Below are 72,089 nucleotides of genomic sequence, written 5' to 3' on the forward strand. Positions count from 1 at the left end.
TTTCCTCTTTTTCTTTTTCAAGAAAAAAAAAATAGAACAAAAGATAAAACCATAATTAAGGCCTGAGGTTTTTTTTTTTACATTATTCTAGTCAAATAGAAGGTACACCATCAGTTTTACCTTTTCCACCCTCCCATTCTTTCTAAAGAAGGATTATAGTGTTTTCACACTTAAGAATTGTCCCCCTCAATGTTCTTTCCACCATTAGCATGTCCAATCAATTCATAATTCAGTAGTTTAGTGGAGGATCAATGGAAAGATCAAAAGATTGCATCAAAGGCAAAATCACCATCTATTCATCCATTCAAATCAGACTTGGATGGCAGGCATATACTATTCTCAGTGCTTGTAGTCTACAATGGTAACATGTTTCATGTTCCAATTCTATCTTAACAACATTATGGAAGTAAACTCCTATCAATTTTGATCTCGGTAATATTTGTTTTGTTTTTTTTCTTGAGTTGGCACTAGTGGGGTCGTGCATGCCCTACAACACGGGATAGATAGTATGTCACAATTATGTTATATAGTAACATAGTAACTCAAGGACTAGCACACTTCATCTTGGAATTGTCTTCTAGCTATTCCCATTGTATTTTCCAATTGCCATATCACTTCACTTTTTTCACTCACTAGTCACCACCCATAATTGAGGTCTTGTCTATCATCTACCCACTTGCCTCTTGAAGCTTCTAATGATATTGCACAGCCTAAAATTGTTAGTTTATTGTACTTGTGAAAAACACAAATAGGGCCATATTGAACAAATGGAGGACATGTGTGGAAATTAATTTGTGTTGGGCCTCAGTGACACTAGGAGCCACTTGAATGGCAATAACGATATGACCTATTTGATGAAGCAATGTGCCTGTTTTAATAATATCTGACTCTTTTAGGCTTATAATGGAATAACAGATAGTGACTTCACAACTTAGACTTGTCCCCACCTTGTCATCACACAACAAATGTGTAATATGAGGTTAACACTCCCCATGTGCTTATCATTCATTGATGTTATACAGGTATCATATCCCAGAAATTAATAATGACCCACATTAAATTAAACGGACACAATAATTTATTATTGTCACATACTAACAAGTAGTATATTAAAGGCTAGAAAGTAGAAAGCTCTTTCTAATTCTACCGTCCAAAATATAAATTGAAAAAAAGAAGCTATTAACTGAGAAAATTGTGTATGAGACGGAAATTCCACCCCACTAACTCTAATTCAAGATGATAATGAACTTGAATGAGTGCTATAGCTATATAATATGATGTTACAATATATACTTGTATATATCTCTACTAAAATTCAAAGATAATCCTAAATAATCACACACCTTAAAATGATGAGCGATGAGAAAAAATGTAGTAGAGTACAAAAGTCGGTGTTCAATTAGTGATGCACAATGACAAATCATGGTGATGCTGAAATAGACAACCCTTGTTTGAAAGCAGTGTGTTAACTAAAAAACGAAAACATGGATATGCATGTGAAGCAGAAAAGTGTGTGCCACAGACATAAACATAATGCACACGTCAATACAAACAGACAGGAGATAGCGTCGAAATGAGTGTCTTTTAGTTACGGATCCTAGTGGTTTGCATGCTTTGAAACTTGAAAATGACTTATAGTAGTATATGAATAGGGCCACTAGATAATTAATGCATTATGTCTAATCCTTGAAAAGTGAATTTTGATATTTTATTTTCGTTCTCACTGTTTTAACAAATTTCAGATTATTAGTATTGGGAAAAATCTAAGTACAGCTAAAAATGAATCTAAGAATAATGAGAAAAAAAACCCATTGTTTTAGTCTTTAAATAAGTATATGAGAATGTAATTTATTAGTTATATTAGTCTATAATTCAAAACAATACGTTACTTAAATGAAATAATTGAAAATTATTAAGTTGTTAAGTTGATAAACTTAATATGAAGTAATTGAAAGTCTCAGATTTTTATTTTTATTTTTAATTTTAAAGACTAATATGATAGTGGGTTACACATTCACAAATGAACCAAAAAAGTGGTTTAATTACTAAAAAAATTGATTTTTTTGAGATAATGACTATGCCTTGTCTATGAATTTTTAGAAATTGAGAATTTATAAGATAGAGTACTGACACTGAGTGATATCTGTGAAAGCAAAAATTCTATTCCCATTGAAAATCTGGGGCTAATATTAATCACATTATTTATTATTGTTTGAGAGGGAGAAAGAGAATTAAAGGCCCTAAACCGATAACAGTTGATAGGATTTTGATTGAACAACATTAATATTGAGGGACCAGTGATGTGCATGCAAGAAAAGTCAGGGAAAGAAAGAATGGAACAACTTGGATTTGTTATGCGAATCAAAGAGTGAAGTGGAAGCTTGTTTTTGTCTTAATAACTATTGTGGAAGCACTCTGCACGTGTAGTACCTGACGTTTTCATCATAGGAAGAAGTTAGCTGTACCCATTTATCACCATTCAATCAGACATTTTAATATCTAATTTGCAATTAAAGCTTTTAAGAATAAAAATAGTCAATTTATAATTTTTAGCTGGGGTCAGAGATATTATTTGTGAAAAATTGAAATTATCATGTAAGAGATAGGACCCTGAAATAGATATTCCAACCTTCAAGTAGTTCACAAGTTATAAATGCAATCAAAATAATTTGATTAGAAAGAAAGTCACGGGAATTAGGTACATGAGCTTACATAAGAATATCAAAAAAAAAAAAAAAGACTACACTCAATTTTTAGTGATTCGTGACCTTTAGTTTTTTTTTTTTTTTTTTTAAATTATATACTTGCTGTCTAGTAAAATGATCTTAAGAGACAAATCATAGTACCCCACTAGATTTGCTGTCTAGGATGAGATAGGTATCTATCTATGTGACCATTTGATGAGGTCCACTTTGGAAAGTAAGGATTACTATTACTACTTGGTGATAGTGTAGATGCATTCAAAATATATTTATATGTGTGGGGTACAAATTAGACACATCAAAATTCAGAACCTAACTGATAACTTTGGCAAGTATAATACCTCAATTGATGGCTAAGGATTTAATTTCCAAATGCTTTTGCTCCACTGAATCGTAGGTCAATTCATATGTTGAATTGGGTGTATGAATCATTACCTGAAATGAGAAAAAAAGGGTTCAAATAAATAATAAAATTACAACGATGGACATTGATGCAGATCTAAAAATGTATATAGTAAGCTTTAAAAAATTAATAGTAGCAGGGAATAAAGAAACTCCTTTATTCTCTGAAGTGTATCATATCACATCAGGATACAAATTGGAAGAATTTGAATGACCACAAATCCACCAATGCATAGAGAACATGCAGGAGTCCCTAGTTTAAAGACAATTCATAACTGGATTCGCGTGCAATAGTTTCTTATCAATCAATGTTCCATATATAATATTCCAAGTGGAACTTCCTGCAGTAATATTCTGTGACTCTTTAAGTTGATGTTGCTCCTTTAAGCATTAGTCTCTTTTCCAATTCATGCAAAGCAAAAGAAATGTAAACCAAAAAGAAAGAAAAAAGGTCTTCAATCTTCATTTGACTTGAATTCGTCACGTGCTAATGGCCATCTTTCTTAAGTGTGTTACAGAAGTGGCTAATTAGTCTCAAAGATGCTGTAACAAAACTTGTTCATGTTATGGTATAGGATTCTTGTAACTATATATACTTATATAGTTATGCAACTTGCATAAGCTTAGTAGATGAAGTGGGGGTGATTTCTTGAAATACTATTGTTCAATCTGATTTAAATGGATCTTGCTCATCATGCAAGACCTGAACATATTCACAAGAACCACTTCAACACTTGACTTGTGTGCAAAATCATTCATATGTATCATGACGTTAACAGTTGTTATTACAAATCTTTTATACGTGAAATGTTTGGCCAATCTTCCATTTGCCCATTTTTCAACTTTGCATATTTAAAATCGATTATTATCTATTTTTTTAGGTGCATGTTAAGGATGAATACCATTGTTGAATCCTTATGTCAAAATCCCAACTTTGGATTCATTGAATGGACTCGTTTATTCATTTATTCCATTATTTAGGGAAGAATACGTTTAACAAGGAGTTCATTATTTAGAGGAGCCATTATTCAGTTCAAACATTCTAAAATGTAGTTATGGTCAAAGATCACGATTCATAAACAATAATCAAAAGCTTTAATATATTAATATAATTACTTTTCACAATAATAAACTTGTAGTTTGGGAATTGAGACCTTGAACACAATAATTTCAATTGTGTAATTCAAAATTTCTCACAATGATTTAAGGCGTGTTATAGATGAAAGCCAATGCAGTTTTACATCATGATATTACATACAATGTTTTACACTTGTGATGTAAAACAAAGATATCAAGAAATTATTAGATAATCCCAGATCACTATGTATTTATGGTTCTAATCCGACCAATCTCTACATGACACAATTGAGTTTTTTTAATTTATAAGAAAGAATTAATAATGCTTAATTATGTGTCATGGGAAAATTAGTTGAAACCATGATATTCTTGAATTATATAATAATTTCTTTGATGTAGCAGGTTCAATGTTAGGAAACCATACCAATCTTTTGATTATGGTAAAGACTAAAGAATAGTACATTGAATAGTGTTTGCCATGGTCATGGATTCCCCCACTTGAATTAATAGGGGAAGGAACTAAAGAAGACTACTATGATCAAAAGATTTGATGGTTGAGCAAGTCAGCAGACCAAAAGAAATCCTCGAAAATGAGAGAAAATGGTGCAATAATGTCAACCATTATAAGCAAGTAAAAGTGGCTGAGGTAGCTAAGGCCAATTGGAGGAAAAGATGTAGCAATGAAGTCCAAAGTAAGTAAGCTCTACAGCATGTTCAACCCACACCATTTGGACCAATAAAAACAGATACCATTAATCATGATGCTTTTACATTGTCCATCCATAGAATACAATACTATAATCCTCTCTATCTTCCCCACCTCCAAAATCACATAAAAAAGTAAGCAATTTTTCATTTGGGAAGAGTTCAATCCAGACCACTAGTGCTTGTAAATAGTTCTTTTAATATTCCAGAGATTGCGAACATGCTTTCGAACCACTAGCAACAAAACATGACCATTGCATGCGTATAGAGAAAATGCGATATTTCTGTTGGATCAAAAGTAGCTTCAGAATGTGCATAAACAGTGGAATCCATTCAAAAGTAGCTTGAAAATCTTGTTTTGTTTATACAGGCTGTTCTGTTACATGCTCCTGTCAAAATGACCTTAATGGCTGGCCCATGGATCACATTCTGTATTGAGAACTCTACTTAAACAGTACAAAAATAAAATCATATGAAGGATTGGCATTGGTGATTACAGAAATGTGCTTTATTTTATTTATTTACTTTTGAAGTTTTGATGGTTTTTTTTTAATGTTTTCACTATATATTTAGGCTCCAAGCTTGAGCCAGCAGGCTCAGCACCCAGAAAATTAATTCCTCTCAATGTATCAAATTAATATTAATATTGATATGAGGAATGCATCCTTAAAACTGCTTAAGTAAAGATCTAGGGCATGCTTGTTACTTATTTTTTTAAAACTGTTTTCTGTTCCTAAAACAAAAGAACAAAGAAAACTTGTTTGATAAAAGTAGTTTTTGAAAACTGTTTTAAAAAATAACATCTCTTCAATTTTTAAAATAAAAAACTAGAACATCTCTAAGTTGTTTTGTTTTTTTACTTTCAGTTTCTATTACTCGTATTTTTCTTTGCACTTCAACATCTTCCCTCACTCTTACTCTCTATAAATTAGTTTTTGAAAATAGTTTCAAAAAACTAGGAAACAAAAACACAATCAATCACACCCTTTATCTTAAGCTGAAACAAGCTATCTAGATTCTGAACAACAGCAGTACTTTAGAGCCGAAAATACATAGCTTGCAGTTGTTATACTCTTTTTGAGCGTATTATGTGTTCATGAAAGTGTACCACTTAAAAAAATGTACTCATGCCTTTTTAAATTGTATCACTGTATCACAAGAGACCAACCCTTCAAGCTGTAACTGTTAATTGGTTAGTGTAAAACATGACAGCAATTTTCAGTAAAAGTATGCTGATTATCTAATGAACCAAAAACATAATGAAATAACAAAATCACATTGAGATTTCAAAATTATGATAAAAAAAGGTTCCTACATTCTTACCATACATGTATAATATGTACTGCGGCTTTGAGTTCCCTTCTCAAAGCAATGATTCTGATAAACATGGATGCTCCAAGTACAATTGTAAACACAGAGGTTCACTACTCATTGACTTGATAGGGGTTATAAGTGGAGGCTGCTGCCATTGTTTTGTGTCAGTAGGGATCCACAAGTCTGCTTCCTTGCTTGTACCAGTCTCAGGAAGGGATCGAAAGTAACCAGTTATCTCCCACCAGCAATCTGTTAGGAGAGGAAAGAAACTGTTTAAACCTATGTTTCAGTCTATACACACCAAAGGACAAAATTCAGCATGAGGGTTACACTTAATATATCAAAGAAGTTACAAAACACCTCCACTTGATTCAAAACTAGCAATCTATATGATTATGAACTGAAATTGATGATAAGATAATGGTATGCCAGTGAGCAGATGATTTTGTGAATGTGTCCACACATACATGACACTTGTTCACACACAACAAAAAAGGGATAATTGCAAGTTTACAATAAAAAGAGCACAGCATTAAAAAGAAAAGAAAAGGCGAAATTGTATTTCCAGTCTCTGTTATGATTAATGTGCAATTTTGGTTCTCAATAATATCTTGCAACAATGAAATCCCCTTATTTTTCTAATTAAAAATAAATAAACTCAAGTCTGTCTGTGAATCTGCTATCCATTTCCACAGAAGTTAGTGACATTGCCAACAATTTACATACATGGAAGATGCTTTATTGTGTTGGCATCTTAATGGACATACTGATAACTTCAATCTATTTAAATTACTCAACAAGTCAATAAAATAGATTAAATAAAAAATGGTGAATTTAAGTAGATTAAAGTCATCAGTAGGTACATTAAAGTGCTATACTCAGTAAAGTGTTTTGCTACACTGGTAAATCATCGGTCATGTGACTAACTTCTGTTATTAATTGGATTAGAGTTATACTGACACGGAGACTTGCATTTTTTAATTAGGAAAATTAAGGGATTTGATTGTTGTAAAAATTATTGGGAGACAAAAATCATGTCATTCATAGTAGAGGGACCAAAAGTGCAATTAAGTCAAAGGAAAACAAGAAGCAGATCAAAAGAGAAACAGAAATCTTTGCAGCAAGCATGATTATATTAGCATTTACCAGGAGGAAGCCCTTTAGAAAGAGATTCTGAGTTTGACAGTTTGATGAGAAATGATCTGAGAGAGAACTCAAGATCAACCTCTTCCACCTCTGAACTATAAGTTTGGTTCATTGCAAGCTTGAATACAAATTTCTCCAGTGGAACATTGTCAGCATTGAAGAAAATAACAGCTACTCTCTCCACCATTCCCTAGTAAATGGAAGGTAAGGGATAAAAATCATCATGCCAAAAGAAAGCAGTTGCAAGGAAAGTGGTATATGACTGGATACTGGACCTTCAGTCAACTAATGACTTATTTAAATCTTTTGCAAAAGAATTAGCCTACATCACATATCTTTCATCACAACGTGTAATTATTTAATGAATCCGGCTGAAAACAAATAGTGTTTTTTTTTTATAAATTTTTTGGTACAAAGTGTTTGGGCTATGTTGTCATTATTGTGTTATGAGCTGCATATTTGATGTCATATTTATACCTTGAACATGATCAATCGATGGAGTAAAACTAATTAGGAGGTAACTAGAAGCTAACTTACCACCTAATCACTAGCTAATTGACACAATTACAATTGACCAAGTGCTAATAATCTAAACATGAACCCCCTGTCCGGTACAGAGGGGAAGAAGAAACTGAGTTTTTAATTTAAGAGAAAATAAAAGAAAATAAAATTGTGAAATTTTGTTTCTAAAAGTCAACTTTTTTTTTTTTTTTTCATTTTCTCTTCAACCAAACAAAAGAAAATGCATTGTTATATTTTCTTATATTTTCTCTGCTCTCTATTTTCTCTCGTCATCCAAACATACTAGAATGCTTATGTTTTAACAAAACATTTCACTCAGCCTAAATTTTAAAGAAAAAAAAGGCTATATATCTCCTATGCAGTCTTATAGAAGATGACATGAAACACAGTTCTCAATAACGATGACAAATGAAACATGAGAAATGTAATATATCAAAACCTGCAATTGATTCTTTTATAAATAAGCATTGTAAGTAAAAGCATAGATTCTCAATAATGATGCTAAATTAGGCATCATAACATATACTAGTTGATCCAGTGATGATCTAATGGTAAAATAGTCACCAGCTTATATGATAAGCACTTTTTTTTCCTTCTTAGTAAAGACTTTGTAGATATGTAAGTGGGGGCGAGAGAAGCTCAAAGTACGAACCTCCATATAACTACAAGCTATTAATTTATAATTTGCAAGTCCTAAACCTCTAAATCTATTAATGGATTTTATATTTACTATAAAGAAAACCTTGCATTGCCATCTCCAAACAACATGCACAAGATACACCCATTTGTGTTATTTCATGAATCATGATCATACATGACATTGGTAGTAGCGACCAATATTTGATTGTTCAAATCCAAAGCAAGCAATCCACAAGGCAACAACTACTCACAAAAGATTGAGTATTAAAAAGAAAGAAAGAAAAATTTTCAAATTACCAAAGAATACCAACCTTTTGTATAAAGGGTAGAAGCCCTGAAACAGTGGCATGTATGTAATATCTAAGCTGAGGATGGCTAGCCGTTTGAACCACCACATTCATATACCTTCTCCGCTCAAAGGCACCTTTTCCACACCCACAAAATTAATTCCAATCAATTTACACTATTTAATTGCCAATAGAAGTGCATTGTGCAGTCAAAATCATTGTTTTTCATTTTGCCACAAACGAAACATCAAAAGACAAGAAGTAAAAAAAAAAATGTATGCAAGAACCAACCAACCAGAAGGATAAACTCCTTTGAGAAAAACAACAGCAGTAATAGCCACCTCCAAAAATTCAACCAGAATCCTAGCTATTTGGTCTGCAAATTTACACACAGAATCATAGTAACTCCAAACTACATAGTACATACCCATATATATATATATATAAAATAATTAAAAATAAAAACTTTAATTGGTTAATTTCACACCTTGTGGAGTTCGATTCTGTCTTCGCTCCATCATCTTCATTTCTCCACATTCAAATTCAGTTCCCCAACACACTCCAATTGAAGGAAACAAACAACCCCTTTTCCCGGAAAGACCGTGAAAGCTATCAAAAATATAAAATTGCCACTGACCCGACCCGAATTTAATTCGGATCACATAGCCTCTCAACGGGTCGTTTTATGACCCGACTCTTCGTTTCTTTCTTCTTTTGTAAAATTCTCCTCCTTGACTCTGTCACTGCCACCAACTACGAGATTTTGATTTTCCATTGACGCGTGAAATGGCTGGTGAGATTTTCAATTTCCCTCTTTTTCTGCGTTTTCCGAGAGAATTGGATTTTCGATTAGGGTTTTGCTGAGTCGTTTCGTTGGGTTTTGATATTGGCTCCGAAATTTGAAATTGGAAGGGAAAAGCAACGAAAAGAAGGGAGGAAGAAGAGGGAGAGCGTGCGTGGTGGTTTTGGGAGACATTGGACGAAGCCCTCGAATGCAGTACCACGCTCTTTCACTCGCCAATCAGGTTTTTCTTTTTACTTTTTTTCAATTTCTATAATTTCCTTTAATTTTAGCTTAATTTGATTTGACTATCCTTTTTTTTTTCATTTTTTTCTTATGTTGGAATTCATGTGAGTATTTGCAGTTAGTTGTAAGTTTGCCAGGACATGGATCATGGCATAAGTAACAGTAGTTAGTGGCTTTTGAATAATTCTTCTTTTTCTAGCTTTGATTTGAGAAAAGTCGTGAATGGTGTTGAATTTTTATTTATTTATTTATTTTTTATTATGTTTGGATGTAGGATCATACCAAAATTCTGATGTCTGGGTTTCTGCACTGGGTGTAAATGTGTAATAGATGTTCTCTTTTTATGAACATGATTCTTAAATTTTAATGCAGACTTGATCAGGTTATGTGTTTCAAGTTTTTGTGCAATCAATTGAGAGCTCTTGACCTGGTAGCTGTTGCTGTTAGATGTTTCTGAGACCCATTTGATGCTCATAATTTCATTTTTTTCCTTTTCTTTTTCTGTAATTTAATGTTTGGGAAGTGCATGATGTTGTTACATATGGTCTCGAGTATTAATTTAATCACAGTGGCTAACTGGTTATTTGTTTTCTGGAACCTTGCTGGTTTAGCCATGCAGTAGTGATGTTGTTAAATATGTGTGTATAATATTGTTTGGAATTTCGATTTCCTCAACTGGAAATAAATGGCCGTTCTTTCCCTTGTAGGCATGATCAGTAGGTATTTTGCACATTTAATCATGATTCATGAGCTCCTTGTAACGTTTAAACATTTTAAATATTTATTTTATTTGTACTGTTCGTTGATTTACTGGCTCTTCTATGTGGCATTGCAGGCTTCCCTGGAGGTTGACATTGTTGCATATGGAGGTACTGTTTCTGATTTCAAGTTGTTTATAATGAATCATTAGAGTTCTGTTTTTATTAGTATGGTAATTCATGGAGTTAGGTACTAATTTTTTGTGCAGCATGAGTAAATTTTCTTGTTTAATAACGATTTCTAACAGGTTCAGAGCCCCATACTGCACTTCTTGCCAACCCATCTATTCATATTTACATAATGGTATCAATGTTGACTAATACTAATCTTTTCTGGACAAGTTATCCTCATATTTTACTAAAGTTGATGTAGAGTTGGAACTTTCTCAAATTTTCAGAAGCAGTGGTTAACAGCCAGTCAAAGCTTACCAAAGATACTTCGACCAATAATGCTATTGTTGAAGCCATTGGTTCAATTTTGCATGCTTCTTTGGTTCCTTTGTGTAAAAATACCATCTCCTGATATTTTTATTGTCCAGGTTAGCCTTTTAGGGTTTCTTCCTATTTTTCTCCCTCAACATTTAAGCTTACATTTTTGGTTTACTTGATAGATTCAATGCTCTGTGTTCTTACGAAGTTAGACATAATGTTGGAAAACTTGTACCTGTAAAATTGATTGTTGTTTTGCTAAATAGATAATAAAACTATCTTTGCCAAGTAGTTTGTGTTATGTCAGTTTGAGCTACTAGAGAAATTTTGTAGTGCCTAACTTCAGTATCTTTTTTTCATAGATGATGTTAGGAACTCTACACTTAGGGATATGTTATTAACTAATATCTGGTTATGTTAATTGTGTAATGAATCATTGATAAACAAAGCAAAATGATCATTGACCAGAGACGATGACAAGTTTAATTTCATAGTATTTTGCATCATTTATCTCATTCCTTTGTCTGTACAGAATCCTCCTTCAGTTCCAACCCTGGTGGCTGTAAAATGGGCTAGCTGGTTGAGAAATTCATCTTTTGTTATAGATTGGCATAATTTTGGGTATACTCTACTTGCACTGTCATTGGGGAGAAATAGTCATTTTGTCTCCTTATATAAATGGTACTAGTTTAGCATTTTTTAAATTTTACTTGAGGGTTTTCTTTTTGGTCTGTAATGGCTTTTCTTTTTTCAAGGTTGCTGCTAATGTGATTATTTTTCTTGGCTCCCATTAGGTTTGAGAAGCATTATGGAAAAATGGCTGATGCTTCTCTCTGTGTAACAAAAGCAATGCAGCATGAATTGGCTCAAAACTGGGGAATAAAGTAAGAGAGTCAACTCAAAGTTATAAAATATTGTTTAACATAAAATTGTTGCTGTGATCTATGAAGAAATTTGATGTTTATTTTTTAATTCTTAATTTTATAGTGCTACAGTTTTGTATGATCAGCCTCCTGACATCTTTCATCCAGCTTCACTGGAGGAGAGGCATAAGGTGATCTAGTTTAGTTGTTGAGTAACTCTGGTTATTATTACTTACCAAGCATTCTTAGAGATTTTCATATATAATATAGATATTTTACAGTTATTTTGCAGATTAAATGAGGACTTGTTTCGGTCTCTTGGTGTCAGAGATTGTGTTAGTAATGGTAAGATAGGTTTTACAATCCAGATATATATCAATCTTAGTCATTAGCTCATTTTTTTGTTAATGTGCTTGCTTCTTACAGGAAATTCATTGGTTGCTAGCTGTCACCAAAACGAGACTCTGTTTGCAACTGAGGTTGGTTCAAACATATATTTGAAGCCAAATCGACCAGCACTTGTTGTAAGCAGTACGAGCTGGTATGTTTATCCTATCATGAATTGCCTCTTTTGGTAACATTAAAATGGCTTTTATGCTATATATATATATATATATATATATATATATATATATATATATATATATATATATTATCTTTGCCGATAAAAAAAAAGGCTTTTATGCATGTTTTGATTTTCAGGAGTTTTTGTTTTTTCTTTATTGGAAACCTTGGTACAATACAGCTTTTTATCCTTTTAAAATATACAGTTTCTTTTTTCCTGCATATTATGAAGTTAGTCAGGTGGACCTTCAGCGAGAAAAATGATCTTGACTTATATTGGTGGGCTACTTAGCCAAACTTGAATGGTTTATTTGTATGACCTGTGCCACTTTTAGGACACCGGATGAAGATTTTGGCATTCTCTTAGAAGCTGCTGTAATGTATGATAGACGTGTTGCTGCCATATTAGGTGAAGATGATTCAGTAGATGAGGAGGTCATTTGGAAAGAAATATCTGATGGAAAACAATGTTTATATCCCAGATTGTTATTCATCATAACTGGTATAATTTTTGTTTTTTCATTCTGAATTATTGGAAATCATATGGAATTTTCTAATGAGGGATCTTCATTGATGAAGGCAAAGGCCCAGAAAAAGAGAAGTATGAGGTAAAAATAAAGAGAATGAAACTTAAACGTGTGGCATTTCGTACCATGTGGCTGTCAGCTGATGATTATCCATTACTGCTAGGTATTTTGTTTGTTCCTTCTTTAAAATAGATTTTGGACTCTGGTGAAATTCTTGATTTAACAGTTTTGGGTAATTTCAGGATCAGCTGATCTAGGTGTTTGTCTGCATACTTCATCATCAGGATTAGACCTTCCAATGAAGGTATCCATTATTATATGTCAGTGTTAACCAAAGATGTGCCGTTAGCAATGTCTTTTCATGGTTATATTGATGACTTGATTAACCTCCCTGTGAATAAACTGCTGTTTCATATCATTTAAGCCGCATTGCACTCATAAGGCATCAAACTGTGATATGTTGATTAAGTGAGTTCTCCTATAAAATTATTGAAATCATCCAACTACATCTTCATATAACTTAAATGCTTCATTAGAATATATCTCCTTCTGTTCAGTCTAATATTAGTTCTCTGTCATAAAAATATTTTCTGAGCTAGTTCTTGTATGCATGTTCTTGCTAATTTAGTTCATTTTTTGTTGAATGGGTTAAGGCTTCTCATATTTCTTAAGGTGTTTGAGCTTTCCATTTTCAGTTAATTCTGCACCATGGGATAGGTTCAAGTTAGATCTTGGTTTGAGTCTCTCATGGCTCTTCTTTATGTATGATATTAAATACTAGCTCTTTGTCTTAATTAATGTCTTGAACTTTGTATTGGATATTTTGATACCTAAACCTTAGGTTTTTCTTTGTGATGATGTCAGCTTTACATTGAGTATATTTCACTTTGAAAGTATTTTTTTTTAAAAAAACAACTATTGAGTGTTGAATCTTATTAATTTTCACTTTCAGTTTATTTATTTATTTTTGCTTTAACTGTACTAGGTTGTGGATATGTTTGGCTGTGGACTGCCTGTTTGTGCTGTTTCATACTCTTGGTAAGCTATGTACATTCTTGGAAAATTGTTTGTGACTTGTTCTGAAGTTGAAAAAAGTTGTTCTTTCCATTTATGGGTCAAAGTTTTTACCTTCTTGAAGCATTAGGGAACTGGTTAGAGTTGACAAAAATGGTCTTCTCTTCTCTTCTTCTTCAGAGCTAGCTGATGAACTTCTGGTAAGTAATGATTAAAAGCTTTAACTCCCTTATTTGAATGTGGATTACATTTTTAAGATTGTTTTGTTTGTTAAAAACTTGAGCTAAGAGCATACTAATTTGGTGCCCTGAATCCACACAGCTTCTCTTCAAGGGATTTCCTGATGACTGTGATGCTTTGAAGGTCCTCAAATATGGTGCATTAGAAACTGGTTCTTCATCAAGGTGGGCTACTGAATGGGAAGAACATGCAAAGCCGCTGATAACTGAGGCAAGTTCATTCTTCTATTCTATGCACTATGTCATTATCAGGTCATCTACTCTTGTGGTAGTTGACTTTTTGTGTCTCAGTGATCAGTTCTTGATTTATAGGAATAGACAAAATCTTGAATAGACAGAATCTTCAGATTCTTTTTTTTTTCTATGCACAGCTAGCAGTGGATATTCGTTTCATTACTTTAGGGACTTCAATTGTTTAGTTACCTTTTTAAATAGAAGACTATCTCCTATTTTTTAGACCTAGACTAGTGTACAGCTGTTTTCCTAGTTTCCTATTTATACCACCACCTGTAATTGGGGAAAAATGCAATATTTTTCTACATTTCTATTTGATACAAGCTGTTAACAATTGGTCCTACTCTTGCAGACCTAAAATAAGAGCATATGAATTTGCAGGTTATATCAAGATTTTGACACACTGTTGGTTCTTAGAAGACATCTTTAACTTCTCTAACAGTATTGGATCGAGCTGTTGGCCTGATCCAGTGGAGAGTTAACTAGTACTATGTGCCTGATTGCATAAAAATTTGATGAAGTTTTGGCAATTTCCAAGGCAGAGTTACCTTGTACAGAATAGTTATGCAGCAGGGTTTCCAACATATGTCTGTTGTTGACTTGCTGTGTATGAAGTTTGCAATAGGTGTTCTCTGTAAAAATTGGCTTTATGATTTAGGATTTCATTTTCTTTGAATGTGACTTGATTCTTGGTCCATATGTTTCGATGAAAGTGAGGTTATTATACTAAAGCTTCTAGATAAGATTTTTCTGGTGAACTTAGAGTTCAGTTTGATACCATGCTAGTTATACAAGCTTAGGACAACTCTCCCAAAATCTAATTAACGAAGGGGAAGCTAAGATGCAACTTAATAAAGAGAGAAAGAAAAACCATTTGCAGTGTAACATTAAGATTGAGAAACTACGATTAATATCATGTAACATCAAGATTGAGAAAATATAAACAAAAATTAGGAAAAGAAAAAAGAAATTATACTCTATTTGTTTATAAGATAACTAACTTATTGACTTATCAAAGTCTGTCCTCAAACTCAAAGAAAGGCCTCATTTCTACATCAAAGCTTTTCTTCCTTCTTATCTTCGCAACAAGAGCAGCAGCAGGAGTGCCAGGTTCTAGTGGATCAGATGGCACCATATCCCAATGGTCAAATACTAACTGGGGGAAAGCCTTTCTCCCAGTTTTAGCCCTTAGTGATTCATTGAATTTAGATGACTCAATAACAGGAAAATATGCCTTGACATTGTAAAGTGGGGTGCCAGGCCTCTGGCTTTCCTCAAACACATGCCCTCTTTTCTGGTTAAGAACACTGTATACACCACCAAGAGCCTGTTCAGGTGCCTGTATTTCCACCAGATACACAGGTTCAAGAAGTCTTGGTTTTGCTGTCAGCATGGCTGCATAGCAGGCTCTTCTAGCAGTTGAAATGATCTGACCACCTCTCTGTGAATGGCATCAGCATGAAGAATCACATCACAAATCTTGAAGCACACCCCTCACATTTTCTCACCAGCCATTGGACCTCCAGTTGATGCTCCCTCAAACCCAGCAACAACTGAGTCTTTGATTTCATTGAGGTACTGTATGCCCTTGCAAGTATCCACCACCATGTTGGGTCCTTTACCATCGGGGCCAAGGCCAGATCCTTGTCCCAACCAAGCTCTTCTGACAATATTTTAGACCTATTTTTGGGGTCAACCCCTGGTCCAATCTTTTCATCATCAATAGCCTCTGCAAGTCCAGCCTCCATGGGCCTTGCTTCCATGTACAGACGGTTGTGTTTGTTAGGTGACTTGCTCATCACTGTATGGCAAGACCTCTCTAAAACAGTCTCACGGAAAGAGAGAATAGGATCAGATATTGAAATCTCTGCTCCATTCATAAAATCATCCTGCAAGTCCTTCAAGCAGATTTCAAGATGAAGCTTACCAGCAGCAGATATTATATGCTCTCCTGTCTCTGGCAGTGTGCAGACCACCATAGGGTTTGACTTTGCTAAACGTTTTAGGCCCTCCTCAAGTTTAGGAAGATCAGATGGAACCCTGGTTGTAACAGCAACACTTACCACTGGAGAGACAGAAAACTTCATAGCTCGAATGGGGTGTGCATCAACTTCTTTCTCGTTTGTCAATGTAGCATTATTGGTGATGAAGTGGTCCAAACCCACCATAGCTACTGTGTTGCCACAAAGCACCTCCTCAACTGTTTCTTGTTTCTTTCCCATCCAGATTACAGTTCACCGAACACTTTTAACATACAAGTCCTTTTTCTCCCCTGGGACATAGTTTGGTCCCATGATTCTGACCTTCAAACCAGTTGAAACCTTGCCAGAGAATACACGGCCAAAAGAAAAAAATCTACCTTTATCAGATGCTGGAATCATCTTTGAGACATAGAGCATCAGAGGACCTTCAGGATCACAGTTTCTGATAGCAGTAGCATATTGATCATCAAGGGGACCCTCATACAAATTCTCCACACGATACTGCTGAGCCCTGGCAGGAGAGGGAAGGTGATATATCATCATCTCCAGAAGGGCGCTGCTTGCCGGTGCCCAACTCTGCATAACATGCTTCATCAAAGCCTTTCCTGTCAACTCCTTTTCCTCTGACTTCAAGTTTACCCCGGTGTGCTTGTTAGTCCACTTTCTGGTAGCAGAGTCAAAGAAATTCTCACCCCAAAGCCTACTCATCATCTTTGCCTCATCAACTCCAAACTTGGAAGCATACATCTCGGCAAAGTTGGTGAGTGTAAAGCCCCATCCATGCAAGCCAGCAAAAAAACCTATCCATCTTGTTAACAACCAAAACAGGCTTAACCCTTTCTCCAAGGGCCTGTCTCAGTACAGTTTCTGTCTGGACACGGACACCCTCAACACAATCCACCACAACAAGTGCTCCATCAGTGACGTGAAGTGCAGCTGTGACCTCAGATGAGAAGTCCACATGCCCCGGCGAGTCAATGAGATTTATGAGGAAATCATTCTCTTTGCAGTCTCCCTTGAAACTCTTCAAATCACCCTCTTGCATCTTATAGTAGAGAGAGATGCCAATGGACTTGATAGTGATTCCACGCTCAGCTTCATATTGAAGAGTATCTGTCATCCTCACATCTCCTGCAGTCTCTTGTGCTATGATACCAGCAGCAGCCACAAGAGAATCTATCAGTGTGGATTTTCCTGCATTCCCAAAGCTAGTTAGATAAAACTCTGTACTGGTACTACAAAGTAAACAAAACAATGATGCAGTACGTGATATGAAGTAAAACTTGACATCAACACAAAAAAGTATATTAACATACCATGTTCAACATGAGCAATAACAGACATGTTCCTATTGTTGTGATTGCGATCCATAATCTGCCGGAGTTCATCAACTGTGAACTTCACCTGCACATGATGACCACTTTGTCTTAGCATCCCATAAGGAGAAAAATATTAAAAGGAAAACAATGTTGTTAATGGCGGATGGCGCATAGCGGAAAATGGCGGATGTCATGGTGGACAAAAAAAAAAATACATATATATAAACTCATTGAAATTGAAAAAAACAAAGGATTGCATTCAAATAAACTAAAAAAGTTTCATGAGTCCATACAATAATCAAGTATCAACACCAAATAAACTCATTAAAGAGTTCAAAATAAGAAAATGATAAAAACATAATGCAAGGTTGTGGTGTCAAACAGAAAAAAAAAATAAAAAAAGGGACTGTCGAAAGTAAAAAGAGGGTGTCAAATAGAAAAAGGGAAAAAAAAGCTGCAGACAGAAAAAAGGGTGTCAAACAGCAAAAACATATCCAAAAAAAAAGCTTCAAGATGCCCACCAGAGTTGGATCACGATGTTCGCGTTTGGGTCGTCGCCTCCGTGCTCGTCGCCGCCGTTCTCGCCGTGGGTCGTCGCTGCTGTGCTCGTTGCTGCCGTTCATGCCGTGGGTCGTCGCTGCTGGCAGCTGTGTGCAGCGGGTCACGTGTGGCTGTTGTCGTGGTTGGTTGCAGGGGCCACACCTGGGTTCCGAGGTCGCGCTTTGTGTTGGAGCTTGGAGGGGTCGTGGTTTGCTGTTGCAGCTGCATTCTGAAAGCTTGGAGGGGTCGTGCTTTTCATTAAGTTACCGGGTAGGGTTGGGTCGGGTCAGCCTAACTCCTACCGCGAACAAAAAAAAAAAAATTTCCGCCATATCCGCCATGGCACCGTCATCTTCAACCCGCCACGCCATCGCTATTTGGTGGCGTTTTTTAAAAAATCCGCTACGCAACTCCGTCATGGCGCTGCCATGGCCGCTATTTAACAACACTGAAGGAAAAAAAGAAAAGCCATGTCAACTCACCATCCTGATAGGTCGTTAATTCCTTCAAACACTGGCTGACTGTGAAAACATTAATAATATGATTAATGAACACGAAAAGAAATATAGCTTCTTTCATAGGAAGTTACATAACCACTTTCCCATACTACATGATGGAACAATTTTTTATTCATAAAACAACCGAAGTTAAGCAAAGTCAAAACATGATGAAAATATCATATTGATTCATTGATAAAAATCTCGGAGTAGAACTAGAAGCTACGTAGGTGGGTGAGAAAGAGGCATAAAACAATGAAAATATCACACCAAACTAAACACTCAGTGCAGGCAATGGGTTTGAGAGAGAGGTGGTGGCAGACTGGCAGTGAGTTAGAGACCAACAGTTGACATTTATTTATAGGTGGGACAACTGCATTTTTTACTTGTAGGTAGGGATGGGAATAGGTCAGGCCGGTCTACAAGGGCCTACATAAAGCCTGACCTCAACTGACCTATTTAATTAAAAGGTTAGATTCAGGTTTTTTAAAAGCCTATTAAATTAAAAAGCCTGATAAGCCTGATAGGCCGGCCTATATATATATATATATATATATATATATATATATATATATATATATATATATATATATATATATATATATATATATATATATTATTGTTTGGTACCAATTTATACTTATATTATTTTTTGGGTACAATTAATTTTTTTTTGAAACCAGCAGATTTTGATTACACATTACTGCTTCATAGCTTCCATTCCTATAATCAAGTAAGACTTTAATTACAATTTAGGTGTGAATCATGTGTCCTTTTATATTACTCATTATTTTTATTGGCTTTCTTATTCTGGTTAACGTTTCCTTTTCCATTAACTTTCCTATTACGTTCCTACCCCAAAACAAACAAATATAAAAAGGCTTTTAAAAAGGCTACCAGGCCAGACTAGGCTTTTAAAAAGGTCAGGCCGAACCAAAATAAAAGCCTTTGATAGGCTATAGACCAGACTCAGGCCTCAAAAATTCATCGTAGACTAGGCTCAGACCTTTTAAAGTCTGATCTGACCTATTCCCACCCCTACTTGCAGGGAAACAAAAGAAAATAGAGATAAAGGATAAACGTATTTTAGCCCAGGGCAAATCTAGTATGGGTTATGATTATAAATTTTTTGACCCCCTTAGTTTTATAAATTGACCATTTTTGTTCCCCTTTAGATTATTAATAAATAATTGTGATTAATAGAGTTATTAAGTTAATTATAAATCATTAATTATTAAATCTTTAATAAAAACTTTTTAATCCTAATCTTCCATAGCATCATGCTCCTCTCCTCCTCCATAAACACTTCTCTCACCTCCACCATCACACACAATTTCACTGGTAGTGACACCACATTAGGACTAATAAACACTTTTGAGCTTCATCCAACTTTAAAACTAGTTTTGTCCCCGAAGAATTTTCCTATTTTTTACAATATTAATAAAAAGAAACAAGAATTTTATTTATTGATTCAATCAATTAGAATTATAGAATAACTATAATATAATTTAAATTAATTAATTAATATTTACTAAATAATGATACTAGGATTGCTGATAATTTAAACTTTAATAAAAAATTAAATTTATAATGTATTCAACTTAAGTAATATTGATTTGAACTTAAATTGATAACAAACATATACTTTGATATGAGTAAGAAAGGTTTTATATTTGAGTTTTGTGGAAGGACAAAATATGATTGTATGAGAAAATTATACTAAAAATTATCAGGTTTCCTAACAGAGATGAGTCATGCTTCGTACCAATATCATGAGGAGAAAAAATACATTTTGATTTGAAATATTTAATAACACTAATATTTTTTATTCAAATTTGTAGTGGATTCAAATAAAGAAATCTTGCATGATTTGACAAAAAGAATGCAATATTGTGACAAAAAAAAATCACGATATTACAACACAGTTTTGTAAATAAAACCTGATTTAGATGATAAATGATTTTAATATTAATTGTTATGATGGAGAGGAGAAAAAAAAATACCTTCTTATTTAAACTTATTTAATTTAATATACATAATAATAAGTCCAATTTTGACATAAATAAATTGAGATTCTGTATGAAATATTATAGCCATATTCCATGATTTTCCTGAAATAAAATTATTTATTTTTTATAATAAATAAAATGTTACATAAATAAAATGATTCTACAATATATTCAGTAATTATACATGCAACTCTCTTCTGCTAAAATTCTTAAACTTTCAGGTTGGTTCTCAATTTTTTAAAATTAAAATCATTAAATTATTTTAAATTTATTTTCGCTCAAATTTATTTATAAAATATCATAAGTTATATATAAATGCAAATCATGTATCAAAATAAAAATTCTTAGACTTTCTATTTATCTTGGGCAATGTAGAGGCCAAAATCTAATATGCAGTACTAGTTTAATCATATATCATCATATATTATATGTTTAATTTATCGCAACTATCTTACAAATATTATTAATATTGATTTTTTATTATAAAAATATTTTATATTATTAGTACATAACCATTAATCTCATACTATTTTTTTATCGCATTGTGTTCTTATGCATAAACTTTAAAATTATTAGTGCTTGTTTCTTACTAAAATTAACCCATAGCATATCATTATGATTGTTGTACTAGCATGATCACAACTCACAAGGAAGAATCTAAAACTAAATTTTGTTTCCTTTCTAATTGTTTAAAAGTATATTTTCTAATAAATAACAATTTATAAAAAAATATTTACTCCTTTTACACATAAAATTAAAACTAAATTTATTTTAAATTTAAATAATAATAATTTTAACCATTATCATAATAACAAAAAATACACAATTATACATAAAAAACACACACACAATTAGTTTTAAATTATTTTACACTAATCATCACATTAAAAATTAGATGAATAACAATAAATATAACTAATTTTATGTAATTTTACACTAATTAAGCTTAATTATTATTATAATAATATACACATTTAATTTTACACAATTTTATATGAACTAATTTAAAAACATATATGTATATATCTCATAAATGTCTAGGGCAGGGGGACTAGACCCTTGCCCACCCCCTCTCCATCCATCCCTGAGCATGGACAGTAACTGCTCAATGGGCAACTACGTTAGCCTAATGAACTCAATCGAGAAGTTTGGAAAATTTGCCAAAATGTTGCTACTTTAATAGACAATGGGGCCGATCTCTGATACTTATCTGTCTTTATTCTTGCATTTGTCAAAAATCAGTTTGCTGTCGGTTTCGAATATAACATGATTACATGAGACATGTCCAAATCAGCCAACCATTGTATTTGTAAGGCTTGTAACAAACCTAGAGCTTCACCTTCCAAAACTGAAACACACTGCATGCCTACTCCAAAGAGTCTTAGGCTATGTTTGTTACAACTAAAAGTGTGAGGGGTGAATGTTGAGAGGGATGAATTGTGATGAAATTAAAGAGTGGAGTGGTTTGTTACAGCTGAAAGTGGGATGAAAGAGATGAAATATTGGTGGGTCCATATAGATAGACTTTTATCTCAAATTGAGATGAAATTGGATGAGAGAGAACACGAAAATGAGATGGAGGAAGCTGTGTTTGTTTGTGCTTGTTTATTTTGTTACTCGTATGTGTTTCTCTATTTAAAGCATTGTAGTAACAAGTTCAAAGTGTGCACAACCGAGTTACAAACTTGAAGTATATTAATTTTTGCTCTTCTCTCTCTTCTTCTCTATACGTTTATATCTTGTTGTCCATATGAGCAACTTATTCTTTTCTAAGATGTTATCAAGAACATTATTGATCTTTATGGGTCTGAGGGAGTAAAAACCAAAGTTAGCGAGGAAGAGAAAAATCCAAAAAATTGAGTGAGAGAAAACCCATACAAAAACCTTCAAACATAACCTAGACAAAAAGTTTCAAACACAAAAATGACTTCCAACAGTAGTTCTTTACCTCCACCTCCTATATTTGCAGGTGAAAACTTTCACTTGTGGGCTGTGAAAATGAGAACTTATCTTAGAGCTCGAAGTTTGTGGGATATAGTGGAAAATGGAAGTAACCCAACTCCATTACCTGAAAACTCAACAATAGCTCAAATGAGGAGTCACAATGACGAAGTGGCAAAGCAAGACAAAGCACTTGCCATTGTACATGTTGGTTAATTTTGAAAATCGAGATAATCCTGGATAAATCTGAAGTCGTGTATAAACACTTTCAGATTGAATCAAATTTCGGGGTTCAACCAAAATTGTTCAATCGGATAAAATCAGAAGATTATAATTCAAGAGTTTTGTTTTGGTCTTGTGAGTTTTTCACATATTATGCTTTCTGAACCAGGATGATTATTTATAATCAAAGAACAGGTGGTTTTTGGCGGTTGATGGAAGTTATTTATTTTTAAAAAAATTGCCGTTAATGGAAGTTTTAGTAACTTCCATGTAACTTCCAATCGTTGATGGAAGTTAGTAACTTCCATGTAACTTCCAACCTTTTGCCTAAACCGAACATCTCGTTATTACATTAAAACAAGCGTGCACTCTTATTTTAACACAATAAAGAGATCAATTACACTAAAATGTCCAACAAACCTCCCCCATTTTAGTGTAATTACCGATCAAATCACCAAAGTCATAACATACCACAAACTACTGCATAGATGAAATATCGTGACGATTGAATTTCATCTTAGCAAATTACACGTTTCAAATATTCGAATATCAGGGTGTCACTAAGGATTGAACCCTTTCTATTCATAATGAATACATGAAGATAATCTGCACAATAGTTTATAACATTACTCTTGCTCGACACTAGTTTTACTAGCCTGTGTCCCTATCCTTCATAAGCATATCAAAGCCAAGTCCCAGCTTCTTGAAGCGGCTAAACTTCATGCTTATATAGGTAGTCCTTTTCTTTCTTGCACCTGCAAATGCAATTTTTCAAAAGAACCATTGAGAAGTTATACTTCAACCTCCTTAACTTGCAGAACCGAACACATACCTTTTGGGATACTTTCGATGATGTGTTCCAATCTCTACATGTTAAGCTTTCCACATTGAATTCAGCACCTAATGTCATATTAGATGGGAATTGGGTATCTTAACATAAGAGATTTCAGATGGACTTTAATCCTAATCCCACAGCCGACCTTTTCACGAGATCTCTACTTAACCCTTTGGTTAAATGATCGGCCAAATTATGCTGAGTTCTCACAAACTCCACTGATATCACACCATGCATGATTAACTCCCGAACCATGTTGTGTCTAACACCCAAGTGTCTAGACTTCCCATTATACACTTGACTATATGCCTTAGCCAAAGTTGCCTGACTATCACACCTGATAGACATGGGAGGTATAGGTTTGGGCCACAATGGAATCTCATAGATCATATTTCTTAGCCACTCAACTTCTTTACCAGCTGCTGCTAAAGCTACAAATTCAGATTCCATTGTTGAATTTGTAATGCAGGTCTGTTTCTTGGATGCCCAAGAGATAGCACCTCCTCCAAGGAGGAATACCCAACCACTTGTGGATGAATAATCCTCCATATTGGTTATCCAACTTGCATCAGAGTAACCTTCAATAACCGAAGGAAATCCAGTATATGTCAAACCATAATCAATGGTTCCCTTTAAGTATTTGAATACTCTATTCATAGCTTGCCAATGATGAGAACTAGGATTACTTGTAAACCTACTGAGTTTAGCAACAGCATAAGCTATATCAGGCCTAGTACTAATCATTGCATACATGAGTGATCCTATCGCCCTTGAGTATTCAAGTTGAGACACTGCTACACCTTTATTAGGTAATAGCTTCAGGTTAGGATCAATGGGAGTACTTACCGGAGAACAATCTTTAAAATTAAATTTCTCCAATATCTTCTCAATATAATGTGATTGAGAGATGGAAATACCATTATTTCCACGTTTGATCTTTATTCCTAAGATCACATCCGCCTCCCCCATATCTTTCATATCAAACTTAGAAGACAAAAATGCCTTAGTTTCATCAACTTGATCTTGGTCGGTACCAAAGATCAACATGTCGTCTACATACAGACAAATGATAACTCCTTTGCCATGAGTATCAAACTTGCTGTATAGACATTTATCTGCTTGGTTTATAACAAAACCACTAGACAACACAACCTCATCAAATTTTTGATGCCATTGCTTAGGCGCTTGTTTCAAGCCATAAAGAGATTTCATCAGTTTACACACCTTATTTTCATTTCCTGGCATAACAAACCCTTCAGGTTGTTTCATGTATATCTCTTCATCCAATTCACCATTTAAGAATGCAGTTTTCACATCCATTTGGTGAATCATCAGATTGTGGATAGCAGCAAGTGCTAACAACAGTCTAATAGTGGATATCCTAGCAACATGAGCATATGTATCGAAAAAATCAATACCCTCCTTTTGCCTAAAACCTTGGATAACCAATCTGGCTTTGTACTTGTCAACAGTACCATCCACTTTCATCTTTCTCCTAAAGATCATCTTACATCCTAATGACTTACATCCAGGAGGTAAATCAACCAATTTCCAGGTATTATTTTGCATGATGGAATCCATCTCACTTTGGATTGCTTCTTTCCAAAATACAGCATCCCTTGAAGCCATTGCTTCACTAAAAGTCTTTGGGTCTTCCTCAACATTAAGGCAATATTGATATTGAAATTGAATATCATTCCTTGACCCTTCAACCAAATAGAGTTGAAAGTCATCACCAAATGACTTAGCTTTTCTTACTCTCGTACTCTTTCTAGTTTCAGTACTAGTTAAAGGTATATCCTCAATATTAACTGAGACTTTCGACATGGAATTCATGTCCTTTGGCCTAGGTATAGATGTAAACCTTTGTTCATCAAAGATAGCATCTCGTGACTCTATAACCGAGTTCACAGCAACAGAATCATTAGATTCTAGCACATAGAATCTATATACTTTAGAATGTTCAGCATATCCAATAAATATGCAATCTATACCTCTTTCACCTATGGTTTTCCTTTTAGGTTCTGTAAGCCTGACTACAGCCCTACATCCCCAAATTTTGAGATAACTCAAATTTGGTGTCTTTTTGTGCCAAAGTTCATATGGGGTAACCTTATTCCTTTTGTTAGGAATTCGGTTCAACAAGTAACAGGCTGTCAACATAGCCTCACCCCAAAATCCTTCACTTAAACCCGAATAGGATAACATGGAATTCACCATTTCTTTCAAGGTTCTATTCTTCCTTTCAGCTACACCATTCTGTTGTGGTGTATAGGGAGCTGTAGTTTGATGCATTATTCCAGTAGATTGAAAATAAACCAGATCATAATACTCACCTCCCCTATCCGTACGAAGAGTTTTGATTAGCCCATTTTGATGAAGTTCTACCTCTTTCTTATAAATTTTAAATTTATCAAGAGCTTCATCTTTTGTATTTAATAAATATACATAACAATACCTTGATGCATCATCAATAAACGTAACAAGATATTTTTTATGACCTAATGATGGAGTAGCATGCAAATCACACAAATCACTATGAATAAGGTCTAAGACTTTAGTCTCACTTTTAACATCCTTAAAAGGTTTCCTAGTGATCTTGGTCAACATGCAAGTTTTGCATTTTTCAAGGTTCATATCAAAAGGAGGAATCATACTTGTTTTTTGACATATCTTTTAATCTTTTGTAATGAACATGTCCTAATCTAGCATGCCAAATTTCTGATTTTGTCATATTAGTTATAGAACTACACGAGGCCATACAAACAGATTCATGAACAAAAGGAACATCAATGTTTAATTTAAACATTCCATTACAACGATAACCAAATCCAACAAACGAACCATGTCTTGACAAGATGTACTTGTCACTTTCAAGTACTTGCTTGAAACCACAATTATTTAAAACCATACCAGACAATAAGTTCTTACGAATACCAGGTACAAATAAGACATTATCCAAATACAAACTTTTTCCGGAAGTAAAAACTAAATTCACACAACCTAATCCTAGGATTGGTTCAGTTGCAACATTGCCCATCTTCACAATAGAGCCATCATCGATTGGTCTAAATTCCTTGAACCAACGACGATCTTTGCACACATGGCTTGTTGCTCCCGAATCAAACCACCAAGCAACGTCATCATCCTTGTTGCTTTTCAGGATCATTAGACCCACTTGGACCAGCCTTGTTCTTTCCTTTGAACACCCGGCAATCCCTCTTTAAATGACCAGGTTTCCCACACTTCCAACATGACAATTTTGTCTGTTTGTTTGGACCTTTGTTCTTATTTCCTTGAAATTTTCGTTTGTTACCTTTAGCATTGTAATTTTGCTTAACTGTTCCACTTTCCTCTACCATATTAACGGAAGAGGAACCTGCTACGGTTTTATCATTGACTTTGTCAATTTCCTGAGCCCTCAGCGACTCCTCAATCATGAAATGACTACCGAGTTGAACCAGAGTCAACTCTTCCTTCTTATGTTTCAAGGTATGCTTGAAGTCTTTCCAAGAAGAAGGCAGTTTATCAATTATAGATGAAACTGCAATGGATTCATCCATTTTCAAATCATGTTGAGTAAACTGACCCAAAATCCGCAGCAGTTCATTATATTGCTCCATAACAGGCCTCGAATCAATCATTTTGTAATTAAAGAAATTACTAACTAAGAATTTGTTACTTAAGGCATCTTCTGCCATATACTTGGATTCAAGAGAGTCCCATAATTCCTTAGCAGACTCAACATTTTGATAAATATCAAAGAGAGAGTCAGACATACCGTTCAGAATGTGTCCACGACAAATGTAATCGTCGTTCTCCCATTTCGAACGCTTCCTTGTTTGATCCAGAGTTTCGCCTTTCATATACACCGATATCGGTGTACTCAGCACATACACCACATTCAATGTTGTCAAGAGAAAGTGCATCTTCTTCTGCCATCTTCTGAAATCCTGCCCTTCAAACTTGTCCAACTTCGCAAACTTGCTTGTCATCTTCGAACTATCGTTCGTTATCTCGAAAAATTTGATTCAATCTTTTGTTGGTTAATTTTGAAAATCGAGATAATCCTGGATAAATCTGAAGTCGTGTATAAACACTTTCAGATTGAATCAAATTTCGGGGTTCAACCAAAATTGTTCAATCGGATAAAATCAGAAGATTATAATTCAAGAGTTTTGTTTTGGTCTTGTGAGTTTTTCACATATTATGCTTTCTGAACCAGGATGATTATTTATAATCAAAGAACAGGTGGTTTTTGGCGGTTGATGGAAGTTATTTATTTTTAAAAAAATTGCCGTTAATGGAAGTTTTAGTAACTTCCATGTAACTTCCAATCGTTGATGGAAGTTAGTAACTTCCATGTAACTTCCAACCTTTTGCCTAAACCGAACATCTCGTTATTACATTAAAACAAGCGTGCACTCTTATTTTAACACAATAAAGAGATCAATTACACTAAAATGTCCAACAGTACAAGCAACACTTCATGATGATATTTTTTTTTTTTTATGAATATCCTAATTTGAGAAGGAGGAGTTCCATGGGATCGTGTGAAAGATAAAAAAGAATGCAATGGCTGAACTTGAGAAGGGAGTTCAAAGGTGTCATGCAACTTAAGGAGGAGCCATTTTAGAATCTAAAGCGTGATTCGAATGGCCCTACAAAAAAATTTGTTGAGAAGATGGACCTCTTTCCTCACAAGAAACCTGAAGAGAGGAAAAAAAACGCTTTTGAAGTCAAATTTCATAGAAAAATATAATGATGTTGCAAGCCAAAAATGGATTAAAAAAGTTGCAAACATTGTTGTTTCAAATGATATAATTTCTGTTAAGCGAGGAGATGCAAATTCTTGTCTACTTGACGGTGATCCTCCATACATGTGAGATCAAGACTAAGGTTTGGAAGAAAAATCTCAAGGAGGAGTGTTGGCAGTTGAGATTTTTCTGTTTTAAATTAAAATATCTTTGCAGATTTTATGGTTGCTTAAAAATTACTTGTGCTAAAAAAAAGTAACTTGTAGCTGTTAGCTAATGATGCCTAGTTTTAAGTAGCCAAAATTTGCTGTTTATATCACCCAATCATGGACTTGTCAGTTTCTCTATTTGAAGCATTGTTGTAACAAGTTCAAAGTGTGCAAAACCAAGTTACAAACTTGAAATATACTAGATCAGTTTTGCCCCTATCCTCTCTCTTATTCTCTATACGTTTATATCTTGCTGTCCATATGTGCAACTTATGTTTTTCTAACATGGTATCAAGAGCATTATTGATCCTTATGGGTAAGTGAGGGAGTGAAAACTAGAGTTAATGAGGAAGAGAAAAACCCAAGAAACAGAGTAAGAGAACCCATACAAAAAACCTTCAAACAAAACCCGTACAAAAAGTTTCAAACACAAAAGTGGCTTTCAACAGTAGTTCTTTACCTCCAGCTCCGATATTTGCAGGTTCAAAAATTTCACATGTGGGCTACGAAAATGAGAAGTTTTATCAGAGCTCAAAGTTTGTGGGTGTTGCTTTTAGAAAGGTATGAAGAGTAAAGATGAAAGGAACTTAGGGAATATTCTGTAACTGCAGAAGACTTTCTTTATTGATCTCAAAACCAGATTGCTTTTTACAAAGAGATACTAAAATATATATATATAAAACTCCTACGGGGTAGTTGCCTAAAAAATAGAAGATAAAAAAAAAAATAAACTACTGCACGTATAGCATAACACATAGTAATGGTCCTAGAAAATAGCAACAACTTAGAAAATCTGTTTCAAGAGTCAAACAGTCAATACTCCTCCTTGACTCTGGAACAACATACACCAAGCCTCTGCCTCAAGAATTCATATCTAGCTTTAGGAAGCGCCTTTGTTAGGATATCAACACTTTGTTCTTTTGTTGTGCAGTAAATTAATTCCACTTCTCCTTCCTTTTGTGCCTCCCTAAGAAAATAGAACTTTATCTTGAAGTGTTTTATTTTGTCATGAAAAACTGGGTTATTTGAAATTGAAATTGCAGCTTGATTTACAGCATCAGTTGCAGCTACATATTCTGCTTCTGCTGTGGATTGATTCCTGTTTCTTTGAATAACATGAAAAAAATTCCAAAACCAAAGCTAAAAAGATAACCTGAAGTACTTTTCATATCATCAGCACATCTAGCCCAATCAGTGTCAGAATAACCAAGAAGTCTGAAGTTTTTAACATAAAGGTATCTTATTCCAAAATCAACTGTGCCCTTAACATATCTAAGAACTCTTTTCGCTGCCTGAAGATGAATTCTACTAGCACAGTTCATGTACCTTGATAACAAGCTTTCTGCATGCAAGATGTCAGGCCTTGATGCACTTAAATACATTAGGCAACCTATAAGGTTCCTATACAACTTTTCATTCACTTTTTCAGCTCCATCTTCTTTGCAAAACTTCTCCTTTTGATTCATTGGAGTTGCAGCTGGTTTGCACCCTTCCATGTTGAACTTCTTGAGAACTTCATTTGCATATTTTTTTTCTGGCAAATAAATATTTCATTTTGTTTTTGATACACCTGCATACCAAGAAAGAATGTCATCCTTCCAAGGTCTGTCATTTCAAAAGCATCTTTCATTTCTTCCTCGAACTTATCAATATGCTCCCTATTGCTTCCCGAAACCAGTAGATCATCAACATATAGAGATACTACAAGTATTTCACCATCAGTCTTCTTCACATATAAAGTAGATTCACTTAAACTTTTTTTGAAGCCTAAGCTCACCAAGTGTGCATCAATTCTGCTATACCATGACCACGGTGCCTATTTTAAACCATAGAAAGCTTTCCTTAATCGATATACTTTCTCCTCCTGCCCTTGAACAACGAACCCTTTAGGTTGCTCAACGAAAATTTCTTCCTCTAAGTATCCATTGAAGAAGGCTGATTTCACATCCATTTGATGTATAATCCAGCCCTTTTGTGCAGCAAGAGACATAAACATTCTTATGGTTTCTAGCATGGCAACTGGGGCAAAAGTCTCTGAAAAATCAACACCAAACACTTGAGCATATCCTTTAACAACAAGCCTTGCCTTGTATTTGTTTATAGAACCATCTGGATTGAGCTTGGTTCTATAAACCCATTTGACACCAATCGCTTTCTTGTGGTGAGGTCTGTCCACCAGCTCCCATGTTTTATTTTTTTTCAATCAATATAAGCTCCTCCTTCATTGCATTTAATTTATCCATTTCTGATTAGCTGCAGCTTCTTCATATCCCTCAGGCTTCATCACGGCAACATTACACCTTTGGTAGATGTCTGAAAGTTATCTGGTTCCTCTGATGGGTTCTTCATCAACATCTTCATTCTCCTTCTGAAACTCAGATCTCTTATCATTTTTCCCGTTCCAACTATCTAACTCCAGAAATTTGACATCCCTGCTGACAGTTACTTTATTGCTTTGTGGTAGGTAGATTCTGTAGGCCTTTAAAGTTGAGCTATAACCTACAAAAATTCCAGGTTCTGCTTTCTTGTCAAGTTTGTCTCTCTTTACTTGAGGTATGTAAGAGAAACATAGGCAGCCAAATGTCTTCAGATTTGTTAGCTTTGGTTTGTAGTCGTGCCATGCTTCAAATGGAGTCTTTTTCTGCAAAGCTTTTGTTGGCAACCTATTCAACAAAAAAATTGTTATGTGTGCAGCCTCTGCCCAAATTTTTTTTGGCAGCCCTTTGTCATGAAGTAAGCACCTTGTCATCTCCATAATTGTTCGGTTTTCCCTTTCCACAACACCATTCTATTGTGGAGTGTATGGTGTTGTCAATTGATGTTCAATGCCTGCATCTACACAAAACTTGTTAAATTTTTCAAAGGTATATTCAGTTCCATTATCGGACCTGATCACCTGCATCTTGCATTCGCTTTGAGTTTCAACCCAAGCTTTAAACTTCATAAAGATGTCAACAACATCATATTTAAACTTCATACAATAAATCCAACACATTCTTGAATAATCATCAATGAATGCAATATAATATTTACTGTCATTCAATGATGGTGTTTTCATGGGTCCTCCCATCTGTATGTACTAACTGCAGCTTTTGTGTAGCTCTCCAAGTCTTGTTTTGTTGAAAAGAAAGTCTAGTTTGCTTTCCATATTGGCAAACAACACATTTTGGAGGTAAATCTTCTAATTCTGGCATGTCTTTCACTATGTTGTTCTTTTTCATGAAAAGTAGTGCAACATGATGAAAGTGCCCCAATCTCTTATGCCAAAGCATTGTACTATCATCCTCTTTGTGTACAGCTGTTTGCTGCTCCTCATTTATCAAGTCCAAGGCAAAACTCTTGCCTTTCATTTGAACTTTGATCATTTTCTAAGTTGTTTGCATCTTTAATCACACAATTTTTGTACTCAAACAGTACCTTATATCCTTTCTCCAGCAGTTGAGTAACACTTAAAAGATTTTGATTAATTTCAGGGACATATAATACATTAGAAATTAATTTCAAACCCGAGTGGCCTTCAATTGCAACCGTTCCCTTTCCTTTTACTGCAATAAGTGCTCTATTTCCAATTTTGACTTTGGAAATAGTTGTCTCGTTCAATTCTTTGAAAAACTCACGATCATAAGTCATGTGGTTTGTGCAACCACTGTCTATAAGCCAACTCTCTGTAGTGGTGTTCGTTGCAAAGAATGATGCTACAAACAGCTGCTCCTCCATAGGCTGATCTTCAGCAGCCTTGGCTTTTCCTTGTTGTTGTTGGGTCTTGCATATTCTTTCCACATGTCCTAATTGACCAAACTTGTGGCATTTTATGTCTGGCCTCCACCAACACTTGTTGTGTGGATGATTATTTTTTTTGCAATAGGGACAAGGTGAAAAGACACGTGTATTGCTGCTTTGGCCATTTTTGTTGCTGCTCTGCTTGTTTTTGTTATTTTTGCCTCCTTTGTAATTCACTGATCTGGCTTGAAAGGCACCCTCAACAGACCTTTCTTGCCTCATAAGCCTTCTTTGTTCTTGTGCTTGTAGTGCATTCAACAATTCTGTCAATGTAATGCTTGACAAATCCCTTGAGTTCTTCAGAGATGCAATTGTAGCTTCAAACTTTTCAGGTATTGTGACTAGAATTTTTTGAACAATTCTAGCGTCTGAAAATTCAGTACCTAAGAGCCTTACATTATTGACTATGCCAAGAAGCCTGTCAGAGTATTCCTTAATCGTTTCTGATTCCTTCATTCTCTGCATCTCAAATCTTGAATAAAATTCAGCACCTGCATGCCTTTAACCTTTTCATTTCCTTCATACTCTTGTTTCAAAAAATCCCAAATCTTATTGGCTGTTTTTAGTGTCATTATTCTGGCTAGAATGGTGGATGAAAATGCTGCAAGCAAAGTTGCTTTTGCTTTTGACTTTCTCTGCTTCCTTTCTTTGTGATTTTTGATTTGAGCAACCGTTGGATTATCCGACAAGGGTTTGACTTTGTACACATCTTCAACAGCTTCCCACAAATCACTTGCATCAAGATAGGCTTCCATTTTAACAACCCAGAGATGATAATTTTTACCATCAAATAACGGAAGTGCAATTGAAATGGATGAACCTTCTGGATTCATTCTGACCAGGTTATGTGTGTTTGTGTTTTGAATGTGGTTGGGCTCTCTCAATCTCTCAGAATAGAGCTCTGATACCAATTTGTTGCTTTTAGAAAGGTATGAAGTAAAGATGAAAGAAACTTAGGGAATATTTTGTAACTGCAGAAGGCTTTCTTTATTGATCTCAAAAGAAAATTGCTTTTTACAAAGAGATACTAAAATATATATATAAAACTCCTACTGGGTAGTTGCCTAGAAAATAGAAGATAAACAAAAAAAAAACAAACTACTGCACGTGTAGCATAACAGATAGTAATGGTCCTAAAAATAGCAACAACTTAAAAAATCTGTTTCAATAGTCAAATAGTTAATAGTGGGATATAGTAGAAAATGGAAGTAACCTGACTCGATCACCTGAAAACACAATAATAGCTCAATTGAGGAGTTACAATGACGAAGTGGTAAAGCAAGACAAAGCACTTGCCATTATACAGGCAACACTACATGATGATATTTTTATGAATATCCAAATTCTTGAGATTGCAAAAGAGGCATGTGATTAGTTGAAGGAGAAGTTCCAAGGGAGTGAAAGATCAAAAAGAATGTAAGGGCTGAACTTGAGAAGGGAGTTTGAAGTTGTGAAGTTGGAAAACATGCCACTCGAGGAGGAGCCATTTTATAATCTAAAGCGTGATTTGAATGACCCTACGAGAAAAGTTGCTGAGAAGATAGACCTCCTTGCTCACAAACAAACTTGAAGAGAAGAAGAAAATCAAGCTTTTGAAGGTAAATTTCATAGAAGAATATAATGATGTTGCAAGCAAAAAATGGATTAAGGAGGCTGCAAGAAAAAAATGGATTAAGAAAGTTGCAAGCATTCTTATTTCAAATGATATAATTTCTGTTAAGCAAGGAGATGCAAATGCTTGTCTACTTGATGGTGATCTTCCATACATGAGAGACCAAGACCAAAGTTTGGAAGAAAAATCTCAAGGAGGAGTATTGACAGTTGAGATTTTAATTTTCTGACATAATAAAAATATCTTTGTAGATTTTATGGTTCCTTGTAAAGTTGCTTAAAGATTACTTGTGCTAAGAAAGAAACAACTTGTAACTGTTAGCTAATCATGCCTAGTTTTAGGTAGCCATAATTTGTTGTTTGTCACCCTATTGGGGACTTGCTAGTTTCTATATTTAAAGCCTTGTTGTAACATATTTAAAGTGTGTAAAACCAAGTTACAAACTTGAAATATATCAGATCAGTTTTGCTCCTCTCCTCTCTCTCTTCTTCTCTATACCGTTTATATCTTGCTGTCCATATATGCTCTTATGCTTTTCTAACATAAACAATAACCACTTTAGCGCGCGCGCATATGCGTATATATATATATATATATATATATATATATATATATATATATATATATTCAAATTATAGCATTTAAAAGTCAAACAACACATAGTCCATCAAAAGTTTCATTTTATTCACCACAAAATGTTATTCATTCATAGAAGAACAAGATTTGTTGATAATTACCTGGCTGCGAAGACTGTAGAACTTAGAACACAAGGCAAGAAGCTCTATCCAGAAGGTAAAGGGATTTAAAGAAAGAAGTGGTGTAAGCAAGTGAGCCACCAAAGATCACCATAGGAAGATGTACGGGTTTTTGTAGTTGGGTTATAATGATTGTCATTTGTGGTTTTGTGTTATAAAACATACACGTATATGAAACTTGTTACCCGCAACTGAAATCCATTTATAATCTATAATTTCTGAGATAAGGAATGTTATGTTGCCACCTCAGAATTTTAGAATGATAGAATTCTTCCACTACAACATTTTTGCTTATGTGGCATACATTTCTTAGTTAACCATCTGCTATAGCTCTTTAAAATTTCATTTGTTATATCCACTTTAAAATTTCATTAAAATCTAATTAAATATCATTTCATCAGTTACTAGACTCTCATCAAAACCTTCCATATCATCCTCTCAACCATCTCTTTCTCCTCCTTCATCTTCACGTGTTTTCTCAACTTAAGTCACCTTCATTGTTATCTATCCATAGTAAAGTACTGCTTGTAGCACCCACTATCAGTGATGACAGAAGTACTATAATATGGTATCAAAGGTTACAGTTTTTCACTCCATCATATAATATTAATAATTTTTTATATGTTTCTCACAACCATCTCTCTCTCTGATTTTTTCTTCTCCTTCTAGAAACTTTCTCTTTCTCTGTTTTTTTTTTTGTACAGTTCCATTGTCTCTCTCGCTTAAGTTCATCATGCTTATAGTTTAAATTGGGTATTTTTGCATGCGTAGATACAAAGTTCAGCATATCATGAACAATACGCTGACCTTTATTCTAATATTTAATTTATTCCTTTGTTTCAATCTATAGAAATCAATTATCAGAAAAAAAAGCTTGAAAGATTAATTTGGGTATGATCTATTTTTTCATACCGGTATGATCTAATTTGAAATTGTTGAAATATATCATACCATGTATATTTTCTTTCTCATGGCATTAGAAAACTAAAGAATAGAAAATTTTAAAAATATTAGGAATTAATATTTATTTATTATTTTTATTCCCTTAATTTCTTATATATATATATCATATTTATTTTATAATTAATTATGGCATTTAAAGTTATAATTTTAAAAATGATAACTAAAGTTTGAATGAAATATATTTTTATAACATAAATCAAATTATATTGTCTCACAATAAAATCTGATAATTTCTTGTAAATTTGTATTGAGTAACTGGTGATTTGAAAGATTAATAAAACATGATATTAATGGTATAATTTTAAACTCTATTTAATTAGAAGTTATATATTAATAATTAATTTATAATTAACAGACTCAATTTGATTAAAATGCCAGATATAGGAAAAATAATAAATAGTATATAAATATTATTAAATACATTGTTCTTTTATCCTTTGTCAAACCAGCTGGTTTTCTAACCCACTGGCTGTTTAGGAGGCTCAGCTTAAAAAGGGGACGTAGAGTTTTTCTGATTTTTTTGCAAAATTGAGGTGTTGTGGCCTACCATCATGACTTCATTTTTGCACTGTCGCATAACTCTGTTGGGACTGTTTGAATAAGTGTTTAAGTCTATTAAAATATTTAATTATTTATTTGTTGATGTCCTGGTGACGTGTTGATAACTTGATATGATAATTTCACGGGGCTGACCTTTTCTACTCGGGGTGCTTTCGTGATGGTGGCATGTGATGAACAATACATATGTAAGGAGGATATGATTTTGATTATGATAAGTGATAATTGTTTTTATATTTAGTTTCTGCATTATATAATTTTTTCTTCTTTAATGTTTTTTTTTACTTAAAAAGATAAGAATTTAGATTCTTTTCAATTTTTAGCTTAATTATATTAGAGTTGTTTGAAAAAGTGGAACAGGCTTAACGTGTGAATACTAAGCCAATGGTACTATGCATGTGTGCTAAGGGCATATATACAGGCTTAGCGTGCTGATTTTTGAACATCATGACAGCGCAACATTTTGAAGGATATAAAAAGGTTGCACTATTCTTTTTGGAGGGAGTTCGTGAAGGATATGCTCTGAAGTAAAAACATCCATTTGAAAACTCTTTTTCTTTTATTTTCTTTGTTTCATCAACTTACTCATGGTTGAAGGCTTGAATATCAAAAACTCTATGATGTAATGACCTTTATTATTCATTTAATGTTATTTCATTATTATTGTTTTCTTTCTATGATTATTGTTTTGTCTATGATTTGATCACCCATTTACATGTATGTTATAGGATTTTAATAATTGAAAAATGTTTTTACCCTAAAAACTTGAAGAAACTTCTAAATAATCCATGTCTAGGGATGTAATGGTGTTAGTTAGCTTTATTTATGGGTCTTTATTCTTAAAGCAAGTCACTTGGTTTAGCTCCCTAAGAGATTAAGAGAGAAGCAACTGATTTATGCTCTTTCACATAAGAAATCATGGTTAGAGTAGTTTAGTTGACGAAGGTCATAGTTGAAATAATTTTGAATGATAAAAAATCCATAACATTGCATCAAGAGTACTTTTGGTAGGTCAAACACCCTATACTTCTACAAAAAATTGCATCTAAGTATCATTCCTTTTCTAAAGGCACTTCAAGCAAATTGTTGAATATCATACGTAGATCAAAGACATATGTATGGTCCAATTTCAACCGCCTGTTATCATGAAGGAATTCAGAATTTTGAACCTTTCCATTGATGAACACCATGGGTGTAACCAATCTAAACACCGCAGGTGCAATAACTCAATAAGTATACAAAAAAATTGGCAGGGAATTTATTACGAATCCAGAAAGAACTTAAACGTCCCATGCTTTGCTGATCGAACCACTTTGAAATACTTGCTCCTGGAAAACAAAACTCAGTATCTCCAGCCTCATGCAGTTCCTGTTAGTCATTATTCGTACACAATACATAAGTTTAGCAACATTAAGTTAGGTGCATATATATTATTATATCAAATACAATAAATACAAGAGAAAACCTAATTTAAGAACATGCTTGAACTCGAGGAAGACAAGGATATATACTTTATTGCCTGAAATGTTTTAAGTGTAGAATTCAAAGCTAAAAGTTAAGGTACATTTAATGCATTGTGGAAATTGAATTTTTATCATTAAGATGGTTTAAATATAAAGTGAAATATTATATTTTGAATGTATGCAAGTTGTTTTTGTTTTAATTTTCTAGAATATTTATTTATTATAATTGATGACAATCTTCACTATAAATAAAAAAGAGAAATAAAAAAGAGAATTAGTAGAAAAGATACATGAAGTGAATGTGTGTGAGAAGAGAGATTATGAAACATGAGAGAAAAGTGTGTGAGAGTGTCATCAATTTTTGTAATCATTTTTATGATAAAGAAATACTTTTGAGATGATTATGTGAACGTATGAAAGAGATGTCGAATCACATTAAATTTTTGTTTGTTATTATTTTTGTTATGTTTTCACGGTGTAGTCTTTGTTATGTTTTCACGGTATAGTTAATTTTGTTTTTGAAAACGTTGATTATTTAACATTAAGTTTGTCGGAACTCTTCTAATTTCCTGAAGACGCTTGCAAATCACTCACATTAAGAGTTCTTAAAACTTGAAATTCTTTGATGCATCCAGGAAGGAATGTGAAATTATTCCCCTATAGTTGTAAAATACTCAACAAAGGGCAAACTGCGTGAAACCTGCTGAAAAAAAGAATCATCATACAGGTTGCTATAGTTGGCCATAGACCGGTCTACCTTTGAAGATCCTATTGAACCTATTTTTTCTTCATCCTTTTCTAATTTTACCCATTGCCACCCCTTGAGATGAAAAACATGAAATTCAGACAGATTAGGCATCATGACAATGCTACTTTGTAACTGAACCATGGGATAGGACATCATTGAAATCTCCAAAAAATGCACCATGGGAGAGTTGTCGTGTGCAAGAGCTCTAAGAATCCAGGAGTGCCTTCTTTTTTAGCGATCAGGGTATCTGTAGAATCCAATTAATCTCGGTTGGATAATCACAATGATGCACCTGGACATTGATGAAGTTGGAAGAGAAGGAGAAAAGGTGACAGTTGAATGGTTTACGCCAAAGAAGAACAAGTCCTCCGCTTCTACCGTTAACATTAACTGCAAAACAAGAATCAAAACAAAGCAAAGATTTTATTTCCTCAATACGGTGGGTATGAACTAGGGTTTTACACAAAAAGATCACATCAACGTGATATGATCTGACAAGGTCCCAAAGGATGGGAACTACCATTAAAAAAGGATGATTGGGGTTGGACTTTTTCATTGTTGTCGGAATCTATCATTTTCTCATCACTGGTCGTTGATTTTGTGAGAGTTTAATTCTGTTTTGGCTTTGTATATAAGAGAGAGTAACAGAATTTTAAAATTCTGTTATAAGTGCTAGCCTAAGAGTGAAGGGTTGTTACTTTGTTTTGCTTGTATAAAAGGGCAATCATACATCTTAATAAAGGGTTATTTTCATTCTATCATTTTCAGTCTCTAGTGCTATTCCTAGTGTGTGTGCAATTCTGTGCTTAGAAAACAGTGAGTGATACACAAGTGAATGTGTGAGGGAGTGAATTGCATCTCTTGCAATTGAGAGAGGAACAGTGTGTGTTCCAACGATGTGTTGGGTTACAAGTGTGAGGTGAAGTCCCACATCGGGTAGAAGTGAAAAGGTTGAACACCATATAAGTGAAGAGAAGACCCATAAACCTGAGCCTTAAGGTTTTGGGTTAGAGTGTGGTGTCAAGCTTCCTTATGTGGTGGCTCGTGGTTCTCATACCCATCGAATCTCCCCAACAGATTTGGTGTTAGACATTTATCATGATTGCTTCAGTTTCAGTTAGCCTCTTTTATTTCCTCCCATAATGAGCTCATGATTAGCCTTGTCCCCCTCATTCATATCACAATTATTGGCAATGATTGTTGACGATTTTGGTTGCTGATTGGCTGGAGCATTAATTATGGAATTTCGAAAAACTTATGCCATCATTTCAAAACTTTTTGTGTCTGTCTCGTCATTAATATTAATTGCATATTCTGTGAAAATTATTGTCGACGTTATTGTGGCCCCCTTTGTCAGAGTTTGCCACTGATTTGAAGTTCCACAGAAGCAACAAAATATATATGTTAGACATTCATATTTGATTAAGACCTCTTTAAGATCTCCTCGTGGTTTCTTGATTTTTGTACGTAAGAGGCTTTTGAATGTTTAGAAGCACCTTGATGCGCATGAAAAGGCACAAGAAATTGACGTTGTTCTTCTCATCATACTCCAAGAACTGGATAGTGTAATTTCTGAGGCTTTCTTCAACCTTTTGAGACATAAACTCCACCGGTAGGTTATGCATTTGAATCAAAAAAGGGACGTAGAATAATGGGATAGTTGTTGGGTCTTTTCCTTCTTCAATGACTCCAAATATGGACATGTTTTTGTCAAAACTCCATAGGCCTCCATTGAGAACTCTGATAATAATCAACATCATTATAAAACTGGAATAGAAACCGGTCAGATGCTAGTTACGTGATAGTTACTCCCTGAAAAAGGTTTTCATACTAAGGACATTCACTCCTTCATAATTTGACTGCAGATGCTTTTATCTGCCCCAAAACGACCAACCAAATATATATAGGGAGTAGTCAACTAGTGTCATTGGTTGTTTCAAAATTAATCTCCAGACCTGGGTCATCTTCGTTAATATTCAGATTCTCAATGCTTGGCGTAGCCATGGGAAAGGAAGGTGAATGTTAGGGATTGGGAAAAGGGTTAGGCCAAATGTGAAGGGAAGAGATCACTCAGAAGAAAAGAAGACAGCTCAAATCCTCAAAAGGAAAAAAAACTCTCATGGGGAGAGAAACATCTCACTAATAATGTTCTCATTAAACAATAACTTTGCATACATTCTTATTTACGATAATTGTATGGACTATATTTTTAACATGTTTTCAGTTTTAATTAAGAAAATATTTTTTTTTTACTTCATTGATCACGTATCAAAATAAAATGTTATCTTCAAATTAAAGCATAATACCAATTTTAATTCATGACCCATTGAATTTTTGTTGATATAATGGTGTAATTTAAGAGATAAGTATAATGATTTTTTTTATTTAAATAAAAAATTGAGTATAATAGTTAAAATTAACCAATATAATTTATTGAACTGAAGCCTATACTTATCTATAAAATTATTACTTGAATAATTCTTAATTAAAAATTAAAAAATTGTTTTTGAATAATTAATTATATACAAGACAATCTAAATAAAGTAAATTTTATTTTTAACATATTTGATTTGTTTTTACATCAAAGTAATTTGATATTAATAATCATTTTTTAAACTTTGAAGGTTAGACAATTCTATATATATGTGAATCCTAGTTTGGCTGAGTTCAACCACTTAAAACTTTTTTTTTTTTAGTTCGTTAATCAATTTTTTTATTCCATTATATCTCAAATTGTACTAAGTAAGATATCTATTTAAAACATCATTTATTTGAAAAATTGAAATATACTGCCAATAAAATACAAAAAAAAATTAGTTAGTATTCAAATGCTTTTATTAAAAAATTAAAATTTGCAAATATACTTCTAAATCACATTTTTTGATACATTCAGGAAGAAATGTGAAATTATTCCCCTCTAGGTGTAAACTCCTCACATGAGCAAACTGCGTGAAACCTATTGAAAAAAAAAAAAAAATCATCTTACAGGTTGCAAAAGTCCGCCATAAACTCTTCTACCTTTGAAGACACTACTAAGCCCACTTTTATTTCACCCTCTTCCCCATTGCATTGATAAGCTTCAAATACAAACAGTTTAGGCATCATGGCAATGCTACTTCGTGACTGAACAATTCTACTACAACCCAAGCATAAATGTTGGAGTCCAATAAGATTTTGAAATGACGATGGCAATTCTTCTATAGGAATCTCAATCAATGAAAGTTCCTTTATATATGTTTTCCATCTCTTCTGATATTTATGGAAAATTCTCAAGACTGTAACAATGTGAAAGTTTAAGTTGTTTAAGAGAGGTCAAGCCTTAGCTTCCAGCAACCTTCAGCACTCAATATTTGAAGTTTATTCAGAACACCAATTGAGTTGTGAAACGTAATTAAATTCTCACAATATTCAAATGAAAGTTCCTCCAAATTTGGGAGATTAGATACATCAGGTATCTGTCTTAAAAATTCGCACTTGTCAAAATTCAAAACAGTTAGATTCTTGAGATTCTTCTGCAAAGAAAATAAAGGAAAAAAAAAAAAAAGAAAAGAAATAAGGACTGAATGAATAATCTTAAAGTGAATATATTAATTTATAAGATGAGGAAAATGTAGTCTTTAAACTTGCCTTCAATAAGCCATTGAACTTGAATGACGTTAAGCAACTGTAAGGTAACTTGCATATGGCAGGTTCCATGTGATTAAAAGATGATAAACAATTTTAAGGATATCAATGCCCTTCCAGTACTCTCAGACTTTTTGGAAAATAATGTAGACCTTCAAGAAATTTACCATTTCTAACAATAAGTATTTTAAGGGTTTTCATGTTCTCGAAGGCCTTTCCATTCCATTCCACTGTTTCTTCTTTGTCAGATATGTTGAAATCTAGACATGCGATTTCAATTTTATCAGTTCCCTGTTAACGCAAAATGGCACAAATCGACCTCAATACCGGTTATATGTAAGACATCAATTCACGTGTTTTAGAGAACTTTACAAATTATCAGTAAAAAAAGATAAGTACAGTATGTGAACATACGATAGAAAAAGGAAAAACTAAATCATAAGAAACCAAACCTTATCTATTGAGTTTCACTTACCGTGTTGTCTTTTAAAATTTGATTTATATCTTTCACAGTAAGCATTAGATTAGTGCTAATGGACATGATACTTTATTGAAACATAAAACTAAAATTACATGCACACACACGACTTTACATTGGTCCTAAATAATATTCTACATTATTGATACTTCAAAGCATGTCCTCGAACACACACAAAGGCATAACTTGTTCATTCAACCCTTTCTTCTTCCGAATGTCAGCAACACATGCAGAAGCTGGTGTTCCAGGTTCCAGTGGATCAGACTGCACCATATCCCAGTGATCAAACACCATCTGTGGGAAAGCCTGCTCTCCAATTTGAGTCCTCAGTGTTTCACTGAATTTGAATGACTCAATCACTGGTATATATGCCTTGACATTGTAAAATGGGGTGCCAGGCCTCTGAATTTCCTCAAACACATGCCCTCTTTTCTTGTTAACAACACTATTGATGCCACCAAGAGCCTTTTCATGTGCTTGTATTTCCATCACATACACAGGCTCAAGTAGTCTTGGCTTAGCTGAAAGTATGGCAGCATAGAAAGCCCTTCTAGCAGTTGGAATGATTTGGCCACCTCCCCTATGGATTGTATCAGCATGAAGTACAACATCACAAAGATCAAAGCATACCCCTCTCAAGTTCTCTTCTGCAAGTGGACCTTCTCTTGATGCTATCTGAAAGCCAGCAAGAACAGCCTCCTTCATTTCATTGAGGTACTGAACTCCCTTACATGCATCCACCATCATGTTGGGTCCAATGGTATCAGGGCCAAAACACCATATTCTCTTGGCTAGATCCTTGTCCCAACCAAACTCTTCACACACCATTTTGTTGTTATTCTTTGGACCAATCTTGCCTCTCTCAATGGCCTCCACAAGCCCTTCCTCCATTGGCCTTGCTTCCATGTACAAACGGTTGTGTTTGTTAGGTGATTTGCTCATCACAGTGTGGCAAGACTTCTCCAGCACTGTCTCCTTGAAGGAGACAATAGGGTCAGATATTGAAATCTCAATCCCATTCATAAAATCGTCCTTCAAGTCTTTTACGCATGTTTCAAGATGCAGCTCACCAGTAGCACCTATGATGTGTTCTCCAGTTTCTGAAATTGTGCACATCATGATGGGGTCTGACTTTGCCAAACGTTTTAGGCCCTCAACAAGCTTAGGAAGATCTGATGCAGCATTGCAGTTAACAGCTACACTTACCAATGGTGACACAGAAAACTTCATAGCTCTAATGGGGTGTGCTTCAATTTCTGTCTCATTTGTTATAGTAGCATTCTTGGTGATGAAATGGTCCAAACCAGCCAAGGCAACTGTGTTTCCACAAGGAACATCCTCAACTGTTTCATATTTCTTCCCCATCCAAATTGAAGTCCCCTGAACACTCTTCACATACAGGTCTTTCTTCTCCCCAGGAACAAAATTTGGCCCCATAATTCTAGCCTTCATATTAGTTGACACCTTCCCAGAGAAGACTCGGCCAAAAGCATAAAACCTTCCCTTATCAGATGTAGGAATCATCTTTGACACATAAAGCATTAGGGGCCCTTCAGGGTCACAATTTCTGATAGCAGAAGCGTAAGGGTCATCAAGGGGACCCTCATACAAATTCTCAACTCTATATTTCTGAGCACTAGCCGGAGATGGAAGGTGAAATATCATCATCTCCAGAATGGCACTACTTGCTGGGAGCCAACTTTGCATAACACACTTCATCAAAGCCTTCCCTGTCAACTCCTTCTCGAACTTCAAGTTCAACCCAAGCTTTTGCAACAAGGGGCACAACTTATCCTTCTGGTCATTCATGCAGAGTTCAATAACCTGCTTGATTGGTTCATAACAAAACCGAACAAAGCCACGCTTGCAAGTAGAAGCCCCAGTGTGCCTGTTGGTCCACTTTTTGGTAGCAGAGTCAAAGAAATTCTCACCCCAAAGCCTACTCATCATCTTGGCCTCATCAACTCCAAACATGGAAGCATACATCTTGGCAAAGTTGGTGAGTGTAAAGCCCCATCCATGCAAGCCAGCGGAAAAGGCAACCGTTCCCTTCTCAGGGTACACCTTAACATCTCCAAGTAGAGCATCTTCATAGTTACCCATGATTACATTCACACTCTCAACAACCCTTTGGAGTGTTAGGTATGCCTCCTCTGGATCAAGATTGAGCTCAAGAAAGCACTTATCCATCTTGTTAAGAGCCAAAACAGGCTTAACCCTTTCTCCAAGGGCTTGTCTCAGCACAGTTTCGGTCTGGACACAGACACCCTCAACACAATCCACCACCACAAGTGCTCCATCGGTGATGCGAAGTGCGGTTGTGACCTCAGATGAGAAGTCCACATGCCCTGGTGAGTCAATGAGATTTATAAGGAACTCCTTCCCTTCACGTTCCCCTTTGAAATTCTTCAAATCACCCTCTGGCATCGCATAGTAGAGAGAGATACCAGAGGATTTGACAGTGTTGCCACGCTCAGCTTCACCCTCTTGTGCTATGATATTACCAGAAGCAGCCACAAGAGAATCAGTGAGGGTAGACTTTCCTGCATTTCAGAAATGTAGCATCAGAGAACTAGGAAATTTCCATAATCAGAAATTTGTAAAAGGGCACGAAAATCTGTAAATCTTTTCTACTTCCTAATTTGTTAGATACAAAGACCAAAAACAAAAAAACTAATACTAAATTAACATAATATCAACTACCAGAAGCAAAATAATGTCATTGCTGGTCTTAGAAAAAACATGGAAAAATGGCTTCAGATCAACACAAAAGGTTTCAAACTAAAACAACATATCGTGTCTTGAATACCATACCATGATTGACGTGTGCAATAACAGACATGTTACGAATATTGTGTTTGCAGTCCATTATGTGCCGAAGCCTGTGAGTTGTGAACTTCACCTGCATATAATACATAGCTTAAGTTTTCTATACGGGGAGAAAAACAAACCAAGAAGAAAAAAACTATATCAACTCACCATCTTGATGACAGGTCCTTGTTTCTGCAAACAGGAGCTAGATTACTGTGAAACCATAAGCAATGAACATAGATTACAATGAAAGAAAAGAAACGTTAGTTAACATGAACCAACAGAGTATATGCATGTTTTGTAAGAGTAAAGACATATATAAGTAATGCTTATTTTTTAATAGTTCCAACAGAATGTTAAAAAAACAAGTAATTGTTTCTCTAAGTAACCTGAACCAAACACGCTAAATCAGCCACAGAAACAATAACCACTTTAGCATATATAGTCAAATCATAGCAGTTAAAACTCAAACAACACACAGTCCATCAAAAGTTTCATTTCATTCAACACAAAGTGTTATTCATTCAGTGAAGAAGATCTGCTGAAAAATTACCGGGCTGAGAAGAATGCAGAACGTAGAACACAAGGCAAGAAGCTCTATCCAACAGATAAAGGGATTGAAAGAGAGAAGTGGTGTAAGCAAGTGAGCCACCAAAGATCACCATTTATAGAAAGATGTACGGGTTTTTGTAGTTGGGCTATAATGATTGTCAATTGTGGTCTTGTAACAAAAAACATACAGGCAAATGAAAATGATATATGTAGTGAAAGCGCGAGGTGACAGAGTAAATCTTAATAACACAACTATTCGTGCTCCTTTCAATTATACGGATTAAATCCACTTTTTTTAAGTATAAGGGAAAGGGACTGTACAGTGAGAGAAGCTTTTTTTTAAAAAAAAAAAAAAACTTATCTAATGATCAAAATTGATATATTGCATTTAGGGCTTAAAAATGTTTTTTTAATAAATATTTAATTTTTGTGTTTATTTTTTTGTTCAGTATTGAACTTTTAATAAAATAATACTTTTATTTATGGTTATCAAATTCTTGAATTAACTCATTAACTCGTACAAGTTTACAAGTTCATTTATTCTCTACGAGTTGACTCATGAGTAAATTCTCTTTTTAGTAGATTCTATAAACTCTAAGTAAATTCGGTAGAATTTTGAGTTTACTATCGATTCAATGATACAACAAGTATTATATCAAAATGTAAGTTATTTTGGATTATTTTCTGTCTGTTTAATGTTTAACATACATTCATTTAGTGTATTATTCTCAAATAAAAAAATTCTCACTTTTAATAACATCATACCCTTGTTCTCTAATCACATCAAACTCTCGATGGGAATGATCTACCACTACTATAACATTTGCAAGTTATTAACTAGTAGTGATGCATTACTAGACTTAGTTATTTAAGTATTGTGAAATTTATAATTTATTATTTTGCTTTATTATATTATTGAAATGTTTAATTTGTATGCTATTTATAAATATTTTATTATTATTTTTATATAAAATTGACTCTTACGAGTTTACGAGTTAAGTCTACCAGAATTTACAAGTTGAGTCTATGAAATTCTCACGAGTTTATGTAAACTCTCAAGTTTGATAACTTTGTTTTTAGTTTTGGTCTTTGATATTTTATTTTTTGTCCTTGATATTTTATTTTAGGTCCTCATAAATTATTAAATTTTATTTTAGTGATGACTAATAACAAATAAAAATAATTTATTATGAAAAATATAAAATTTGTTAATTTATAGGAGATTAAAAATAAGCGTCAAGCATTAAAAATAAAATTATTGTTTTATTAAGGAATTAATAAAAAATAAAAATTTATTAATAAAAAAAATAAAAATTAAATATTTATTAGAGATAAAAAAAAACATATTTAAATCTTATATTTATGTTATTTTTGTAAGAAGACATGCTGATAATTTGTAGGACTCGGTGTTTTCAAATTTATTTCCATTTAAAATCACTTTCAGCAAACATCTATGCTCATTTCGGTCTATGTTCACCCCTTCAAATTACTTTCACCAAACAAATAGTGTAATGAACTCGATTCTATCCCTGTCTAGAGCAAATTTCACACTAGTGTTCACTTCTTCAACATTTTTCTGCATGTGTGACGCTAAGGTAATGTTTGGTTGTGGAAAAAGAAATAACATAAATAAAAATAAAAGATAGATAATTTTAAAAAGAAAAAATAAAGTATAAATATCACTATTAAATAAAGGAAAATGTTAAATTATTTATTTAAAAAAATAGGTAAAACAATGTGCAAATCATACATAAGATAACATGCATCATCGATGTTTTTTCTGATTCAATATTAATTTAGTGATGTCATCTCAAGTCAAAGTCAAATGCATGTCTGATATGATACAATGAACAGATTGACAATGGATACATTTTTCGGTTTAACGAATTGGATCGGCCTAATCCAAATTAAATAACACTACTATTTGTATTCGGGCGATGCTAGGTGCACCCAACATTTAACGTTAAAAGACAAAACTATCTCTGTCTATTTTTTTAAAATAATTGGGCACCCAACGCTTCCATTTCTCACGCGACTGATATTCTTTTTCTTCTTTAGCCCCTGTGTCGCTGCTCTTCTTGCTTTGTTGTCGTGGTTGTTGCGCTACCGTGTTCGTCCATGCATTAAGGACCTGCGCCACCATCGACCGTCGAGGTAAGCGTCTTCTCCCATTGGTGTCGTTTCCTTTTCTGCATCCTTTTTTCGCTGGTGTACTGTGTAGGAATTTAGTTTAGTTGATCCTCTAGGGCTTTAGGTGATCCACATTAGATGTAGGTTATAGGATGTAGATGATCCGTAGAGGAAATAGATGATCCGCATTAGATGTAGGTTATAGGTTGTAGATGATCTGCAGAGGAATAGATGATCCGCAATGTGATTTGGCTTACGGATCAAGTTAATCCGTAAGAGGCATACGAATCAACTTGATCCGTATACTTCTTACGGATCAACTTGATCCATAAGAGGCATACGGATCAACTTGATCCGTAAGAAGTGTACGGATCAACTTGATCCATAAGAAGCATACGGTATGACCCTATTTTAATTTTAAAAAATGAAAAACAGGTTTAAATTGATGAAATATGATTTTTATTAGGGTTTAGGGTTAGTTTTGAGGGTTTTAGGCTGAAGTAGAATTCGAATGAATAATGAAATAAGTTTCATATTATGCTGTAATTTTTTGATGTTGATATTGTTTTGAAATTTGATTGTGCTACATTTGACTATTGGCATTGTTTGGTTTGTATTGTACTGTTTGAACATGAACATGTTGATATTGGTTTGAAATTTGTTTAGTTTGTATTAGTTTTGACTTCAATGGAAAACCTCAATAAATCAATTTAGGGCAACAAATGTTTTGATGGTTTATCCCAAAGTTGTAGTCTACCTGAACCTCTTTTAATAGTTTGTATTAATTTTAAGATATCCAAGTGCCCGAAGGCTCCTTGTTATGCCAAGGTATGAGATATGGTCATTGTACACAGTCTTACCCTTGCGTTTATCTCCTAATATGGTTAAAAAGGACTTTACTGATATGAACTAACAGAATTCTCCTTCCCAATTATGGCCTTAACCCCATTCTTCTTTCTCTCGCAGACTTTAGTTAACTTCCATAGGCCCATCAGCACCCCTCATTCTTTAGGTATGTATTAATGTAAAAAATGCTTCTATTTTCCTACCAATCTTCAAATAAAAACAAATCCTGATGACTCCCTCTGGAAATCCAAAGTTCCTTCCAAGGTTTAAGTTTTGTCATGTGGACTAAGATACTAATACTAGATAAGATTAAAATTAATGATAAGTTAAAATTTTAGCAGTTTGGCTCTAGCTTTAAAGGTGGTGGATCCTCTCGACTTAGATAATTAAAAGCTACAAAACACAACATATCTAAACTTTTTTACCATCCCATAGACAAAAAACCCAAACAAAAGCCCAACAATCCTGATAGGAAATATACACAAAGTTACTCCTCCTTAGTCCATGAATTCAAGCAAAGTATCATCAAAATTAATATCATGTTCAGAAACAGTTTTCTCCTAATCTTGAGGTGGTTTCTAAGTTATTGTTACAAGCATATCTTCTCTAGACCAGTTCAGTTCATCATCATTATTAGAAGCATTTACTTCTCTATTAATTGATTGTTCTTATTCATCAACCCATATTAAATAAATCTCTTGGAATTGTCTTCAAAACATAATGTATATTTGCTTCAGAAGGATGTTGGACATAAAAACATTGATGGACTTGAGAAGCCAACACAAAAGGATCATTTGGGTAACATTATTTATTGAAGTAAACACAAATAAGCCCATATTTGTCTTCTTCACCCTCAAACCAATCATACGTAAACATCACAAACTTGAAGTGACCATAATAGTCTAACTCAATTATATCATTGATTGCTCCATAATAAGTGATGGGTTCTATGTTAGGATTTCCATCCTTAGAACTTGCATGAGTTTGACTCAATGAAATCAGTGTTACACAAAAATTCTAAGTTTCATGTCTAGCATCTCACTTCATAGTATGGAATCTATATCCATTAATGAGGTAACTTGAAAACCTCTTGACGACATTATTTAGACCACGAGAGAATTCTCTAAGCTGAAATGACACATCATCTTTCAAGAACCAGTATCCCTCTGCCATGTTTTGATTGAGTTGAGTAGTTGCCAAATGCTACTACTTTCAAGAATTCTTCCCATCCCTTACATCTAATGTCGGCCAATAAGCTGAACTGCCAAATCGGGAGCACTTCAATTCAACCTTAAGGTGAACTTATAAGATACCAAATACCAAACATGACCTTTCACATTTTTTTTAAATAATAAATAAATAAATATAGCATTATGACAAATGTAGGACAAGAAACTAAACAAGTTAATATTGTGATGAATTTGTGTGGTTTAGTGATGGAATTTGGGGTAGACATTTGCATATCATGGTTAGGACTAGAGGCTTAGGTCGTGCCTTAAGTAGAGTTATTGGCAGAGCTCTGGGGAGAGAGGATCGTCATGATTCTGATGATGCTCCCCAGTGGCGAAGGCCTACCTCATCGGCACAACTGATTGCATAAATATTAAAAAAACACTTTATATCTAGAATGTACTTGAATAAAATGATTGTCATATACATGACCGATAAAAATTATGCGATGCACTGAAGAATTTGATGGTGGTTGACTTTTAAGAGGAAAGAACACCATGCTTTGTTATTGAGACAAGGATACAAGGATTACATTATACCTTGATGCAATAACATATCCCATATCAGTTATATCCATCCACTTATCCATAGTCACCTGAATGAAACAAATATAGATGTCAAAGTTAATTTTAAAGTTAAGTCTTAAAAATAAAAAACATAAATTACATACCTTGGTTAACCCATCAGCAAGTAGTGACATCCTTAATTCCTCAAATTTGTCCGTGCCACCAAAGAGCTTGATATAGTCATATGAGAATTTGTCAAGTTCTTTAAACAGATGGTTGCGGACCAACGACCAAGAGTCTTCACCCATACCTAATAAACTGAAAATCGATCGATATTCATAGTTTCCATCAGCTTTGACATCAACAATGTTATCAATGAAGTCGTGGATAAATGGCTGAAATTGATCCAACATAGGCACGATCCTTCTTGGATTGGGCTGGTCAGAAGATGATGCACTACGCCTCACTAAGGAATTGCTATTTTGCACAGTATGAAAAACATCTACATACTCCCAGTAAGATGGATCACACTTTGTTGACCTTGGGTTTCTATTCATCGGTTTCTTCGATGCAACTTTTGTGCTAACCTTTGCTGGAGGAAGACACATAGAATTTTGATCAGGGTATGCAATTTCCCGAAGTTTACTCTTCAGAGTAAACTTATCACAAACATCAAGTTCTTCAAATCTTTTGGATATGGTTTCCATCTCTTCCTTGATGCTCACTTCGGGCTCAGATAACCCTTGATCTGAAAAATTGAGTCTCCTCCAGAACATATGGATTGAATCCAGTAAGACGAAACCAATAACATATTTAGATAGCTCATAAGCACAAGGAAGATCGTGCGTGATTCTCATGACACAACCACAAGTGGAAGGATTCTTGCTAGCATAATGAACACACTCAAATTCAGCAGCAATCTGATTTAAAGCATACCTTGAAACCATTCCAAGAAGCCTCTTGTATAAGGTTTTTTTAAACACATGTCCAACCACATGTGTACTTGTTTCAAATGATGCTTTAATTTTCGTGTGCTGTAGCGTCATCATGTCGTTCATGGTATCCCAGACACTGCTAAGTCTCCAAGGCAATTATGTAACACTCTTTTTAAAGCCCAGTGAGTAGATTCAACCCTACATTTCAAATACTCAAATAACAATAAACAATACAACAATAAAATTTCATCAATTCATCAATGTTAATAGAAATAATTGAACAATTTCATACCTGTTTGTTGTTGTGTTTCCTAAGTGCATCACCTTATTCGTCCAGGAGGTAACAAATTTTTCCTTGTGTGGGATTATTCATGTTTCCTTGACATAGTCAACAAACATTGGCCAAGGTGAACAAACCATTTCAAACTTTTTCAGGCACTCATCAAATTTCTGCTTCAAAGAACAATCAACTAGAGTTCCCCAGGCATCCATGACATACTCCCAAGCATTTCTTTGACCAATTAATGATTTACATTTGGCCTTCACATTCTTGTTTATGTGAAAGTTGCACAACAAATTTGTACATTCAGGAAATACAGTTTTCACTGCATTCATCAATGCTAGGTCTCTGTCAATCACAATAACTCCAAGGAGGGCATCACGTCTTAAAAATATACCTCGAAACCGTTTTAAAGCCCAAACCACATTATTAAGACATTCACTCTCTAGATATGCAAAACCAGCAGAGAATGTCATCCCAGTTGGTGTCACCCTAACAAAATCGAGCAGTGAGAGTCTGTACCTGTTTGTTTTGTAGGTACTGTCTACCAAAAACACTAAATTATATGCATTGACTAACTTTACTGCATCAAGGTGACACCAAAAGATATCAAGAACCATGTCTTCATCCTTTAATCTGTGCCAATGAATATACTGATCCCGTTCAAGAAGCTTCATTAGATGTTGCATTTTAGTATCACTTCCTCTTACGGAAGAACAATATGCACTTCTTGCATTGTATATTTGTTTGATGGTTGTACAACTATTCCCATTGTGGTCCTTCAGAGTTAGCAAAATGTTTCTTGGTTTCACCATTGACTTCGTCATATCAGCAATAAGTGTCTTTTCAGCTTTAATCAATCGCCCAGCATATGGATGTTCAACTAATGACTTGGCCAATTCATGATTATGAATCCCAAACATCAACTTCACCATCCAGCCTTGTCCTCCAACCATTGGCTTGCCACAAAGCTTGAAGGGACACCCACATTTCCTAGTCCCAATATCTCTTCTAACAAATTCTTTCTTCTTACACCTATACTCGTTACTCCTTTCACAGTCAATTAACACAAACGAAGTCCTTCCTCTACTACAAGTGTTTGTGTCAGACCTTATAATGACCGCCACAAATCCGTTTTCGTGAGCAATGGATCGAGCCCACTACAAAACATCATCTCGGCTGTCAAACACCTACAAAGCAATCCAGACAATTTCAATTTTCTACAACACATTCATTTTATTAAATCACTCATAATAATGAACATTATTACCTGAGAAGTATTGAATGCATCCGAACAATCAACATGTGGTTCATTCACACCACATTCTTCTTCATTTTAATAATCCATATCAATTTCTTCAGACATTATACTGTCATACATCCATTGATCTTTGTCCATCTTAACAAACAATCATAAATTTCAACAGAGACATACAACACCTAACCGAACTATACATAACATACAAAACTATACATAATATTTTACTATCAGTCACAACAACTCATTATTAGTAAAATGCAAAAATCCTATGTCATTCTACATACAATTTTAATCAATTACACATATAAACAATTAAATTATTTTAATTATGACAATACAAACAAAGTAATAATTAAAATAATTATAAAATTAAATAAATTTTACAAATTCAAAATTTGTATAAGCCTTGTGCAATATCAACATACAGATCAACTTGATCCGTATCAGCCTTACGGACGAAGTTGATCCGTATGACATTTGCGAACCATCCCACTCACGCACACGCATCACAAATGCATATCTCATATGCCGCCGACGATGAACCAACCACCGCAACAACGAACACCGACACCTTCACCTTCACTGAAACTCACTGATCACAAGAAAAAAACACACCCAAGAGAGAAAACAGAAGAAAATAACGTTGGCAGCGAAAAGCACTGCACACCCTGCTTTTTAAAGAAGAAGATACCATAGGGACAATTTTAACATTTTTAAAAAATGTTGGATGCACCAACAATAATACTGAGTGCACCTAGTATCAGCCTTTGTATTCGGTGTACTTCTCTATTTTGTATTTCTATTTAGGGGTGGGAATAGGTCAGGCCAGGCCAGACTTTAAAAGGCCTGAACCTAGTCTACGATTAATTTTTGAGGCCTGAGCCTGGCCTATAGCCTATCAAAGGCTTTTATTTTGGCTCTGCCTGACCTTTTTAAAAGCCTAGCCTGGCCTGGTAGTCTATTTAAAAGCCTATTTAAAAGTCTTCTTCACATAAAATCTTTAATATTCCTAGTTGTTTTTACCCAAAAAAAAATAAAAATAACACACATTCTATAATAGGCTAAACACAGAATGTTAATTACCTCTATCAAAAAGCTCGAAGTGAGAAGGATATGATTTTTGTTTGGTTAGGAACATAATAGGAAAGTTAAAAAAAAAAAAAGAAATCTGATAGAAAAAAGATATGATTTTTTATAGGAACGTAATAGGATATGATAGGATATTATTTTTGTTTGGTTAGGAACGTAATATGAAAGTTAAAAAAAAACCTAATAGAAAAATTATATGATTTTTGTATAGGAACGTAATGGGATATAATAGGATATAATTTTTTTTGTATAGGAACGTAATAGGATATGATAGGATATAATTTTTTTTTGCTCTAGAATACATGAACGTTATAAAAGAAAAACGAAACCTAATAGGAATAGAAAAAGGAACTGTTAACAGAAATAGAAAAATTAATAAAAATAATGAAAAATATAAAAGAACACCTGACTTACACCTTGTAAATAAAATTTTACTTAATTATAGGAATAGAATTTGCTAATTTTTTAAAAAATAATATTAATTGTACCCAAAAAATAACATAAGTATATATATATATATATATATATATATATATATATATATATATATATATATATATATATATATATATATATATATATATATATATATATATAGGCTGGCCTATCAGGCTTATAAGACTTTTTAATAAGCCTAAGTCTGGTCTATTTAATTTAATAGACTTTTTAAAAAGTCTGAACCTAACCTTTTAATTAAATAGGTCATGTCAAATCATATTTTAAATAGGTCAGATCATAAACCCCTGTAGGCCTGTCTAGTCTATTCCCACCCCTATTTCTATTCATAAGGGAAAAAAAAATCCTATACTCCTATCAAATACCAATGACACAATTATTGTATTCTCATCGCTTACCATCCACCAATGTCACTTTCGATTTTCGTACGTTACACCTTTTTTTTTAATTATTGTACTATTTCAATTATTTTACTGTGTTTTCTGACAATTTTTAATTATTTTACTGTGCTATCTTCTGACCGGTAGTGTTGTATAAAAGTAAAGAATTTTTTATCAAAATTGTATATGATGTTTTAACATAAAAATATTTTTATATATTTAATTTTTTATTATCTTTGCCCCTAATTTAGGTAGTATAATATAAATTCATCACCATATTTACAGTTAAAATAAAATATTCGTCTCTAAATCTATACTGCTTAAGTAATAATTGTAGGCTCCCTATTATTCTAATAGTGGAAAGAATGGATTGGGAGACACAGAAACGCACCCAATTTTTTTCCACTGATTTTGGATTTGGTGACTTTCTCATTTTAGACCTAACAGATTAGTCAAATAATTCATATTTTCTTAATTACTTGTTTTAAAAATTATTTTTAATTTAGTTTTTATGTGTTTTATACTTTAAAATCATAAAAAATATTACTGAATATGTAAATTAACTAATACAAAATTATTTCACTTTAATTAGTGATTTTGAAAAAGAATTTTATTCTTCATAACTGTCTCACTAGTTCAAAAAGGATGGTCTCAAATGAAAGATATAAGTAATTTGTATAAAAAGTAATTGTAAAAAATTTTGTAGTAGTTCCTAAACTACTAGAAATTTCTGTCACAATAAAAAGTTTCTGACAGTTTAATATTTGTAAAAAAATTGACACTTTTTTGCTGTAATTTTTTTTCCACGACAGATGAAAAAAATCGTTTTTTGTCAAAGTGAATTAATTTTATTTGAAGTTTTATTATTTTACTAACACGAATGAACAGTTCATTATTGATCACAACTAACCTTGGGCCCACTTGTATATTTTTTTAACAGAGACACGAACCCAATAAATTAAATCTGTGAAACAAAATTTAAGGGTGGTAGTAGTACGATGGAAAACGTGTCAAACGCAAATACAAATCACACCACGTGAAACAAACGAACCCTAAAGTGTGTGTGTCAAAGAGATTGAAAAATGAGTGTCCTACTCCTATGTTAGAGATGAGGGATGTTTGGATTTCGAATATCAGTGTTGTGAAAGTATATTTAAGAATAATTTTTGTTTGAAATCGCGTTTGGTCATTCTGGAATCGATCAATATAAAAAAACTGGATTTTAGACCAGCAAGATCTTGTGAATCATTTTCTAAGTTGTTTCATGAGGTTTAATACAAATAGCTCCATCATAACCAATTTCATGCATGTGGATGCATGCATTCAATCACAAAATAACTAAACCTCTCTCTTATCAAAATCCGATCTCGAAATCGAAGGCAGCGGGGGAGGACACTGTTTTGAACTCCCTCTATAATATTCTTATGATGGGGTTCTCTTTTATTCATTGTGATAAGAAACCCACTTCACGAATATTAATGCGTAATAAGTTGTAGCAACGTAACACATTCCTAATTCCTGGGGTTAAATAATCTAAAGAAAGGATGAGAAAAATAATTGCTATTACAGTTATGGTTTATGAATTCCCTTTTAGCATTGTTGAGGATGAAGGTTGGATGTGGGCTTTTCAATATGCAAATCCCGACTTTTAAAAAGTAAGTCGTAAAACAATGAGAAGCTATTATTTAGCATTATATAATGTAGAAAATAATCGATTGAAGGCTTCGTTGAAAACTGTCAACAAAATTAGCTTAACAACTGACATATGGAAATCAAGTCACCAAGTGGTTGAGTATATGATTGTCACCGGTCATTTCATTGATGTGGAGTGGAAACTTTAAAAAGAGGGTTTAAAGTTTTGTAAAGGTGTCTGCTCTGAGGTGAGGAATTGATGTAGTAGAGACCATATTTAAGTGCTTGGAGGCGTGGGGGATTGAAGAAAAGGTGTTTTCTGTGTCGGTTGACAATACTTCTTACAATAACTCATGTTTTAAGAATTTGAAAGAGAACTTATCACTTGGCACAAAATTAGTTTTGAATGGAGATTTATTTCATGTTAAATGTTGTGCACACATATTGAACTTGCTGGTACAAGATAGGCTTGGTAAGATACAAGACATAATTCAAAATGTTCCTGAAAGTGTGAAGTATATTAACCATAATGATGCGAGATTGAAGGCCTTCAGTGATGTTGAACAAAAGCGTCTAAAAGAAAGAAAGCTCATCCTTGATTGTCCAACTAGGTGGAATTCTATATTTCAAATGCTCTCAACTGCATTGAAATTCAAAATTGCCTTTTGAGCTTATGGAGAACGAGATCCTCTTTATACTTATGCACCTTAAAATGAAGATTGGGAAAAAGTGCTGAAAGTTTGTAAACTTTTAGAAGTATTTAACTTAACTACACATATAATATTAGGCAGTGAATATCTTACTACTAATTTGTATCTTGCAGAAGTTTGGAGGGTCAAGCAAGTAATTGACAATTCATCAGAGGATGAAGATTTTTTTATGAGAGATATGGTAGCCCCAATGAAACTATAATTTGACAGATATTGGGAGCAATGTAATTTATTGGTGTCCATTGCTAGTGTTTTAGATCCTAGGTGCAAGTTTCGTGTGATTGGCATTTTCTTCCCTTTGTTGTACAAGCTTGAAGAAATTGCTAAGGAGAATGTGGAGAAGGTACGAAGTATTCTTCAACAATTATATGATGAGTATGTGGCTTTAAGAAATGAAGAGTCATCCTCAAATGAAAGGAATGTTGGTGGCATAAACTCCTCAACTATCCATGTGCCTGATACATTTTCTATGACTAGGTTTGATCAATTAATGAGTCTTGTGCATGAAAAGGAAGCAGTCCCACCAATGAAATCAGAACTAGATGCTTATCTTGAGGAGAAAAATACTTATATCTCTAATAATGAAAACTCCACTTTTAGTGCCTTGGAGTGGTGGAGGAATAATAGTTTCAAATATAAAGATTTTATCAAAGATGGCAAGAGATATACTAGTTGCTCTAATGTCAACCGTTGTATCAGAATCTACATTTAACGCTGGAGGTAGAGAAATTGATGAGTATCGTTCTAGATTGAATGAAGAATCTATTGAAGCTCTCATATGCAGTGGGGATTGAATTCGCCATAATTACAATTTGAAGAGAAAAACAAAGGTACACAAATTTTATTTTTAATTGACTCTTTTGTAATATATTTATTTTTCTAATAAATTTTTTCCTCATTATGAAGGTCGATGATCAACCGCTTGAAGAAATAACCTTGAAAATCTTATAAAATGATTACGACTTATTTGAAAATATAAGATGTTGAGACATTTTCTCTTTAAAAAATGTTTCTTTAACTTTCCTAAACTAATTTAAAGTGTTTTGTAAAATTAATTTATATTCTAATAACATTTTTCCCCTTAAAATGAAGGTGAATGAACAACTTCAAGAAATCACATTGAAGATTTGATGATATGTTGGCTCGTTGTTTCATGTTTGGGAGATGGCTTGGAAATTAAAAATTTCCTTCTTTGTATTTAACTTGTCATGGTTCTTATTTCTTATTTATTTTACTATTTGACATTAAGGCTAGATTATCGAATGAAACTTATGATATTTTACTTAGTTAACTTATTTTTTTTACAATATTTTAAATACTTAAAGTGCTCCGATTATAATTCTTATTTGGGTTGTTGTGATTAGTGAATTTTAATCTCATATTAGAGTGCTCTAATTAATTTTAACTTATTTTTTGTCACACAAATTAAAAGGAAAATATGTTTCTTTCTTTATATTAAATTTAAAAAAGTACTATATGAATTCTCAAAGTTTTCCTGTATAGTCATTAGATTCCCTTCATATATAATATTTATTGTAAAATAGATTTTCTAATAGGCACGTAGGTCAAATCAGACTTTTAAATAGGTCAAGCCAAGCCTAAAAAAACCCTATGACAAGTAAATAGGCCAAGCCAAGCTTTATTTTATAATTCAGGCCAAGATCAAGTCTAGCTAAGTCGACCTGTTTCCATTCATACTCATAAGTTTGAAATGCTTAAAATACAAGAATATAAATCTATTGAAGAAATGTTCACAAGGTTCTACTATAGTGAATGAACTAAATGCTATAGGAGATAAATACACAACACAACAGAGAATCAAGAAGATTCTAAGGAGTTTGCCCAAAATTTGGAGACCAAAAGTCACTCCCATAACAGAAGCCAAGAATTTGAAGACTCTGGGTATGGATGAACTTATTGGTTCTCTAGAAGTTCATGAACAAAAGCTTGTAGATGAGATAAAATTACCTGAAGGAAAAATGATAGCTCTCAACGCCTCTTAAAAAAACAAAACAAAGCATCAATCCAAAACACTGAAGTCAATAGTAGTTTCTGATGCTGAGAACAATGATGAACTTTTTAAGAAAGATGAAGAGGAACTGACATTCTTAACCAAAAGAGTACAAAGACTACTCGGAAGAAGAAAATGACCAAGAAGAAACTTCTCTAGAAGAGACTTCCAGCAAGAAAAAAATTCCAGGCAATTCAGATGTTGAGTGCAACAAACCTGATCACATCAAAACTGACTATTACCTTTCAACAACAAAAAAATGGGAAAAGATAAAGACCCAAGTGGAGAGCACTCAAGGCACATATGTACGTTTTAATTTTTAAAGGACGAGAAGGAAATTAGCTGAGCGCTATTTGGTAACTTTTTAAGTTTTAGTTGTGATTGAGTATTTGGTGTGAATCTAATTTGTCGTCTTGTTTTTCTTGCTAGAAATGGGTTGATTGTGCTATGTTTCCTCTTGCCAGACATTATGCTGCTTTTTAATTGATTAATGGGAATGGGATGAACTCGGAATGAGGAGACTGCATGTGATAGATTAAAAGTTTGGTTGAACAAACTTCCCTGAAATACTTACAGGAGAAGAAAAAACATTTGCAAGTTAAAAATCAGTTTTAGAAGTATGAGAGCGCTATAAATTAGCTTTTATACATACGTTCTTTTTCTTATATGTTTATTCATCAGCTATTTTATTTTATTCTCGAAAGGTAAGGCTTCATTCCCGAGTGAGAAGGAGCAAGCCCTATTAAGTGAAGGGCTCATATCTATGTCTATAAAGGGAATGTTTATCCTACCTACCTATTATAAGTTTCATTTTGGGTATTTAATGAGCAATATCATTACCATCTCCAATCTCTTTCTTTGTGCAGGATTTTATCTCAATCTCCATTCTCCACAAATCTCATCTCATATGACAAGGTTATCATCATTTGATTTGTCCTAGTATACCCAGTTCCCATTTGATCATGCACCACAAAATCAAAAGCACGACACAATTATTGAAAATACTACTATCTTATCTTTCAAGCAAAATTCCCAAATAGTTCGAACCAACACCGATGCAAAATCCTATGGATAAAAAATACACCGATGCAAGGACCAAATAACAGAAGTACAACATTCACGGACAAAACCACAAACAAAACTCGACAAAACTTAAATCTAAAGTAACATTGTTCATATGAGAAATAAATTCGGCTAAGTTCAAAAGTAAGTTAAATAGTTCAAACAATTTAAAGCTTGTCTTCAAACTCGGAGAGAGGAGTCATCTGTTCCTTCAAGCCCTTCCTCTTGCGGATGTCGGTGACAAGCTGTGCAGCTTGTGATCCAGTCTCCAATGGGTCAGAAGACATCATGTCCCAGTGATCAAAGACACATTGTGGGAAAGCCTGGCCTGATGTTGCAGCCCTCAATGTGCTCGAGAAACCAAAGGACTCAATGACAGGGAGGTATGCTTTGATGTTGTAAAGTGGGGTACCAGGCCTCTGCATTTCCTCGAACACATGTCCACGTTTCTGGTTAAGAACACTGTAGATTCCACCAAGAGCTTGCTCAGGAGCCTGGATTTCAACCAGGTAGACAGGCTCAAGAAGCCTGGGTTTGGCAGTAATCTGGGAAGCATAGAAGACTCTCCTGGCAGTAGGGATGATTTGACCACCTCCTCTGTGGATAGCATCAGCGTGCAGAACAACATCACATACTTCAAAGCAAATGGCTCTCATGTTTTCTTCGGCCAAAGCACCTTCTTTTGATGCCCACTGGAATCCAGCAACCACAGAATCCTTGATTTCATTCAAATACTGGACTCCCTTACACATATCAACCACCATGTTGGGTCCAAGGGTCTCAGGGCCAAAGCACCAGATTTTCTTGGCGAGATCCTTGTCCCAACCAAACTCTTCTGACAAGATCTTGGAGCGAATCTTGGGGTCATCCCTTGGTCCAATCTTGCCATCGTCAATGGCCTCGGCAAGACCTTCCTCCAATGGTCTTGCTTCCATGTACAGACGATTGTGCTTGTTGGGTGATTTGCTCATCACAGTGCGGCATGATCTCTCCAGGACAGTCTCCCTGAATGACACAACAGGGTCAGATTTAATGATCTCAGCTCCACCCATGAAATCATCCTGCAAGTCCTTCAAACAGATCTCAAGATGAAGCTCTCCTGCACCAGCAACAATGTGTTCACCAGACTCCTCAATGGTACAAACAACCATAGGATCTGACTTGGCCAACCGCTTAAGACCTTCAACAAGCTTGGGAAGATCTGATGCAACCTTACATTGAACAGCAACACGAACAACAGGTGAGACAGAAAACTTCATAGCTCGAATGGGATGGGCATCAACTTCCTTTTCATTAGTCAAAGTAGCATTCTTTGTTATGAACTGATCCAAACCAACCATAGCAACAGTGTTACCACAGGGGACATCTTCCACAGTTTCCTGTCTTTTTCCCATCCAAATGACAGTTCTTTGAACACTTTTAACATACAAATCCTTCTTCTCCCCAGGGACATAATTTGGTCCCATAATCCTCACCTTCAAACCAGTTGAAACTCTGCCAGAGAATACACGACCAAAAGCAAAAAATCTGCCCTTGTCAGATGCTGGAATCATCTTTGAGACATAGAGCATCAGAGGACCCTCAGGATCACAGTTTCTGATAGCCGAAGCATATTGATCATCAAGGGGACCCTCATACAAATTCTCCACACGATACTTCTGGGCTGTTGATGGAGAGGGTAGATGAAATATCATCATTTCCAGTAATGCACTACTTGCTGGAAGCCAGGTTTGCATGACACGCTTCATCAATGCTTTGCCCATTAGGTCCTTCTCCTCAGATTTCATGGTGACCCCAAGCTTTTGCAGCATAGGCCACAGCTTATCCTTCTGATCATTCATACAAGTGTTAATAATCTGCTTGATGGGCTCGTAACAGAACTGAACAAACCCACGCTTGCAGGTAGCAGAACCAGTATTCTTGCTGGACCATTTCTTTGTGGCTGGATCAAAGAAGTTTTCACCCCAGAGCCTTTCCATCATTTTTCCTTCATCAACTCCAAACTTAGATGCATACATCTTGGCAAAGTTAGTCAGGGTAAAAGCCCAGCCGTGCAAACCAGCAGAAAAAGCAACTGTTCCTTTCTCTGGATAGACCTGAACATCACCGAGAAGTGGATCTTCATATGTAGCCATGATCACATTAGCATTCTCAATAACTCTCTGGAATGTCTGGTAAGCCTCCTCTCCGTCAACCTGGAGTTCAAGGAAGCACCTGTCCATCTTATTGACAGTCAGAACAGGCCTAATCCTTTCTCCAAGGGCTTGTCGTAGAACAGTTTCGGTTTGGACACAAACTCCTTCCACACAATCAACCACAACAAGAGCTCCATCGGTAATACGAAGTGCAGCAGTAACCTCAGAAGAGAAGTCAACGTGCCCAGGGGAGTCAATGAGATTAATAAGATACTCATTCCCATTGCGCTCTCCCTTAAAACTCTTGAGAGCTTCATCAGTCATTTCATAGTAGAGTGAGATACCCGTAGACTTGATTGTAATACCACGCTCAGCTTCATCTGCACGGGTATCAGTCATACGGACATCACCTGCAACTTCTTGAGCAATAATACCAGCAGCAGCCACAAGAGAATCAGTCAGGGTTGATTTTCCTGCAATTCAAAAGCAAAGCAATAAATTGTCAGTATGCAAGCAAAGTGTAGGGATTATATATTTTGAAAAAACATTGCATTCTGATAAACAGCTAAAAATTTTGATCAAAAACCATTCTTGAGTAATATATACATATACAGTAGTTTTTGATACAAAAGGAACTTCTTAAAAGGCCTAACTTAAAAATTTATTTTCAAACAAACGCCAAAGCTACTTATCTTCATTCAAAACAGCCATGGGTAAAGGAACAAAATTGTAATATCAGGTACATCAAAGAGAAAGTAACCACTATCTGTTAATCCATACCGTGATCAACATGAGCAATGACAGACATATTACGGATATTATGCTTATAGTCCATAATGCGACGCAGCTCTTCAGCTGTGAACTTCACCTGCAAAAATAGAGAAATCTCAATTCAGAGCATGAACATTCAACCAAAGGAAATAAATAAAAATCATGTATCACTCTCCATCGACTTACCATTTTGACTAGTCTTTAGTTTCCACCAAAGTCAAAGCTGAAACATTAAAACACCAACGTTAGCTAAATAGCAAGGTATCATGCAGGCAACAAAAATATAGAAAAAGAAAAGGAGTTATTGAAGGAGAAAAGGGGATATAAAGGATTTGTTGTCATAACTCGGTCAAAAACAAATTAAAAATAAAAAAGGTAAAAAATATCACAAATTCAACATAGCCATAACATATAAACCATTCGTTTTAATATACACCTACAATTTTCTCTTGGAACAGTTATAATTCCTTCCTTTTTGCACCAAAGAAAATCCCTCAATTTTAAGTACCCAAATTAATTCAGGATAAAAAGTTTCGATTGTTTCAAAAAATCTTCAAACTTCTAAAAACAGTAGCAAACGGCTCAACTCAGAATGCAATTTGTTTAAAACCTTAAATTATCAGTTTCAAAATACGCCAATTACATCCAGCAGATTAACACAAAACAATAACACCCGTCTAAGTCTAAAACATCTCAACATGCATATGCGTCAGTGTGTGTGAACCAAGATCCATCTATCACATACAGACAGCAAACCAACCGAACAAAGACGAATTAAAAAAAATCAGTGTTCAGATTTTGATTACCTAATATCATGTTCAATCAATTCATATCATACCTCACTAAACAAATAAGAAATGCAGAACAATCGATTATTATTCTGAAAAAAAGTAAGCAAAAGTAAAACCACACCCAGACAACAAGCAAATGAACAAAACTACACCGAATTACCTATAAGTATTAAAAAAGAAAGGAGCAGAATCCAAAACACGAAGAAAAACACCGAAACGGAATCGGAATATTCGAGTAATGCACAGATCTGAAGCAAATAAACGGAAGCGAGAAAAACAAACGGTGCCGATCTGTTCGGAAACAAAGAAGCGAAGGAAAAGCGAATGAGAAAATTAGATGCAGTGAGGAACCAAACCTGAAAGAGCGAGAGAGAGAGAGCAAGCGGCGAAGAGAGTAGTGCTTCCGACTCTCGTGTGCGTATATAAAGTGGTGTGTGTGAGAGACGGTGAGAGAAAGGTAGTGATTTTTTAGGGTTGTATCCACCACGCAATGTAAACCCAATCCTAGAGTATGGGCCTTGGGCCTGGATCTCTCAAGCCCGATGCTATTCTTTCTCTCAAATTGTTATGAAGGATTATTCCCCTTTGGAAAAGCTTATGAAATGTTTATCGGGACTTATCTTAACAAAATAAATAAATGTTTTTTATATAAATGTTTGAAATAAATAGAAAATTATTAATTTTTAAGTAAAAAAAAATTAGATAAATTCCAATAATATGACTCATGTAATTTATTGGTTACTATTTTTTTTTGTCTGCATCTACATTGGGAACCGATTTTCATTCTTCAGCTTTTATTTTTGTTCTTGCCACCGAAAAATTTCATTCCCCTGGCTATTAAAAACCCTCGTCACTTTTTATGTTATTAATAGGTGAATGTTTTATTTTTAAATCATAGTTTTAAATATATATATATGGATTTGATTTTATGATATTTTTTTAGATTTATGATTCTCAATTTTTTTGTTATTACGAACAAAAAATAGATAAATGGTAATTAGTGATTTTTTATTTTTAATATTTTTGCAGCATATAATGTTATTTTTAATTTTGTTAATTACTTTTTAAAAATTTATTCTAATTTTAAACATATTTTGATTCTTATTCTTTTTTTTTAATTTATAAAATCAAACAAGGTATTATAAGTGCTTATGTGACAATGTACATCCAAATGCCATAAAATTGTATAAGTACTTTTTAACATGTATATACAAACACAAACACCTTAATGAATTTGAAGCACTTATAACATAAGCTCTTACATAATAAAAAATTATAGAATAAGGTCTTAATCAATTTATTTTTCCAAACGGACCCTTATTTGGGGTTAGGATATGATAGAAAGTGGGTTTTAGAGTATAGTTTTAAAAATTAAATCAATCACTTATCCAATTATGGTACTAGATCAATGGTTGAATTGGTGGATTATTAATTGATTCACATGATTTTGTCTTTATATAATAAAATTTGAAAAAAAAATCATATTAATATTATTATTTATTTTATGTTATTATATGTTATTCTTTAAAAAAATTTATTATATTTCTATTACTATTATTATTAGTTTATTGTATTTATTATTGTTGTTTTTATTTATTTTATTATATTATGCATTTGAATTATTTTTTGGTGTTCGACGGTTCGTTTGGGTCTGAAAAGCTCCACTGCAACAACCCATTAGTTATGTATCAAAATGAATATTTTAATAGATAAATGACTAAATTAAATTTTAGTAAAAATTTTATCCTAATTTAGCCTATACACTACATGACATAAATGTTTGTTTGATATAATTAAAATTCATAATAAATAGATATCATTGAATATATAAACTTGTTCCTGTTTTGATTTTATGTAAATAATTAAGTTTAAAAGTTATGTATGAAATATATGTAGTCTGAACCTGTTGACTCTGTGTTTAACGGATCAAACAATGACAAACATATTCTAAAGTCTTCAATATTTATGATTAAGTTAAAGCATTGTGTTTTATGATCCTCTTGGAAGGAAACGTATGAATTTTTTTCATAGGACTTGTCGAAGAGTAAAGTGCAAGACAGAAGTCAGCAAATAAAGCTATTTATTCCATCCCAAAGATAGAGTTAGAGTACTTCATAGTACAAAAGTTGATTTGATCTCTAGCATTGGATTTGGAGTGCCTTTTTAAGGAAAATAAACAAAGTGATTTATCAATCTTATCTGACAAATTGGTAACAGGCATTAAATATTGTAATAATCAAATAAAAGAAGAAGCTCATTTTAGAGTCAATAATAACTTTTCCAACAAGTCTATAAATACCAAAAGTTTTAAAATGTTAAAGTTATGAATTCTTAACAAACAATTCTCTTTTAAGCATTGAAACTCTTGTAATTAATTTTTTAAGTTTGTAAAAAGCTCTCAAAACATCTTATGTATCCTGAGAAAAAAAGATTGTGAGCTAAACTTGTACATTCATTATAAGATAATGGCTTAGTTTACATGCCTCCTACCTTAAACAAATATATTAATTTGTGTAAAGCTGGAAGTGGGTTGGTAGGAAATAATACTTTGGTTATTAGGTTGGAGAGGCTAGTGTAAACATTACTTGGGAAAAGCTAAAGGTAGCTTATAAAAACAATACTTGTATAGATAGTAGAAACTTGATGGGTTATAAAAAACTAAATGTAATCTCAGTTAAAGAGACCACCCAATATAAAATATCAGTGCTTTTATGCTCTTTACACTATCTATTTTTGTTTGACCCTAATTGTGAATCTTGCTTTCAAAAATGTTTTTTTTTAATAAATCTTTGTTTTGAAACAAACATATGTTGTTTTTTTTAAACCTTCTTTTTGAAAACTTATATTAGACGAAAGAGTGTCTTACAAAAAGGATTGCAATTTTGTTATAAATCATAATTCAATTCCCTTCTGATAATTTTTGTCTTTAAAGTATATTATAGATTTATAATAAATAATTTAAATTGTGATATATGTTTATTTTTAACAATTTATAATTTCTTTTATAAGAAATTATTGGAGTTAATTTAGTGATAGAGACAAAAAAAATAGTTTGAAAGACAAGGTGGACAATAAGAATATTGAGTATATAAATAAATGTAAAAGAATGATAGTTTAAGATAGTTGAAATAATTTTTTTTGGATTGTTGCATAGGTCGTATATGAAATAAACATCCAAAAAAGAGAACATAGATTATTGAAAATGCTTAATTAAAAGTGTGGAGAGAATAAAAGATTCACTCTTTATATAAGTTGTATATATTTTAATTTATAACATGAGTATATTAGGTTTCTCTTCTTTTGTTTTGATCATTTTGTAAAATTTAAGGTTAGTTATAACAAAAACATAGTACAAAAAATAAGTAAGAGGAAAGAAAAATATTTCCTATACTTTTATAATAACCTTTTTATTGTACATCAGTTACTATTTAGAAAATTTGTAATATAGTTGTAACATTCTAGACACATTTGAGGGGAAAAAACATGTTTAAAGGAAACAATAAGAAAAAAAAAAGTATACATAATTGTTGAAAATTCCTCCATAGTTAAAGTTAGTTCACATTCAAGTAAATATGCAAATTCAAAGACATAGGAAATTGAGAAGTACATTCATAGACATGCATAAGAAATTGTAGAATATTTTCCAAAGGCTTGAAATTGGTTTCTTTGACCTAAAGACTTATACACTCCACTTAAAAAAGTAAAGATTAGAGCTATAAAGAACTTTGTGAATGTAACTCATTTATTGACATTCACCACTCACTCTTGAATGGAGCCGCACCCCTCTCCTATAAATAGGGAGGCTTGTGAAGAGTTAGAACATCCCACCAAAGCAAGAGTGATAGTGAGAAAGAGAGTTCTAATTTCCATTACACTTAGTGAGGTAGAGAGAAATTGTAAATCATCCTTATTAAGTGAGGTTGAGAGATATTCTCTTATATTGAGAGAATCATTGTAACCCTACTTTTAATAGTGAAGATATTTAATGATTTGGTCTCGTGATTTTTACCTTTTACACTTAAAAAGATTTTCATGTTAAAAATTCTTCGTGTCATTCTTCTATTTTCTATTCTCATTTTTTCGTTTTCACTAAATGCTTATTTTGAGTTTAAAGGATGTTTCCCAACAATAATCCTTTATCCAAGCACATAATATACAAAATTGACCAATAAAAATTTGGTTTTATATACATTAGTTAAGTTGAGAAGAAAGACAAGAATACGGAGGAAAATCTTGAAATAATATTTTGCATTATTTGTAACAACTCATTGTTGCTATCTGACACCTTAAGTTGAAGGAGTAGGCTCCTCTAAAGAGTATATTGCACTTTAGAAGGTAAAATGCACATATATATCTCATCCTTTTATGTAATGAATGGTCCAGATTATTAATGTCATCTAAAATTATCATGTGAGTTTTATTTTTAATACAATCCAAGGTATTGAAAGTTCCTCTAAGCCAACTATAATAAGTTTAGGACATCTAAGGAAATTTAGATTTTTTTCAAGTTTTTCCAACTATAAAATTTTTCTCAAAATCACACTTTTTGAAACTACATTAAAATATTATAATTTTAATAAACAGTTATGGAATAAAATAATTTTTTTTGCAAGGACCTAATTATAATGAAATCTTTCAGTTTTCTTGACTTTTTCTTACCTTCATTGTGTTTTCTTACACTATTAATACATAATGCAGTCTTATTTTCAATAGAATTGTCTATTGAAACTTATTCAGAAAATTCACATAAAATTTAATTATCTCATCAAAGACTGGAAAAATCATGGTGTTACATTATTAAAGAAGATATTATATAAGGTATATTTTATCGTTTTTCCCAGCTATGAATACAAAACTAGGCAATGGGAATGTAAATAAAAAGAAATAAGAACTTCCAAATATACAAAAGCTACTTAGATTTCATAGGATTCTTTAAACGATTAGATGTTAGAAATGCAGCATCATCCCTAATGAAACTCCACCAAAGGTAGGTAAGTGGAATAGTAATGGCATTCCTAAGAGCTTGTGCATCTAGAAGTCCTTTGTATGGAGGGAAATCATATGTCTTTAGAGACATTGCAAGGCCACTAATAAAAACAACAAACCGAAGCTTCCACCGTGAGGGATGGTGACTAACACCACTCCAAATTGCCCATGTTGCAAGTTGTGCTATAGTCATTAGTACACAAACTTTCATATTCCATTCTGCAAAGTTAGAAAAAGAATTCCAAGAAAATAATTTGAAAGTGGAAAAAAATGAGTGGTATGGATAAGATTAAAAAAATTGGTAAAATAATAAGAAAAAGCACATTAACTTCTATATCTCAGTAAACACATAAAAAAGAGTAGACACAAAATATCTAAGAATCTTGTCATTACTTTTGCAATGGAACTATGAGTCACAAATGTGGATGAAATATATAATTAAGAAGATTCTTCTGAAAGAAAAATAAAGTAAACATGAGACTTTCATGCAATTTTTGTCTTGAGAAGTAATTAGCTAGTAATATAAAGTTTACTTGACAAGACTCACCATGGTCTAGTTTAAAGGAGTTGAGGTACATTATATGAGTGATCACAAAAGATATCAATGGAGCAGGAATCATAACTCTAGTAGCTTCATCTTTTACATTGAAGCTTCGTAATATAGCCATAATGAAGGAATACCCAAGGAGGGCTACTGTAGAAAAGTTGTCAAGTCTCTCTATTAACTCACAATATCTGCATTCATTGTAAGAAATTTTTTAAGAAACATGTTACTAAATTAAATAGATAATAAGATAGGTTATTCATTTTTCTTTTAACTAGTTTGGTGGGATTATATAGGGAATGTAGTCTTTAAAGAACAATAGAAGCATCAACATATAAGTTAGAATACCATTAGCATTAGCTATAACTAAATCAACTATTTATATGGGATTTGTTAATAATGGATTCTCATTTGCTATCTAAAAAAGTATGTTAATAAATTATAACTTTTTGTTAAAATATTATTAAAGATGTAAGTTACTGACTAATCATTCTAAAAAATAAGTGAAGTTATATTAGCAAACCTCTTCTTACACACACATATTGTAATTTTGGTGCAAACACAAAGATAATGTTTTGTAGACTAAGCTGAAAGTTTCATTTAAGATTTAAAGAGCAATGTTAAGAGTATAATGCATGTACTAGAAATTAACACAATAAATATGAAATTTGTTAAAATTTTATATAACTAAGATTGAATTAGAGATATATATATAGATAATATGATAATGTGACCATAAGATTTAGACTCCCAAAGAAGAACAAGGAAGTTTTACTATCAACTAACAAAAATATTATTGGGCCTTGTAAAAATTCCATCATTTTTAATGACAAATAACAAGGTATATAGGACATTCTTATAATACCCAATATAGAACGACATTGCATATTTTGAAATTAGTATAATTAAAATACTGAAATTATCTGCATAAATGACTTACCGACTATGAAAAATAGTGCTCCAAAACCAGGAGTTCAATGACAAAAGTCCATATACATGCCACAAACTAGCATATTCATAGTAAGGCCTTTTACTTGCCTTTAGAGGAAGTTTATTGTATAAAAGAGTGAAAAAGGACATCCAACCATGAAAATGCAATGCAAGATTAAGGGCAGAGAAAGCCATAGAAGCAGGTTCCTGAATAAATGGAAGACATATTAGATCTCCAGACAAAAATTTTATGTCTTGAGGAGTGTTAATGTTAGTAATACGTTTTCTATTACACTTTTTCATATATTTTTTCTTATAAGTTAAAATTTATTAAAAGTTATAAAATCACGAGTGAGATTTATTATATAAGCAGTGTTACTTGCAAAATTTTGTAGATTTTAATGACCTTTATCCAATAATTAAAAAAAGTGTATAAAAAAATATGTTACTAACATTTATCTTTGATATATTTGGAAATCAATTCAAAATGGAAAATATATTAAATGATTTATTTAATAACAAACCTGTATCCCATAGGTACGCTTAAATGGCCATTTACTATGGTATTTTTCTGGACCTTTATTAAGTAACTCCCTTTCTTTCTCTCTATCAAACATGCAATAGTATTGACAATCATTTTGGCAATCTCCTTTTTTCCAATGTACATAAAGTGGCTCTAACATGCCCCATGGATGATGAATTGTGACTTCATCTGAAGAGAATTTACAATTTGGAAAGCATCTATCCTTAAAGCATCCCGTTTCCTCACATTGTTTTACACAACTCCTAAATCCAGAGCAAAACAATAACGAAAAATTCTCACAATTTACTTTTGGATAAAATGTATTCCAAATGAAAATAATGATTAAAAAAAGAATAAAGTTATGTACCTGTAATGTGGATCAACATCACCAGCACTTGCATTTAATATCACAATAAACGATGAAAACACCAAAATGAAAGCAATAGTATATGAATTTAACATCTGACCACAAAAGATTAGGAACTTTAAGGTTAATAACTTTTTGTATTCAAATAGATCATAAATTGAATAATGATTCCAAAAGCCTTAACAAAAGAATTGAACAAACTATTATGTTCTATCTAACAGAACACATTTCAGAAATATAATATGAAACAGTATTCATATAGTAATCTTAAATCTAATTAAGCTCTTTTCACCAACATAACTTTTTATGTAAAAATACTGTTTCTCTTTTCCTTCAAAATTATAATTTGAAAGAAATATCAAATGGAAGAATCAAATGTAGCAAAACACAATTTACCTTTGTGGTAGTGA

The 72,089-nt window shown here is 33.5% G+C and overlaps 5 protein-coding genes and 1 pseudogene across 14 annotated transcripts; 1 reads left to right on the forward strand and 5 right to left on the reverse strand.

The window, feature by feature from the left end:
* Positions 1-2,986: 2,986 nt before the first annotated feature.
* On the reverse strand, positions 2,987-9,415 carry LOC114387945 (DNA polymerase zeta processivity subunit). 5 transcript variants are annotated; one of them, XM_028348243.1, is made up of 6 exons: positions 9,282-9,415; positions 9,090-9,170; positions 8,819-8,931; positions 7,347-7,536; positions 6,210-6,449; positions 2,987-3,137 (listed from the first exon to the last, which is right to left on the reverse strand). In XM_028348243.1, the coding sequence occupies exons 1-5, from the start codon at positions 9,319-9,321 to the stop codon at positions 6,250-6,252; spliced, it is 624 nt and encodes a 207-aa protein (XP_028204044.1). In that variant the 5' UTR covers positions 9,322-9,415; the 3' UTR covers positions 2,987-3,137; positions 6,210-6,249. The 5 variants fall into 5 exon arrangements, with proteins under 5 accessions (XP_028204044.1, XP_028204043.1, XP_028204041.1 ...); XM_028348242.1 differs by lacking the exon at positions 2,987-3,137 and adding an exon at positions 4,590-5,170 and having other exon boundaries at positions 6,215-6,449; XM_028348240.1 differs by lacking the exon at positions 2,987-3,137 and adding an exon at positions 4,590-5,170.
* Positions 9,416-9,432: 17 nt separating this feature from the next.
* LOC114387943 (UDP-glycosyltransferase TURAN) lies at positions 9,433-15,207 on the forward strand. Of its 5 annotated transcripts, none has more exons than XR_003661434.1 (17): positions 9,433-9,587; positions 9,707-9,819; positions 10,657-10,690; positions 10,828-10,883; positions 10,978-11,118; positions 11,541-11,689; positions 11,803-11,892; positions 11,996-12,062; positions 12,153-12,216; positions 12,298-12,412; positions 12,771-12,937; positions 13,015-13,125; positions 13,205-13,266; positions 13,948-14,000; positions 14,084-14,176; positions 14,298-14,426; positions 14,831-15,207. XR_003661434.1 is itself a non-coding variant. In XM_028348235.1 (17 exons), exons 1-17 carry the CDS (start codon positions 9,581-9,583, stop codon positions 14,846-14,848), a joined length of 1,446 nt encoding a protein of 481 aa, XP_028204036.1. In that variant the 5' UTR covers positions 9,435-9,580; the 3' UTR covers positions 14,849-15,207. The 5 variants fall into 5 exon arrangements, 4 of the variants coding, with proteins under 4 accessions (XP_028204036.1, XP_028204037.1, XP_028204035.1 ...); XM_028348235.1 differs by having other exon boundaries at positions 9,435-9,587; positions 14,107-14,176; XM_028348236.1 differs by having other exon boundaries at positions 9,435-9,587; positions 14,101-14,176; positions 14,802-15,070.
* Positions 15,208-15,461: 254 nt separating this feature from the next.
* On the reverse strand, positions 15,462-17,737 carry LOC114387942 (annotated as a pseudogene).
* A 25,049-nt stretch (positions 17,738-42,786) lies between these two features.
* On the reverse strand, positions 42,787-46,276 carry LOC114387370 (elongation factor 2-like). Of its 2 annotated transcripts, XM_028347546.1 has the most exons (4): positions 46,106-46,276; positions 45,721-45,765; positions 45,556-45,643; positions 42,787-45,284 (listed from the first exon to the last, which is right to left on the reverse strand). In XM_028347546.1, the coding sequence occupies exons 2-4, from the start codon at positions 45,721-45,723 to the stop codon at positions 42,892-42,894; spliced, it is 2,484 nt and encodes an 827-aa protein (XP_028203347.1). In that variant the 5' UTR covers positions 45,724-45,765; positions 46,106-46,276; the 3' UTR covers positions 42,787-42,891. The 2 variants fall into 2 exon arrangements, with proteins under 2 accessions (XP_028203347.1, XP_028203346.1); XM_028347545.1 differs by lacking the exons at positions 45,721-45,765; positions 46,106-46,276 and having other exon boundaries at positions 45,556-45,649.
* Positions 46,277-60,565: 14,289 nt separating this feature from the next.
* On the reverse strand, positions 60,566-64,804 carry LOC114387721 (elongation factor 2). The gene is made up of 4 exons (XM_028347927.1): positions 64,686-64,804; positions 63,725-63,761; positions 63,548-63,635; positions 60,566-63,240 (listed from the first exon to the last, which is right to left on the reverse strand). Exons 2-4 carry the CDS (start codon positions 63,725-63,727, stop codon positions 60,800-60,802), a joined length of 2,532 nt encoding a protein of 843 aa, XP_028203728.1. The 5' UTR covers positions 63,728-63,761; positions 64,686-64,804; the 3' UTR covers positions 60,566-60,799.
* Positions 64,805-69,238: 4,434 nt separating this feature from the next.
* LOC114387041 (post-GPI attachment to proteins factor 3-like) lies at positions 69,239-71,774 on the reverse strand. Its single transcript, XM_028347140.1, has 5 exons — positions 71,680-71,774; positions 71,314-71,575; positions 70,800-70,996; positions 69,863-70,050; positions 69,239-69,534 (listed from the first exon to the last, which is right to left on the reverse strand). The coding sequence occupies exons 1-5, from the start codon at positions 71,772-71,774 to the stop codon at positions 69,239-69,241; spliced, it is 1,038 nt and encodes a 345-aa protein (XP_028202941.1).
* Between the last annotated feature and the right edge of the window lie 315 nt (positions 71,775-72,089).

Source organism: Glycine soja, chromosome 15, assembly GCF_004193775.1.
Source record: "Glycine soja cultivar W05 chromosome 15, ASM419377v2, whole genome shotgun sequence".
Taxonomy (NCBI): Eukaryota; Viridiplantae; Streptophyta; class Magnoliopsida; order Fabales; family Fabaceae; genus Glycine; species Glycine soja.

Excerpts from the sequence above, each read along its gene's own strand:
- LOC114387945 (XM_028348243.1), bottom strand. The coding sequence starts at position 9,321 with ATGAAGATGATGGAGCGAAGACAGAATCGAACTCCACAAG. Across the intron at positions 7,537-8,818 it reads TTCTACCCTTTATACAAAAG|GGAATGGTGGAGAGAGTAGC; the intron begins GTTGGTATTCTT and ends TCCATTTACTAG. Across the intron at positions 6,450-7,346 it reads TTCTAAAGGGCTTCCTCCTG|ATTGCTGGTGGGAGATAACT; the intron begins GTAAATGCTAAT and ends CTCTCCTAACAG.
- LOC114387943 (XM_028348234.1), top strand. Across the intron at positions 9,820-10,656 it reads CTCTTTCACTCGCCAATCAG|GCTTCCCTGGAGGTTGACAT; the intron begins GTTTTTCTTTTT and ends GTGGCATTGCAG. Across the intron at positions 12,063-12,152 it reads CACTGGAGGAGAGGCATAAG|TTATTTTGCAGATTAAATGA; the intron begins GTGATCTAGTTT and ends GATATTTTACAG.
- LOC114387370 (XM_028347545.1), bottom strand. The coding sequence starts at position 45,649 with ATGCAGGTGAAGTTCACAACTCACAGGCTTCGGCACATAATGGACTGC. Across the intron at positions 45,285-45,555 it reads TATTGCACACGTCAATCATG|GAAAGTCTACCCTCACTGAT; the intron begins GTATGGTATTCA and ends TCTGAAATGCAG.
- LOC114387721 (XM_028347927.1), bottom strand. Across the intron at positions 63,241-63,547 it reads CATTGCTCATGTTGATCACG|GAAAATCAACCCTGACTGAT; the intron begins GTATGGATTAAC and ends TTTGAATTGCAG.
- LOC114387041 (XM_028347140.1), bottom strand. The coding sequence starts at position 71,774 with ATGTTAAATTCATATACTATTGCTTTCATTTTGGTGTTTTCATCGTTT. Across the intron at positions 71,576-71,679 it reads GATGTTGATCCACATTACAG|GAGTTGTGTAAAACAATGTG; the intron begins GTACATAACTTT and ends CTCTGGATTTAG. Across the intron at positions 70,051-70,799 it reads AGCACTATTTTTCATAGTCG|ATATTGTGAGTTAATAGAGA; the intron begins GTAAGTCATTTA and ends CAATGAATGCAG.